We start from the raw sequence: 60,948 nt of genomic DNA on the forward strand, positions 1-60,948 counted from the left end.
TTGTGTTTCTTACATCACCGGGAGGAAAAACAAGACCCCCACGCAGCTCCGTGAACCCCAGGTGGGGACGAGACATGCGAGACGGTGACACAGCAGGGGAAGGTTTGTTTTACTGAGACATGTTCTACTTTTAGAAGTTGTAGGTGTGAGTTATATTTATCACACCTCATTTGATAAGCCAGAACTCATTTTCAGTAAAACCCATCTCCTCACTGTGGCGGCAGGAGAGCAGACCTCTCAGCTTGCCTGACCCCTTTGTGGTGCAAAACCTATGGCTAGACCTGCCTGCGCCCATGGGCTCCATGATGAGCCCTCCAAGGGTGGGACAAGCCCATCCATACTCTGTAGGACCAGTGACGATCTACTGGCTGCCCTCCAGATCCTTAATGGTGGCAGTTGTTCTGTGCCACCACCACGAGCAGGGCTGGGAGAAGGTTTGCCGAGACGCGCCAAGCTCTGAGATACACGTGGGACACACAACATGCCACGCTGGCACAGACACCACGACCTCGAGGACACATGTTACAGCTTGGTCCAGGGGTGCCTCTCCCAAAGGCTGCAGATGGCTCTGGAAGAGCTCCTCCTGCACGGGAGCATGTGGTGGGGCAGCCACGGGGAAGCCAGATTGGCCAGTATCACCTGGAGGAGGGCTGCCCCAGCCTGCAGGCGAGCTCCCTGCCAGAGGTTCCCCCTCATTTGGGCCAGGGCAGAGCCGACAGAAAGCATCTTGGACACAGTAACGCTGCTCCCGTGCTCCATCCTTCCTCTCCTATTTGAGCACCACTTCATCTGCCATCGTTTCTTCGTCCTAAGGATGAGAGGGATGGAAGTTAGCCACGGTATCACTCTCTTGATCAGCCATGTATAGGGGATGGTGATGTCATCACGGCCAGACGAAGGCAGCCTCAGCTCCATCAAGTAGCAATCAGCAGCTAAATCTGGGTTAATACTCTGCAAGGGTAATTCCCCTGTTTTCTTTTTAGAAGTATCTGATTACTCACTTTCTGTTATTATTTTACTTCCTTTTTCATCCTCAGTTCTCATTAGTCACTTGTCAGGACTCACAAACTGCTTCCAGAACACGATCCCACTTTTACAGGGTTTGGATACTTTAAATTTTTTTTCTCATTCACACAGAGTGTCTTGTCTTTTCAACTGAAAAATTACGTGTCCCTTTCTGGCCACCCCCTCTCCGGAGACAAATTTCAGCTGGTCAGTGGGTGGGGCTTGAAAACGCCCATCACAGATTGTTTGGATTGATTATCTGTGTTTCTCTCAGACTCGCTCAGTTTCAGACGGGTGACTGAGAAGGCAATGAATCACCGTTAAATATTGCCAGCCTTCCCTGGACGCTTACCAACAACCGGCAGAGCCACCGCACGCGTGTGGTAGGCGCCAGCTTAAAGATGTGAGAGGTGCGGGGCCACGGCTGCTCCCAGGGAGCACACAGGGTCCTTGGGGAGCTCGAACGGGATTTACACCATAAACTCAAGCCCAGAGATGTCTTGCAATTACCCTCCATGGATGGGAAGATAAAAGAAATTGTAGACAGAATTTATTTCAAAAAATAGGGAAGACTCTCTTATTTTCTCTGCTGTCAGGGCTGGGGGGTGGATATGTGCATGCGACAACGTATGATGGCCCTTGTGCACCAACCTCTGTCGCAGGGGCTGCCTATGAAATCTCTTTTGACAAAACGAGCATCTCATTTCTTAGAATTTAACACCAAAATCCAGAACATCTCTAATTTTGCCTGAAAGTTAAGGAACTCGTGGATCTCCAGGACGATATCTCTCTGAGCAAGCATAGACATTTTCCTTGCTTTCCCCAAGTTGAGTACTTACAAAAAATCTGTAAGTTCTGAATCATGCAGACCCTGCTAACCCCCATCAGAGACCCTGACAGAGCCTTGAAAGACAAAAGGATTGCACTGGAGGGCAGGGGGTCAGGAGGTCGAGCTGTGCAGAGTGAGTCGGCTTTGGACTCATTTCTGATTTCATTAGTCTGTACAATTCTCCCCTGGTCCTGCAAGGGAAGGGCATGCCTCTGTGATTCACAGGCTGATTTTTTCGAGTCGCTACAGTGGAAGTCATACAAACCATGGGGAATACCTTTTGATTCAACAAAAAAGCCTTTCTGTGCCCAGGGCCTATTTCAAAATGCACAGCCTCTGCTCTTCAATTAGGCTGACTTGGACCCATGCTCCAAGGGCCACTTTCCAAAGATGACAGCCCACTGTCCAGACGGCTGGCCACGGACCAGCGACCACAGCCAGAGCACGAAACGCAAAAGGAATGTCCTTGGGCTGGGGAGCGGAGCTGGACATCTGCTGCAGATGCCCCGACCCAGCACAGTCACCAGCGACAACGATTCAGTTTCTGCTGCTTCTGAAGAGCATTCAAAATCACCCTGCAGCGCGCAGAGAAGCCCGGTTTCCTTCCTTCTGCAGAAGCAAACCACAGAGGTACAATCCTGCTTAACTCCTTCCAGTACTGAGACGAGAAAGTATCGATGCTGTTGTGCAAAGAACACGGTAAAGCATTTCGGCCTCCCACGCTTGAGGTGAATTCAAACTGGAAGAGGTGCAGAGAAGGGCCAAGGAGGGGAAGAGGGACCCCATCGTGTCCAAGGAGCCTGGTGGCTGGGCCTGCTCAGAGGTACACGAGTGCAACTGCCAGCTGGGAACGCGGCAGGGGCGAATATTTGGGGAGAAATAAAAACATTTCAAGGTTGCACAAGAACGCATAGATACAAACGTGACACAGGTGTGAAGAGGATATTCAGAGGACTGAAAGGAAGCAATGATCAATCTTTTTGTAGAGGAGCAAGAGCAAGAAGACAACTTTAAGACAGAGTGTCATAAATAAATAAAACTACATCAAAAAATGCCTGCTTTCCCCCTAACAAGACAGGAAGCCTCACAAGTGATGCTCCTGTCACCCTTCAGCTGGCTGAACTTCTATTCCAGCGGTTTATATGTGGTGATGATCATATAATGATCACGCTGTAATGATCACATATGTGGTGATGAACCAGAAGTTCTCCAGCAAATCCTTCCCAGGGAGTGAATTTTGCTCGGAAGGAACAGTCTCTGCACCATCACTGACCTGAGACTTCTCACCAGGATTCTTACTCTAGTTATGCAAAATCCAGCTCATAAAAATGAAGCCCATCATCTCTTCAGGCTTAGAAAAGTGAACATTTCTGTTAGTTTTCAGCTAATTTTCTGTTAAGTTTTCAGTTAATTCCTAATGGGCTAGGCCATTTTCCGCTCATTAATTTAATTCTGCGTCTGAGTAGGATATGGGTATTTCAGATGGCTCTGCCTAGGAGTGAAATCATATCAGCGATTTACATCTCATTAGCGCAAATCCTCCACGGATTTTTTTGGCGGAGGTGGAGTTGGACGGAGGTGCTGCTGCATGAGCCCTCGCTGGAAACTCCCTTCTGCCATCTCAGCATCCCGCAGAAGCTGTCCGCTAGGTACAGAATAGGAAAGAAAGGTCATCGCTGATCCTACCATGAGAGGAGCAGAGTGGTCACAGCGGTTTCATTTCTGAGTGAATATTTACAGATGAGTCAGTGTGTGAGAGACCAACTGATCAGCATACGTACACGAGTATACCGCAAGTTCCATCTTCCTTTCTGATTTTATCAGCTCTTTTTTTCCACTCTGGCTGCAATCTAAGAATGTATTTGCATGTCATTAGCAGCTATAAAAAGAATAAAAAGAACAAGGTAGAGTCCCAACTTCACAGTTCTGTTTTTTCCAGCAGTAAAAGTCCGTGCTGCCCACACCCTTCCCTTCCACCCTCTCTGCAGGGACTCTCATTTCTTCAGCCAGTTTTGAGATAAAAAATCCCTGATGCTCACCAATAAGTTTAGCTGCTGCCCTAATTCCTACTGCCTCTTCCAAGGGAGGAAATTCTTCCCCATGACTCGAACCTGGCTACAATATACGGTATCAAAAGGTGCGCTCATTCACACGATACGTGTGATCCATTCCTTCCCTTCAAACCATACTATATTCTGGCTTCTCTCCAGCAGCTACAGCAGTGCCAGGGATATGCCAAGTCCTGAACCACCCATTCACCATTTAGCAGCAGAGATGGGGGCAAATATCTGAGCCTCAGGTGCAATTCTGCTTCCTGGGGCGTGCAATGCACAGTGTCACTGGAAGGGTCCACACTGTTCCTGAACACCTCAAAATCAGAAGAACAGTGGTTTTCCTAAAAGAGACCAGCTGGGCACCGTGGTGGCTGGTACTTGCCACCGCTCACCTGCCATCTGGCTGGATTGATGCAAACCCCTTGGTGGCACAGGGCGAAGGTGGTATTCCAATGGAGGCTGCCCCACCAAGGTAACAGGCAGTGGTTTAACCTCAACTCCGGAGTAAAACCAATGTGCTGAGTACAGGGAAACATTGGGAATATCAGGGTGACACCAGCAAGGCAGGAAAACTACCCCAGTTCCTGCGCCAGCAGAGTTGGGGCACAGAAGCAAGGGAGCAGGGTCTGCTCAGCACCTCACTTCTGCTTCCAGGGCGGTTCATCCAGCAAAGGCTCCTAAACGCTGAGCTCTGGGGAAGGGCAGGGAAGACACCTTACTCACCAAACAATTAGTGAAATGATTGAAAGCAAAGAACAGAACAAGACAGCTCTTCAGGGGAGTGAAGTGCCCGGCAGCATCTCCAAGACCTGGTTTGTAGCTAACGCGACAGTGGCTTCTGATGTAATTAATATCACGCAGGGAAACCGCTGGAGTTACAACATGTGTTCTGCAAAACATCAACTCAGGGATCCGTAGGAACTGGCCACATGAGTGTAGGAAAAGCAGCATCTGGGCTTTCATCAGCTTGGATGGCATACGAGTGCGTGGCTCCTGCCTTCGCCTTAGGGGACGAGGAGCACCTCAACCCAAACAGCCGCTATAGCTACGTACCACTTGATTTTTTTTAAGGGTAGGAAAACCTAATGCACATTAAAGAATGTTAATTAGATAGTAAAACTCCTGCAGTATTGAAATAGCAAAAATTAAATTACAGCAAAACCACGTAATAAAAAAATTCTGCATTTTTGGAGAGTGAAGAAGCAATGTCCCGCGGGCGCAATCCTGGCACAGTCTTCATTCCTCTTGGTGCGAGCGCAGAGGAGCTGTGCAGCAGGGTTAGAGGCCAAGGGCAGCCCTGCTCATCTCCCCAGCAGGATCTCTGGGGCCGGGGGGGGCAGGAGAGGGCTCTGAGCAGCCAGGACCTACCATGGCCAACACAGAGCCCACCCTGAGCTCAGGGAGCAATTCTGCCAGACCCATCGTCAACGGGATGCACCTCCATCACCCAAACTTCCTGCAGATGGAGTATATGGAGACAGCAGCCAAATGGTTTCAACCTGCTCAGAAGAGCATGAAAACTGGGCAAATGCTCCTTAAACAGGAGTGAAGGAGCAGCTTTTCTGCCCCCGCTGAGACGCTGAGCTGCCCCAGCAGCCCTTGACTGGTCGCTCTCCCCGGCATGCCGCCAGGCTCACACGGGCACCGCAAGGTCTCAGGAGGGCTCTCGAATTTGTCATTTATATGTGAGCATGGTAGCACCGAGTTATTTGTGGAGTTCCTTATGACAACTACACAGAACAAGGCAGGAGCATTAATTAGTAAAGATAACAGTATTATTTAGTGTAATTGTGTTTTAAGTAGGGTAAACATGAATGTAAAGATCTGAGAGACGTTTAGGTAGCCCTGGTTTATCTTGCACCAATCTTAAGACAGTATCAGTTCATAAAAATGCTTCAGCATCTAAAATCAGAATGGACTCAAACATCTGAATTACGTAGCCCCTACGAACTTTTGGGGAACCCTTATTTTAGAAGCATGTAGTTTCCTCGATCTGATAAGAAACTAACAGCTTCCATTCTACAGGTGACTACTCGCCTTCAGTCTAGGCATATTTGTGGTGAGATATTAATCATTTCCTTGCACCAGAGCACATATAAAAGGAAGCCAGGAGCCAGCAGTATCCAGTTCAAGGAGGGGAGCGCAGCATCTTCACCACAATGCTGTGCCTGCTCGGGGTTTTGTTGTCCTGCGGAGCGCTGTGCCTCATGTCCCCTGTGCCACCCGCCACGGCAAGCGGCTGCCTTGTCAGCTCCCTCATCCAGGAAACTCTCACTGATGTTCAGACACTAAAAGCTCAGGTTGTTCCATTTTCTTTGTGTCCAGCATCTGACTTTTTGCACCACTGGAGACCATGCTAACATGATTTTTATCAATCTCTTTCAGGGCAGCAGCAAGATCAAGCGTCTGGTAAGATCACTTTCTGGCTCACATTGCAATGTTGGGTGCTTGTGGTGTGGCTAGTGTGCTGTTTGGGATGGAAGGAGCTATTACAAAGCTCATTCAGGATGTCTCCAAGTTCCTATGCTCTTAAGATGGGTCGTAGATGGCAACGGAGTCATTCATGGGCTTTGAGGGAGCACAGTGCTGGAGGGAGCTGGGCCTGCGTGTGCTGAGAGGTGATGGGATGGGCATGCTGAGAGGTGATGGGATGGGTATGCTGGGAGTAATGGGATGGGTGTGCTGACAGGTGATGGAACAGGTATGCTGAGAGGTGGTGGGATGGGTATGCTGAGAGGTGATGGGATGGGTATGCTGAGAGGTGATGGGCAGAGCTCGGCTCCCCCAAAACTGCAGTGAGGTGAATCCTCCTCAGTGCAGAGTTATCCATGCAAAGTTATCTCCCTGAAAAACCAGCACTCAGGGCTACTGCCTTCAGGACAGTGGTGCATAAAGGCTCGTGTTCCAGCCAGCAATGGTTATCCTTCTTTGTTCAGGGTAGATAGTCAGAACTGACCAACTTTTGAAGTCAGGTGGAGGCAGGCACCTTCCTGCCATTGGAAAGCGGGAGGACAGGCTGTCACCCCTGCCTTTTCTGGAAAGGAATACCTGCATTGTTAGAGAGCAATGCCAGCAATGGCATAGGCATGGTGCTTCACGGGGGAGGCTCGAGAGAAGCAAAGAGCAGGTAGCAGGTTTGGACGTTGGACGTGCTCCTCAGCATTGCTGCCTTCCTGTGCTCGAGTGCAATCAAAAAGCAAAGGGTGCCTGATCCTGCCTGGTTTCACCTCCACAGTCTTGCTCTGCAGCTTTGGAAGGTAACGTCAGCCTTCAGCAGGAGGCAAGCACTGGGCTGCAGAGAGTTGGTTCCCCACTCTAAGGTGTCCAAAGTTACTATGAAATGTTGGTCTCAAATTATCGCACAACGTTATTTCTTGTAGTAGGCATTTTAATTGCCTTAATCTGGTAGAATCTGTGCCAGCAACACGGTACAGAAAAGACAGAGATGACTGAACTTTGTTATTCCAGAGCAACACAATGGAGGCAGGAGGGAACGTAACCACCCATCTGGAAGGATTTATCGAGACCTTAAAAAGCAGTGAAGAGAGGTCGAAAGAGAGACGAATAGCCAGGAAACTGCAGAAAATCCAGTCATGCCTCAGCTGGATGGTACGTTTGAGTTGGATTTTATTCTTGATATTTTATATTGTTTAGGTGACCATAAAGGATGCTGTGGTGTTTGTCCCGACTGCACCAAGAATAAGTGCCTGACTAAAGTACGCAGCCGCCTCCCAGTCGGGTGGCTGATGGGAGCAGTTCCCAGCCAGAAGCTGTCACTTGCCCATGGTCCTGGATCCTCCTCTGCTCTGCTCTGCTCTGCTCTTTCTGATGTCTCCTCGCTAAGAGAAAGTCCATCATTTAGCGGAGGTACCCAGGTGCAGAGGGGGACCAGAGCCCCCACTGCTGCCCCAGCCCCAGGGGCAGAGGCTGCTCTTGCTGCAGGGTGGCTGCACTACATGCAACTTGTAACACGGTCCTTGTGCTTTCCTACCCCCCATTATTTTCCTCAGAGCCTTCGTGGTCTTAAAATTAATTATTAAGAAAAAAAATACAGTCAGGGAACAGAATGTAACTTGTGTGTCCAGATTCTGTTCTTTTAATTCTTCTCCTTTTTGTCTGCCCCCAATAGGAACAAGACATTAACGCAGTGGAAGGGAATTTTTTCGATCGTTTGGAATATTTATTAAGGTTCCTGAATCACTATGCCCTCCCGGGTGAAACAGCATAGTCTCCAAAGAAGTTTGAAGCACGCCTGGTCCAGCCTGCCGGGAGACCTGAGCTTCACCTATCCATGTTTGCATATCCTTCCTCCAACGAGCAAGGCTATTGGGAGCTATTATTTATTCATATATCTATTCTTATTTATTTATCCTATTTATTTATAGAAATGTCAAGTTATTTATTTTTACAATGGAGAAATGCAATAATTATTTACTTTAGGAAACTGCTGTTTAATGGTGTGTGAAGAGGAGCTCTGTGGATCCAGCCTGGGGTTGGCTGCCACACTCTGTCTTTAGCACACCAGACCAAGCCACAGCCCCAGGGCTCGGCTCTGCATCGCCCGAGTGCTCTCAAAGCTGGGGCAAAGCACCCCTGCGGGATGGGAACAGGGACCAGGAGTGCCAGGCTGGAGATGCTGCCCAGCACCTTCACCTCCCCCTCAGCCCCCAGGACCAGCAGCAGAGCAAGGGTGCAGCCTGCAGCACAGCCAGGTGGCTGCTGGCCTCAGCTCCCCTGAGCCGCCACCAAACACGGCCAACGGTGGCTCTCAAGGACGTCAGACCTTAGCAAACCCTTGAAAAGACTGCTTGCACACTTAAGGCATAGCTCACACCCACTTATGGCGTGTGAACATAAAAATGACTTTCACTGAGTCTCACAAGTGCCCCATAGGCACAAACTGCCTAAACAAAACCCGGTGACTAAGAGCCTGGTACCCACCATACTGCTTTTATTTTCAATCAAATGAAGTCTTCCTACAACACGTTTTAACGCTGTCGCACTCTGGCAATTTCAGCATTTTGTTCCTACAGCTGAAGTTTCCAGATGCCTTCAGAGCAGTTTCACATCTCTTTAGGGTCATCAGGGACATTTTCAGAGGAGAGGATGCAACTGTTACTCTTTAAATTGTGCTTAAGTACTTACATCAACTGAAGAACATTGCTATGCTACGAACGCAGTGACAATCATTTTAAAATGTAAAAAACATGAAGTGCAAATTGTGGAAACATGACTGTTCTTCTCACAGCTGTGTGCTGCCAACACATTGCACACACTTATTTAACAGTGAAATCTTTGGGAAACTTGTATGCAGAACTCTATGAAATGTAACACAACTCTAACAAGATCTATGCAAAATAAATCTCTTGCACAAAGATGTAACTATTACAATGTGGTTTTTTAATTTGGTGATGGTTTATGGTGATTTGAGGAATATTCTGCCTAAAAAAAAAAGTCAAATTGATCGAATCAGGGTCTTCTACCAGTGAGGTTTTGACAGTTTCAGGGGGTGTTCTAGTCAGAAATATATCAGTTGATTATATGCTCTATGGCTGGTTGATACCTCTGTGTAGAGGATCACCATGAGCTCCAGAACCACCTAAGGCCACTTGTGTTTTTAAATCTGGGTAAAAGCAGCACTTAGTGAGGCAAGATTTTGTTTCCTTCTGTGCTCGCACTCCATGGTGAACATCTCACTGCAACATCTCCCTTTTCCCACCCAGTTGGATATTCTGATTTCAGGAAGATTCACAGGCATTTAATCATCAGCTATAAAACCCTGTTTGGGGCTGGGACAGGGGAGCAGGGCTAGTCCACAGCTGCGCCTGTGTCCCCATGGACCATCAGGGTTGTTGGGCATGCACCTTCTCCTCCAAGGGGATTCTCCCACAGGAATTTCACTTTCGGGAAGCAATCCTAGCCCAGCCTATCATCTTTATCTACTTTTGCAGGAATCACTGAGCAGCTGGAAAAAATTTCCCTAAACACCATGATTCATCAAGAATTTAGCAGAGAGCAGTGCTTGTGCAAGCCGTGGTGTGCCTCTGGGATCCCCCAAACACCACACTGCCAGCAGGAAAGGGCAGGTTGAAGAGGCAGGGGAATCCATACTGGAATCTGCAGGGATTACTTAAGACAACTAACATGTTTGAAGAATTAGCTTATGTTTTTAATAACACCTGAAGAGGAGTTTCTTGAGGGTGGGGGAAGGCAGACACAGTAGACATCGTATGAAGAGGGAGGAAAAGAAAACCAAAACAACGGTAAATTCAGTCGTCATCACCCTGCCTCCCCAGAACAGTCAAGAATAAAGCATTAACCAATACCTACAAAAATACAGAGTGCCTAGAAGAGGAGGTTCACCATTTTTAGCAGGTCTAGGTCGAAGCAGCTCAGCTGTGAGTGGGCGAGAGGGAAGGAGGAGGGGGACACCGGGTATGTCTGTGCTTTGGGATGGCGACCGTGTTGCCTGTTAGGACAGCCTCGTGGAGGCCCCAGGGGGATGTTCTAGCCCCATCTCCCCAAGACTGGCACACAGCCTGCTGGAAAGCCCATCTTTAAGGGCAGTTATTGACCTCCAGCTCGAGGTCTGAAAGCTCTTTAGAGAGCTGGATCGCAATCCAACACGCTGCAGTGAAAGCCACTCTCTTGTTTAGAAATAAGTGCAAAAGAGAGGAACAGCCACAACCTTCCAAGGAGGGAAGGGACCATGGCCCTGTGGGATGTGAGGAGCAAGCACGGCAAAAGGCTCAGTTTGGTCCCAAAGTGAGTTTTACGTTTGTCACAAACCTTCTGAGAGGGAGATAGAGCAGCGGGCCAGGGCCACCGGGAAATGCAGTGGACCATCGTTCATGGTGGGGAAGGAAGGTTGGAAAATGGTTCCCTTACAGCAGGTTGAGCCCACCATCCTCACTGCTGGGTGCTTGGGGAACGGCAGGTACATGTATCCCCAGGCACCACCTTCCTTACCGCATGTTAAAATGCAAATATCAATCAAATTGCTGTCACGATATATCGGGTCATCTCACCCAGGCCACTCTCCAGGCTCTTGGGCTGGGGTGAATCGCAGAGCGGGCAGCTCACCTTGCTCCAGTTACTGCAGCACTCAGGATGTGCTGAGGTTTGGCAAGGGTTTCTTCTCCGAAAATGGGAAAATACAAGCTCTGTCTGCAACTAGCGGTGGCCGTTCTCTAGGTGGCAGCCCTTGCCTGCTGCACGGCCCGCCAACGCCGCCCGACCGATGGCACCAGCCAAAGGAGGAAAAGAAAGGCTACCCGTTTGTAACTCACTCAGGCTTTTAATCAGCTTTTCTCAGTATTACTCCAAAGAGCTCAAAAGTGTCACAGAAAGGTGAAGGAAGATTTCAGACTAGCTCTTTTCCGAACAAACCTGAAAAAGGGCTAGCGTGCCTCAAGTTCACCTGCAGCGCGCCAGCTAGCCCAACTGATAAAGCCATCCCCTCTTTGTACAGACTCCCAGTCTTTAATGCCCATTATTTTTCACTGCTTTGGGGCATTTTGTGCGCTTGCTTGCTTATCCCAGCTTCTCAAAACCCCCTCTGCCAACACCCTTGGAAACTCTTCAGCTGGTTACAAATGTGAGCAGTCCCATTTATATCTTTGTTATAAACCACCTTTTTGTTACCAAAAGTCGATAGGTCAAAAGGGTTTAATAAAGTACAGCAGATTCTCGCCTGTTCGAAGCAAACCAGCGCAGCTGCAACTGTGTCAGGCCTAAAGCACCCAAGAAGACGCTGGCTGTGAGCAGGAGGAGTCAGAGCACGGGCCGAGGGCTCGGTACTGACATCCGGCCCCTGCAGCATCGCTGAAAGATGCATCCTGTGCATGGCACAGGGAGCTGCTTTCTTTAAGCTTCAGCGTCTTGATAACATCTCACTACTTCTCTCCAGCAGTTTTAAAGTTTATTTGACATTCAGCCAGGGTATGTTTTCCAAGTGGGGGAGTATTAAAAGGAGTAATGTTGTTCCAAATGGTATCTGGTGTGAAAATCATTCAATAAAGGGATTTAGTAGGTGTCAGTATCCGCGTAATGATTTAGATGAACATGTAGCCTACACAGCGGTTTGCGTCTGGTGGATCTAGTTATTGAATCCTTGCACAGAATAAGATGGTGGTTGAACCTACTGTCAGCAGCTTCCCCTGGGGGCAAACGGTCCAGACAGAGGTGGGAGAAGGTAAAGGAGGCAGACTGTCCCACCATCTACTCTCCCACTTCCAGAGGTGAGGAGCAAAAGAGACTCCCTCATCTCGCCAAGAGATACTGAAGTTTACACAGGAGAAAGTACAGAGATTGCTTTGTTGGGTTTCTACATTTTTTAGTGTGCCAGTTTGGCACATTTAAACATTCACTTCAGTGACTCATTTTAATTTACCAACCCTACCTCAGGTTGTCAGTCGAAAAGAGCTTGTAGATGCCAAATGTTTCTTGGTGTCCTAACAGCTTGGTTGGGAAATGAGGGAGCCTGGACACCAGAGAACCAAGAGCAGTTTGATACTAAAATTTTGCCCTTTGAGAGAACGATCCAGGCCTCTCATCAGAGAAGTGAACCAAAGCAGGGCTGGAAAGTGCAGCCGTGGCAATCATTCCCCATGTGGTTGCTCCTACAAGAACCTTTCACATAGCACTGGAAAAGGTAAATACCCGCTCTGCAAACCGGAGAAGTTAAATAAACAGTAAATAACATGGCCGTGATTAACATGCAGACTTGTATTTTCTAGTAGGGACATCCCAAAACAGATCTAGACAAAGAACTTAAAGCATCATCCAATCTCAGATGCTCATATTACATTTAGAAGACTATCCAAAGTGGAACGTACCCCTGACTCAACAGCTAAGATTTCCCTAATCAACTCTGGTAAAACCCATCTGCCATTTCTGCTCTTCGTCAGACATTTTCTATGAAATACCTTCTCTAAAAAGCCAATAGAGATTTAGAACAGAAATGGGACCATAGGGGAAATATTTAGGCCAGACCCTCATCTGGCACAGGTTGACAGGGATATTTGCAAAGCTCTGTGCTGATGTGCTCCAGCTGAGAGCCTGGCTCTTCCCTAACCCTTTCCAAATAGCACTTGCCAAGTGTTTTCCTTCTGGCCCTATAAAAGGGCTTCCTTACAGCGCTCTGCCGGCGTCAGAGCTGTTGCCCAGCAAAAGGCAAGGTGACGCAGCCCTGACGTTCCTGGGGCAGGTTACAAAACCTCCCACGATGCTGCCAGGTGCAGTTGGCACCAATGCTGACAATTAGTGATTTCCCTTTTCTTGGTGGCCAGAAATAATTCCTCACTGAGAGCTCCCACGATGACACTTCTTTTATTAACTGCAACGTTAATTGGTGCCTATCGTGAAACAAATTAGACCTTTTTTCTTTAGAGGTGCATTATCTTAAAGTTATCTAAGCCCTGGCTCTGCAATCGCTCTGACAATTTGGCTCTTCAAATACAGCGTTATCTAGAAGGGAACGCCTTCGTGTGTTTACTCTGCTTTTAGCTGATTGCGCTGGGGAGAGCCGCAGTCCTCCAGAAGCCGGGGAAAACCTGGCTCCCCTCCTGCGGGCACGCCAGGGTCCCACCCTAAAGCACCCCCTGACCGCGCTGCTGCACAATACTCCACTGTCCTTCCAGCCCTTCGCCCCTACGCTCACACATGCGTATAGCACAAAGCACCCAATTCCCTTTGTGAAGCGCTACATAAGGGCCCCAGTATCGTTAACAAAGCAACAAACATTTCCCTCGAGAACGAGGAGCTGCAGTTGCCAGCTGAGATTGAAGATTTGCACAGCACTGTCACAAAAATTAATTACATCAGGGTAAAATCCAGCCCTCACACTTACTAATTACGATGAACAAACCACCTTTTGTTTTCTTTCCAGGTCAAAGGCCATAGAAAAGCTGTCAGTTTTGCAAGGCTGCTGTACAGGTCTGTGCACCCCTCTGCTCCCACACGCCTGCCCAAGTCACCCCACAGACATGCAGACGATGGATGAGGCCCTCTAGGCTCCGTCTTTGGCTGATATTAGCTCCAGAGGTGCTGAAATCTTTAAACTGCAACAATTCACAGCAATGTAGGATGTAGTCCCAAGTGAGGGAAACAATCAGCTTCATGGCTGCGTTACTACAAGTAGGACAATTTCCTCAGATATTACTATGCTCTTCTTTCAGAGTTTCTTATATATCGTTAGTGCCCTAGCACATTGCTCTTGCTTGTATTGAAGTGTTGCTGTGGAGGCTTTAGGAAGTTTACCAGAACATTAATCATAAATGTTTCTCAGGTCAGATATGCTGCTAATTTGGCTGCTCAAGCTGTTGTCTCTTTCCTATTTTAATGATTTATGAATGCGATAAGATTGCAATCACATCCTGTATTTACTCAGCTTCTCTATATAAGCGAGCTTCGTATCTGCCAAGAGAGACGAGCTTGAATTCAAAGCCTATTTCAGCTAAAAAAGTTCGAGCTCCCTTTAAAATGTGCCTTCGCTTGTTCCTGTTACTATTTAGCTCTGGCGTGTCCAGTTACTTTCTTCCTCCGAAGGAAATGTCGCATCTACAGAACAAGACTAAATACGCACTAATCGATGAAATGCTTTGCTTACTTGAAGCTGAAAAAGAGCCCATGAACGTAAATAATTTTCCACTTCTCCCACCCCAGATTTGCCCTTTGGGACAATTTCCAGTTTGTAACTAATGGATTTCTATCGTTTTCAGGAGCAGTTCTGCAAACCGCTTCACATAAAGGTAAGAAGCTCTTGTTTCCTATTCTGTTGTTATCAGCCGGAGTCTCCAAAGGGAACTTAAAGTGTAACCCCTGGAACAGCAGGTCTGAGGGCATCTAAAGGCAAGAGGTAAAATACTGGCTGAGCTGGGATTGCCAGCGGGGGAGCCCGGCCAGGCAGGGGGGAGCTCCAGGGCTCCACCTCATTCCTGACCCCCTAGAAGCAATTGTGCTCCTCTTGCTGTCCCCAAATACCAATGCAATGTCGGGTTTTTACAAGATTCTGTGAATGTGGCTAATAACCCATTCTAACTGCTAACAAAGATAAAGAGTGTGCCCTTCCTCCATTTTTATCTATTCTTTTTAATGCTTTTCTGGAGAAATTTCTGTCGGTGACTGTAAAGCCTCGTTTCCAACTGACTGGCAATATAAAGAAAAATGGTAAAGCAGCTTTCTGTAAGTGTCCTACTTCTGAGGCAAAGATTTAAAAAAAAGAAAAAAATCACTCTCCAGTCTATATGGAATTGAATCAAATTCCCAATGTTGTCACATTCACCACTGACAGAAGCTAGACCATTTTTATTGCAGTTTCCAGTTAGTTATGATGACTGTCCTTATAACAGGACTTCTTAAACGAAGGTCTAAAAAGGGAATCAGATAAGAGAAGTTAAGATTTTCAGACAAAAATAGCACTTGGCATATTCGTTACGATTTACCAACTGTTCTTATAAGAAAGAAAAGCTTTCTGCTTGCAAACTAGAACACGATTTACTCTCCCTTCTCCTCCTAGAAGCAAAGTTGTGCCCATTATAACATCAAAATATTCATTGATGAACTAGAAAAGATGCCCCCACATAAGTGCATGAAGAGAGTTGAAAAAGATTTGAAAAGGCTGGAAGAAAAATGTGCCATTTTGCAGGTAAGCTTTCACGATTTCTTGGATTTGAGTTTCAAATATTTTCTTGTAGTTAGCCATTGATCCAGGCTTTTTACACTGGACTGTTTTGTTCAAATGCCTGGTAGCTCCCTCAGACACATGCTGAGCAAAGCCATGGCCCATTCTCTGTCTGGGCAAAGCTGCCGCAGGTACTGCCCTGCACCAATGCCTTCACCTTCACTTTTGCATAGGTCATAGGATAAGGCACGAATCTCTAAATGAATCTATAGATACGCTGAGAAAACATCACGAGCTGTCCTTATGAATTAAAAGAAATCATCATGCTTCCCTGAAAGTTAATTTCCCCAAAGGTAATAATTAAAGAAACATCAGTGGATGTTGCTCAGTGAGACCTCACCTGTCACTTCACTTCTTGCTCACTTTTTGGTGAATTCTAACTCAAAGTTGTGAGATTCGTTAGCAAGGAAATTGTTCCTCCTTTTACATTTTGGACCAGCTGCAGCCTCAAGGAAGGATATCGAGGTTTGTTTACCCTGCAGAAATTCATTCTTATATGGACTGTATTAATATCATTCATTTAGACCTGCAGTAATGGAGATTATTTATTAGGTGCAATTAAGAATGACCTGTACAGCTTGTCCTTCAGGAAGAACAGGGCAATTAACAGCAGAAAAGATACAGACCAGGAATACTGCAGCAAAAGGAATCCACCGTTTGAATACAAAAGAGAGAAAGACAGAGAAAATGAGGTGATGGAAAACGGGGTTTGCAAGTGCTCTGCCAGTGGCTGTGCTTGCGGCAATGACTGCTTAGACACTTCCCAGCAGAGAGAAGCAGGCTTTAGGAAGAAAACCAGCCTTGCACAGTTGGCTAAGTGCTGCAGGCTGTGGAAGGAACCATGTCTAAGTCAATCACCTAACCAGAGGCATGCTGGGCTCCACGCTGCTGCAGCTGGATCCTCTTCTGCTCAGCGCTAAGAACGAGCGTGGTGTGATGGTGCTGGGATCCTGCCGTGCATCCCGCGCTCCCTCTCTGTCCCCAGAATTTGGATATTTTGAGAGAAATGTTTTGGTCTGATTCCCCTTCTTCCCGTTTGGCAGGTCACTCCCCTGCCCCCAAAACCAGCCCAGCAAAATCTGCAGTACCATGACAAAGACAAATAGCAAGGTCTTGTTTGACTAATGATCTGTAAGAATGGTGTGAAATGCTTCAGGGCCGGTGAAGGGCAGCTAGCTGGCTTCATCCTCCATCCCAGTGAGCTGAGGAAGTCACAGAGAACGTGCAGCATTTCGGTGGAATTCCTCAGTAACTCGTGCATCGGTATCTACTCTTTTCCCTTAGAAATCTTCATCCAACGAGAAAAGATGCTTAGATATGGCAGAAACAAATTTCTCTCAATTTAAAGAGAGTCTGGAAGAATTCTTGAGATGGGTCAACGAGAAGCAGTACTGCAACAACACTGTGGGAAGTGAGTCAGAGTTTTATCTGGACGGCAAATGCAGCTGCCCTGACCCATGGAAATACCACAAAGGCTTGATCTAGGGAAGAGCCGCCCGGGCAGCGAGGAGGGTGGGTGGGAAGGGGGGGAGAAATGGCTGTTACAAATCAGAGTCTTTGCCAAGTGTTAATGCAAGCAGGCAAAATAAAACCGTACACAGCAATTAAAAATTCATATAACCAGCACGGCCAAGCATCATCATTTATATCACGCGTGGTTATCAGATGTGAAAGGTCGTTATGTCACCAGAGGTACGTAGTAAGGCTTGAAGTTTGCGGAATTTTTGCACGAAGGGACAGAAAACCCAACCCCAACCCACAGACCATGAGGACATTCAAACACTTCGGGGACTGGGGCCAGGAAAGGGCTCCCGCAGGTGGGTGCTGCCGGGTGGCTCGAGGGGTGGGATGTTCAGCAGGGATTTAGGGGACCCAATGCAACCCCACAGAGCAATCCCTGGGGAGGAACAGACCTGACACCCCCCGTTCAGACTGTCTGCTTTCACCCCCCAGCAATAAAACCCTGGCTTTTGATTTCTGCTGGTTTTCAACGAGCTTTAACATGAACCTGACCAAATAAACCTTGAGGTTTCATGTGCCTGCCGCTTTGGTCACAGCACCTTCTCCCAGCACACCGAATAGCTTTTGCTTTGAATATTTCAGATCTTTTCAGCACACAACATTTATATGGTTTATGACTAGATCCAAACTGGTGCTGAATCCCGTGCTTTAAAAAAGACACAGAGTACAAACGGTCCTTGCACAAGACCTCGCACAGCTCTGCGCGAATCAGTACAGACCACGAGCCAGATGCTGGTTTTCTGATACATGTTTGTGCCTTTGCAAAACAGTCAAGTCTTACACGGAGACATAAAAGGGAAGAAGTTTTTAAAAAATGCAGACTATCACAAACTAGTGGTAAAAAGCAATTCTGGTCACAGCAATACCAGTACTCCCAGTCTGCAATAATAACACCGAGATACCAGATATAAAGGTCATGGACGAGGGGTCCTCCCAAGGGTTGCTTGCCTGGTGCCTGTTCCCACGCATACAGGCAGCAGCGATGCACTGGGATTCACAGATTTCAAGAGGTTTGTCCTGAAAACTCAGAGAAGATGGGGGAATCCAGACTGCTGACTTCTCTAAATATAGATAGAAATACAGTTTGCCATAAAATTGAGCCAAGGACAACTGACATGTACCATAATGAATCTAGCTAGTATCAGTTAAAGATCTGTAGTTTTTCAAAGACCAGCAAAAGGCTGAGACAGGAATTTGAAATTACTGTGATAAAACATGACAGAGTCATCAAATAGTCTTCTAACTGAGAAATACAGCGGATACCTGTTTGTGAGATGGATCTTATCTTGGTGCTTAGGCCTTTGCTGCCGCTGAACGTGCTTCACCACTCTGGTACTCAGCCTACCTAACGTCCACGGGTTCTGGACAAGGATTTGTATGTGTTGAAGTCACTAACAATCATGGAAATGACTTGTCATGAAAGTAGGCTTTATCACAAAAGTAAAACCAGACCTAATTCATATATACACACAAACCAGAAGGTTTGCACCAATTCCAGTAACGCTTTGATCACTAACCAATATCCAGTCTAGAGCGGGATGTCAGAATGGATTTTTGCAGCTGACTAAAAGGTGGTAAGAGGGAGAAAGAGGGAGAGCATTTACAAGTCACGTGAAGAAAAAACCTGTCCTGTTTTCATGCTTCAGTCCAAACACAAGCAGTTTTCCAGCACGCTCAGAAGGCCCCGAACCATCAGGCATCTCCAGGTTGAAGCAGCGGTGGGGATGGGGTGGTAGGGGTCTCGGTTGAGCTGCCCACATCTCTCTGCGCCCCATGCAAGGTGAGCGCTTTGGAAACACCCACATGGCAGTGATCTTTGAAAATTGAAATGAAATGATAAATTGACAAAGCTCAAAGCCTACAAAAAACATTTGAAGTACGTCTGAATGGCAGCAGGGTACTGAAGGGCAGTATTCCAACTGCCAGGAAAAGGATGAGTTTCTGTGGTTGTGCGGGAAAGGATGGGGCCCACACAATGGAACAAACCTGCTGAATTACTGTACTGGAATTATTCACAGCACATACAGTAAATGCAACCAACTACCAACCTTCCACTCAGAGCAACTGCTGAGTAATACCTGAATTTGCTCGTATATTCAGCTCCAACTCATCATCCAGAAGACTTGAAAAAGCACCAGGCTTAAAACAAACCGCTTTTAAACTGGATATCCTCCAATATTTTTCATTCTTGAAGTCACCGTTTAATGTTACTTATCTGCGACTTGGCCTTAGTCCCAGGGTTTTCCTTGAGGGGCCACAGTTCCCTCGGCCGCCCAGCTCAGCCATTTCAAAGAACAATTCTGTTTAAAAAACAGAAAGCAATTCAGGAGCACTTAGTTTAGCTTCACAAGCCCTCGAGATCAACAAAAGTGCTCCTCTCCAACCCTGTCAGAAAGAACAGATCAAACTACAAAATATTCTGGAGCTGGCCTGTTCAAAAACACACCTTAAGAGCTGACCGGATTTGCAGAATCTCACAAAACCAGAGACAACTACGCCAGCCAGTGTATGAACTGGGATGGTTGACAGAAGAGTAGTGTTATCATCAGAAATACATTTATTCTGCAAGAGTCCACAATTTTAAGGAGTTCTTAGCGGAGAACGTCTTTTTATCACCTCCTATGGTCAGGTGTGCTGAGAGACGTTTGGGTTTTCTGCTGAGCACCCAGCCTGCACGAGCACCTCCTCCAAGGTAGTAACTTTAATGTAATTGAATTTAACTTTTAAAATTATGAACTTGACACTTGGGCTTACCTTGGAAACTGTGGTATCCTATTGACTTGGTCAGAAAGTCCTATAGCACTCCCAGCATGATTCATATTTGGTTTTTTAAGTTCATAAAGAGGGGAAAAAACCACCGACCACCTACTCTCACTCCTACTATACCCACTCTTGACTCTAGGTTGTTACCCCTGTATAGATGTTTGCTTTTCAATACATCTACTTGCAGCCCTTGCAACAAGCAAATGCAGCAAAGGCAACCAACTCAGAATTAAATCTTGACCACTCGAACTTGGTAGGTAGTGGCATTTTCCTCACCAACGCATTTATTTTGAATTTACAGCGTTTCCCACGGGTGTTTCCTGTACACACACATCGCCCTTCCACAGCACCAAGCAGGGCCAGGCCACCTCTGCCAGTGCTGACACGACCTAAGTATCAGATCGTGATAATCAATATTGCAGTCTTCTTCCCCCGCGATCTCAAATTATTTGTGTAATGAAAAATACTATTTCTTCCTGAAAACCAGACCTTGGTTTTGCTCTTAGACCACCATGGCTACAAAGCACAGAAGAGCTCCACAGCTCTAGACAGGGAAAACGGTGACATCCCAGCTCATTACACAAGGCTTCTGGATAAAACACTCAAAGATTTAACCTCGGCTTGCAAATTAACAAGACACTTGTCAGAATTGCAAAGGACACATGTAAGGTCACCTCACCAGTGACTTGCAAACAGTTTCACACTCTGTTTCATCACCGCCTTCTCTCCAGAGGTTTCCACAGCACACACGAGAAGTTTCTGATATTCACGTGGAAGCCCTGCTGATATCCCCATCACCGTCCGTTTGACATGCTGTGGACACGCGGGTTTGGGATCCTGGGGGAGCAGGACCTGACGTCGCACATCCATCTGCTCCAACGTGCTGGTCAAAGCCAGCAGTTCCCTCCCTCTCCACATGCAGCCAGCTCCTGCCTTGCATTACCAGCCCTTACGAGCTTGAGCAACAGCGGCTGAAACAAGAGCAGGACCTCATATTCGGAAAATATCACAGGAGGTTTTAACTGGAAACAAGCACACTGCAAGATTCTGCCGTGAAAGTTAAATCAGAATTTGGGTGCAGGTTATGAATCAGTCTTCACTTTCTGCACTTCCAACACCTGCTGGATGGACATCACAAAGCAGGGCAATTAGCAGGACAATTGGGCTTTCTGTTACTGGCAGCTTTCTCACGTTACCTCTAAAAATCAGGTAAATGCTGACCAAGTGAGACTTTCACTGAGCCTGCCCATAGTTTGCTCCAGTGAAACTGTGCAGCTCACGTGTCAGGTAGCAGAAAGATTTGCAGCAGGTTCGATGCCCCCAATGGTGGGGCTGGGAAGGCCGTGCCCTACAAGCCTCAAGTCACCCACAAACTCCTTGAGATCAAAGCCATACTTGGCTATTCCTCACACTTCTACAGGCTGAAACAACAAAGCAAAACTTAGCAAATGAGCAAAAAATTAATACTGCCCCAGTATTAATCTGTCTTTTAAGAGATCAGAGCATGTATCATAATAAACAACCCGAGCTGGGCAAAGTTTCCAAAAATAGTCTGACGCAGGTCATACTTAATGTCAGCGCTTCTGTGGAGAAAGGAAGAGGTATCATTTAGGGTGATAACTGACACCATTCAGCAATCTGAAACTGCTTGTCGAAGCCCTCCTGCTCCCAGTTACGGTACGGAGAAGACGCACACAAGTGTAGCCCACAGGATTTGACTCAAAGGAAACACAGTCAGATGACTGCAGCATGTAAATTATTTATTCCTGTGACTTTATCAAAGAGTGGGGAAATGCAACAGGCGCTGAGGTTACAGCACCTGTTTGTCGTAGCTGAAATATTTTAAGCTTTTTTTTTTTTTTTAGAGATACACAGAGCAGTTAGCCACATCCTTGAGTCAGAAATGCCATGAGTGGGCAAAGGGGCAAAGAATATATTCTTATTAAAAAAAGCCACACCCTTCTCTAATAACAATGGCGCTAACTACAGGACAGAGTGGAGAAATCATTTATAAATACCCTGTTAAAATAAAAGTCATTGGAAGAAATGGCAAGAATTAAACCATTCGTTTGAGCTAAGGCCCATCAGCAATCCATAGACTGGAAGTACGATTGCCATTGACAGTAACCTTACGGAAAAGGCATAAAAGAATTTATTTCCCAAAGACTTGAGATCTACAAAAACCCCGGTCAGAAACAATCCTGAAACAACCCCAATTCTCTATATCCAATTTCCTAAGTTATTTGAACCTTCATCCAGACTTTGAAGCTTTTAAAGTACAATGCTCTGAGTGTTCTCAAAGGCAATGGGGAAAAAAAATAAAAATCTGGATCCAATATTCTCAGCAGCAGCACAACCTTCATTCTAACAACTTTCATAAGTACTGGGCTCTCATGTCTTGAAGCACATTTTATCTGTGATACACTTCACATGCCAGGATTTTTAATCTTTATTACTTGTAGTTAAATGTTCCTGCTCTGTCCTCAGGACAGGGTCTAATCTTTCAGTGCAGGACAGAACTCAGCAGGCACCTCCTTGGCTAGAGCTGGTTTAACCACCTACCACGAGCAAGCGAATAGAAATAATGGGAAAGTCCCGTCCCTGCCTCCCTCCCCCTCTGCTATCTGGAAAAGCACCACCCGTGTTATCTCTCTGACCTGGGCTGCAGCAAGCCCCCTCTCAGAGAAGCACAAGGCCCATCCTACGAACCTGCCACCAAGTCAGCACTGACCCACACCTTTGGACACGAGTAGCTTGCATCTACTTCCCATAAATCCAGACCCACCACCCTTGAAAAGCCACAGTCCCCCCCAGAACCTGCTTGCAACTTCAGACATATCAAAATAACGCTTGTTCTTCCTCAGCTCAAATATTACCTTCAAAAAATGGCTGATTTCAAATAAATTGTGAAAAAATTCAACAGCTAGAGCCACGGGCGCAAATCGTTTTCCCGGTGACCAGAAGGCTACTGGACATGTCCAGCAATCCCCAGTTATACCATGGAAACAAGCTTACCTTTCTGCTTCGGTTTTGTCGGCAGGACGCTGCACAGACCGGAGTCACTTGTGATCATGAACCGAAAAGCACAGCCTGTGATGAGAGAGGTGTAAAATGTATTTTGAGAGGTTATAAAGGAAGGCTTATTAGCTAGAAAATTAAAAAAAAGAAAAAGAAAGAGGTGCGATACACCGAGAGACCTCTCTCAGATAGAAGTGTGAGATAAGGCTGTGGTTGAAGAGCAGCCGGAGCTGAGAGCGCAGGCAGTGGTCACTGCTGCCTCCGCTTCCTGTGCCGTCCAGCCTTCATTCCCGGAAAAGCCTCATGAAATGACATAAAAATGAACTTACTTCAGTGTCTGAGATGAACGCAGCACTGCTGAAGGGTTCAGGATGGCTAACCCTGGATGAGGAATGCTGCGTCCCAGCGATGGGTCCCAAACCACGCCACCACCGGAGTCTCGCTGCAGCGCCTGCCTGGTCCTCATCCTAACGCAGGGGAGGGGACGGTCCCGTAGTACCAGCTCTGCTCTGCAGACTGGCAATCCAGCAGAATGTATCATGCGACATCCAGAAGCTCAAGTGAGCTTTTAGTTCTGTGATCTTGCCAGGATCCAAATTAATCATCAGAAACATCCTTTATCCAGTTGTTACTCACTGAGCTTCTCGGTTCTGCAGAACACATCCTTACTCGGCAGCTCTTCTGCACCTGCGGCTTTCCACTTACCGTGGCATCTCTTTATTTGAGGTAAAACACACTAAAACGCAATGCTAGGCACTAACTATTAGCACCACACCACTACTATTTGTTTCCAAGGCAGTTTAAGGCACAGTCCATTGATTCAATAACGCAGCGTACCAGGTAGTTCCACGTCCACGAGCAACGCACTGTGTGAAAAGCTTCGCTCGTGGCCGACACTTGCAGAAGCAACGGCTGCTCTGCCATGGAACACTGCTCCTGTAAGACACAGTTTTAACAAGCGTTGTAGCAGGCTCCAAGCAGTTTCTAGAAGCACTTTTTTGCGGCTGGCGCAGACCTCTCATACTAACAAAACAACAGCTCTTGACAGTAAAATCCCATTTTGATTTCCATCCCGTTTTAATGGAATTTTAGTACCAATTACTGCACATCAATAGCAGCCAGGCTTAGAAACTCAGCTGCAGGCCTGCAGCAAACTGCAAGAGAGCAGCTGCTGGGGAAGGACAGGACGAAGCCCTTGGAGAAGAGCAGTTTCCCCTGCCACAGCCTCAGCCGGCCCCATGGAAAGCTCCTGCCCCATCCACCATCACTTTGCCCCACCTGCACCGGGCCATCTCACCTCTTAACGACTGAGTTTTGTCAGAAGAGTGAAACAACGTTTTGTTGGTAATGAGCTAAAGGAACTGCAGGGTCCTCATTACCCTCCTATTCCTGGAACAAGGCAGGGCTTAAGGTGAGCGATGGTCGGGGGGGGGGGAGGCAGGAAATGTTGTTAAAGTCAAACTCGGCTCTGCCTTGCTTTGATGTCGCAGGTTTCAGGTGTGCTTCCACCACAGGATGACTCAGCTTGTACCCCGCAGCCCTTTCAGCTCAGGGCAACCCTTCTGTGAGGATACAAAAGCTGCTAAAAGTGGTCAAAATGTCCTGGATTTACTACAGGTAAGGTGCCAAGGAGACAAGGTCATGTCCATTTTCCCCCCTCTCTCCAAAAGGATATTGCATCAACTTACTGTGCAGACAGAGCACAATTACTGGATGCTTTGGCTTGTCCTATGGAAAAATATTTTTTTCTGCTGTGTAAGTCACAAGTGACACTGTGTCCCTTCACCCCAAGCCATGGCTGGGGGGCACCATGGCACATTGACCAGCTGCTCCCGCTCCCGAGCGCCGCACCAGCTCCTCAAAGGCAGGTGAGGGATGAGCATGACAGGTAAGAAGTTGGGGTTTTATCAACAAGGAATTTGTTTTTAATAACACTTGGCGTATTCTAAAGATTATTTTTTTTTTTTTTTAAAAAAAAAAGTACTTTAAATAAAGACAAGCTGGTTTCCAGGAAACAGTTCAGCCCTGACGTGGTCAGGCAGTTGGACTAGATGATCGCTGCAGGTCCCTTCCAACTGAACTGTTCCATCAATTCCTCCCTCCCGAGCACTGGACGCTCGTTCTCGCACCATTAGAGTCACAATCTGCAGCTGATGCTCTGGCGACAGCTCGCCCAGCTGGATGCGATCAGCCTCACCACTCCCCCCAAGGCTTTTGAGCAGCGCCTGTGCTCACGTGGCACCCCAGGCACGGGTCGGTGGCACTGGGGCTTACAGAGGGCCCCGAGGACATCCCACAGGCGAGGGTCGTTTCAAAGCCAGCTGCGGTCAAGCCTGGGCGAGGGCAAGTGTTTGACCGTGCTGGCTTTGAAGAATTTCCCAAAACAAAATTTCCCAAAGGATTAAACACAAATTGCAAACCTGTTGTGACTTCACCTACAGAAAATAGATGGGTCAAACGTCCACCTAGCAGGGGATGTTACTTACACATTAACAGCCCAGGAAGTTCTTCCTATGACACTGGCATGGTTGGGGAATTCCTTATTTTGAGCAAAGAGATTTCTTGGCCATCTCCATGGTCTAAGACACAGGAGGGACATGATCTGGCAAATATTTAGAAGGAAAGTGGAATTAGCAGAGCACTGCTGGGGTAACTGTGGGTGCGTTCACAGGACCGAACCTCCAACTCCTTCCAAACCGTGCGGCGCAGCTGCTCAGCCCCTCGGGGCTGGGTCACAGGAGTTATCGAACCCCCGGATCTCTCTGTTTGCACACTCAGCTCCACACACCTGGATCCTGATACCGAGAAGCACTGAGTTTTCCCACCTTTAACTGATATGGGTGGAAGATGTGGTTGCCTGTATCTGTATATCAAGCCCGAGAGCCGTGCCAGGGCGTTTCTTAGAGAACATTTAGTGCCTATTGGTGGGTGCTTTGAACAACCTCATCTCACGTTGAGCTGCCTTGAGGCAATATTTCTTAGAGACAAAAAGCTTTCTCACCCGTTTTATCTGTTTTCATCTCTTGCAATAATTTTTGTGCTAGTTCAGTAAAAATGGCTGTTGCTGAAGAGCCATGGAAATGGAGGAAATTATTTATTTACAGTAACAAGATGTATTTGAGCATCCCAGCCTGAGGGTGTCGTTTCTGATCTAAACAGCGGGAAGGGTATTTCACAAGTTATGTGCTGTTCCCTACACCTTCTCTGTTGCAAGGAAGGGTCGGATTTAGCCCATCCTGTGGTGCTGACTCCAGCAAGAGCTGGGACTTACCTGCTCTGCTGGAAGCTGCCATGAGGCCTCTGGGACACACCAGCTGCTGTAGCTGGGTCACGAGCCTGTGACGAGGGAGCGAGCGATGGCAGAGCTGACCTCTCCTGTGATGGGGATGCCCCACCGCTCCCCGAAACACAGCTGGAGTGAGCCCTGCCATGCAGGTCAGGAGCTCTGCCCCCACCTCAGCCCTGAATCCGTGCCTTGACTCCGAAGCCAACGTGCTGGCTCCAGGACTTGTTGCTCAGCCCCCTCTGTAGCCAAGAGAGGGGCAGACATTGCCAGGACGTGGGCACCTCCGATGGGAAGACGCACACACACCCCATGCCCAGCAGTGTGCCCGCTTCCCTCCTCCGGCTGGAATGAGGCACCAGGCAAGATGAATTCCCCGCCCGGCAGCATCCCACCATGGCAGGAGCTGGGCAGCACTGGGAAGAGAAGCCATGCCTTGTCCTGAAATCACCAGGAGAGCTGGGGGAGAGGAGCGCTCCAGGCAGCAGGGTTTGATAGGCTTGGCTTTTGAAAATCCAACCTCCCAGCTGGGTACAAGACGCACTTCTGACTTGCTGAACTTGGAGCTGCTATTTCTCAAAGACATGAAAGTGCAACCACAGACAGAGCAGTGCCTTGATGGGAGCTCAATGCCAAGTGTAAAAAAAAAAAAAAACAGGCACTGATTACAAGATGGTTAGCAAACAGCTTCTGATCTGTGTGAAGCTTCGAGCCTGTGGTTTCCCAGGTATGAGCTAAAAATGGCTTTTAATCATTAAATCATTTCCTCCTAACCGCACTCCAATTCTTTTATTAGCCAACAAAGGCAAAACTTCTTCACCCAAACACTTGTGCAAACACTGGGTCTGCTCATCGGTGTGGCTGGTTCACAAGGGTTTGCAGGGTAAGGACTAAACAGGACAAAAATGACGTGAGATTCCCAACAAGAGAAATCCCACTGTTGAAGGCAGGGGTGTGGGCTTGTGCCCCAGTATTTCAGAGAGCATCTGGTAAGAACCAGGTAGAGTTTAACTCCTGGTGCTGGTGCGCTCCAATGATCAGCATCCTTGAACAGCCTGGCTGTGTAGTTTGGGTAATCTGGGGGTGCAAATACCCCAAACACTGCCTGTGTTTGCCAAGGCTGTGTCTTGCAGGTCTCCCCTTCCAGCCCCGAAGGGAAATGCTGCTATTGGGCCCTGGATTTCTTGGGTTTATTTGGAGAAGCAGTGTGGTAATCTAAATGCTTTCTCTCCCCCTGTTTTTGCAAGAGGCTCACAAATTGCTAGAAACAAAATCAGCCGTAGTTGCTCAGAGCCCAAGAGGAGACAAGCCTGACTGGCACTGGCAGCAGCTGCCGAGGCCAGCAGAGGCAACGGGGAAAGAAAAGTTGGGCAAGGATGTGCCAAGTTATTCTCTTAACTGAATTAACAGAATCAAAGGTCTGGTACTCACACCAGTCATTCTCCCCAATGCTTTCGCTTGCTTTTGGAAGGTACAACAGCTATTTCAGCTACAAACATCCTTAATCCCTTGTTAAAAAAAAGATTTAACAGTAAGTTCTAGTGGCACAAAGCAGAACCAGACCATCCCAGCGTTGTCAGCTAATGCTGCTCTCACTTTCCTCAAGTCTCCCAGCGACCAGCGGCACAACAGGTAATACATTAACCATACTGGTGCACACCCAGTGCTGCTCCTGCTGCTGACCACCACCCCGTCTGACACAGCTGGGGACCAGCACACTGGCCCAGCCTTTGGTTCTGCTGCCTGTGGCCATTAGGGTCGAACCAAAACTCCTAAGTATGGAAATATTACTGCAAAATCATCTAAAAGCATCCACTGGCACCAGCTCCGTCCCTGGGAAGCGCTGGCCGGGGGGTGCCCAGTCAGTGCCCAGCAGCTCAGGGACCACCCAGGCATTACACACTGCCATTAGCTACGAGACACAGCTCGGCTCTGCTCGCCGAGGAGCGAGCGCAGCCTACGGCGTTCGGCTGCTGTCCTCTACCTTTAAATGCACCTGAAGTTGTACCAATGTTGCTTGTGTACCACTTCAAAACCAACTACAGTTTGCCATTTCCTCTTTCCTGTGAGTAAAACCATGCTCGTTATCTAGAAAATCCAAACTATCATTTACTCAGAGCAAAGCACACAAATGAAAAACCACAGCGATACGGCCTGTGCAAAGCTTCTGACTAAAAGCACCGGGGGGCCGGCTGTTTGTCTGTCACGGGCAGTGCGATCACAAGGGAGCTCTTCTGGGAAGGAATATTCGAAGATGGGAGCATGTCACAATTCAGACACTCGAGTCTTACTCGGGTACAATTCTGGGTCATCAAGCAATCTGAATTCTTGTGCAACATGTCAATACATAAATTGTTTCTTTTTAACGATCTATGTGATGTACAAACACTTTCTCACTCGAACGTGACATAGTAGGACGCTTCCACCCCAGGACAGTGCCCAAAAGCATATCAGACCATGCTGCCCTATCCAGATGGCTCTTCTCTGCATACATGGTGTCCCTGAGCTCCCCCATGTCCTTCCAATCCCCAGGGATGGCAAGTAAGACTCACAGAATGGCAGGGGTTGGAAGGGACCTCTGGAGATTGTCTAGTCCGACGCCCCCGCTAAAGCAGGTTCACCTACAGCAGGTAACTCTACTGGATGCAAATTACACTAAAACTATATTAAGTAGGTAGGTAGCAAGATCCGTCCTTTCAAGTATAAATTGCATTCCACAGAAAGACATTTCATTACAAGTCAGCAGACTCAGTTAAACAGAATCTCCTTCTCATCGTTGTTAAAAGATCTGGTCAAATAAAACAAGCGTTTATGCCAATGCTTTCTCAGCCTCTCCTTACCCACAGGAGTGATTGTTATTGATGCTCTTAGTCATTTCTTTTCAGATAAACCCAACAGGTGCCTACACCCCAGTCACGTGCTCTATTGCTTATTTGGTGTCCATAACGTTGCCCAAAATAAGAGCAAAACACAGATTTTCATCTATTCTGTTTGGATGCAAAAGATGCCAATCTCACAGGGTCTCACCTGCAGCAAAGCACCCCTCACAGCTCCCCCCCTTTCTGCCCTCCTCTGCTCACAGCCCCAACAGATGGCAAAAATACTCTGACAGCGCACTTACACGCAGGAGTGCCCCCAGCAGCCTTCCTCCTCGGGGTGCTTGCTTAAAACACGCAGAGGCAGCTCAACTGTGTCCTCGGTGGCTTTGGGAGGCAGCGGGGGAAAGCCGCATGGCACAGGGCAGCCTGCCCATCCAGAGGGATGCCAGGACCCAGCATCCCTCACCCTTGGGAAGGGTGAATCCACCACCTCCACCTTCCACGTGCACAAACCAGGGTGCTCCCCACCACGGGGGCGTTGGCAGGATCCAGCCATGTAGGAGATGTTGCAGATTTCTGCAAGCAAGAGTTCACGGGGGAGGTTGGCGAGCCAGCAGAGCCTCGGCTGGGCCGATGGGCTTGGTAAGAGGTTTCTGTAATTTATTTTGGCAGGGGTAGAATTGCATGAATAAGAGCCCAGTGACCTCAACTGCTTTGTCTGCTAATTTGAAACAGCTCCCTCCATCCTCGTCCAGAGCAGCCCACAAGAGGCTGAGCTGTAGACAAGGTGGGATCCAACTGCGACCGGCTCATCCAGAGGAACAGCACAAGTCCGCAGCTGCTGGAGGAACTGGGGGAAGCCAGGCTGGAAGCAGATGACATCTTTGCACGGTAAAGGAGGACACGTACAAGAGTCAGACTTGGCTCTTTATGGACAGGGTGACATGCCACAGGCACGGGGCTGCAGAGCTGCCAGAGGCTGGGGACATCCGCAGACAGGGGTGTGTTGTACATTTTGCAGTATTTCTGCCATCAAAATGTATGTGTGGAGGTAAAGGGAGACCAGAGAGCGTGAATAAATTAACACTTGTTTGGAAGTGACAGATTCAGGCTGTGTGTGGTATGACGGTTTACAAACCCATATACCAGACTGAGTCACAACCATCTCAGTTGTTCGCCCTCATTCAAGAAGATTAAAGTGGAGGAAATCACTGCAGAACCAAGCAAAAACATTCTATTGAGGTAGGATCCAGGAGAGGTGTCGCTGCCAGGGCGCCCGAGGCACAGCAGCCGTGGCTGCAGGCTCTGCGGAGGGCTCGGGGTGCTGCGTGGGCAGGCGCACACGGGGACCGCAGACGGTGGGTGCTCACCAAGTGCAGCTGCCACCCTCAAACAAAATCCCATACAACTGCTCCACAGCCAAAGGACCAAGGAGGCCCATGGGCTCCAACTCATCTCCAGAAAATGAGGTAAGTGCCAGGATCAGCCACTACTCCAGCTCCTCTTCCAGGCGATGAGTCAGATAGAGGCTCTCTTGCTGGACTACAAAAGGGTAGAGGATTGCTGAACCTCAGGAGACCATGGCTGGGTGAGTCACTCCACCCCAGCAGAGAAGATTCAGCAAGGTCCCGTCAGGTCTGTTCTCTGGTAGTATGGATGTCCAACATGACACATCCAATCTTCCATCACCTTTGCAGATACAGCCTACGGTCACTGACATCAGTATCCTCTGCACATATAAGGAATTATTAAGTGCCCCAAGGCCCTAAAAGATCAGGGGCCACTGGTGTTTACTCACTCCTGTATCATTTTACATCACCAGCAGGCCTGAGATGTTGCAGGGCTCCCACCTCCACACTAGAGTACGAGGCTAAAAGGGCATCTTTGAACCTAGGCCCTGTTTCGGAGGTGGGGGCCTGATGCAGCAAGCGTTGAAGAAAAAACCTCCTCTGAGTCTGTGGTCAAGGAGCTGACCCCTCCCAGACTTGGCTATCCTGTTTTTCCACAGAAGTGCACCAAAACATCCCTGCACCAAAACTCTTCTGGTCCCCTTTACGTCCTGGGCGCAGAAACATTGGGAAGCAGCAGGAGAGCAAGCTCAGCCAAGGCAGCACGTCCCTTACCACAGCACAAGGGAAGCGGAGGTGCTCAGGATCATTTCACAAACACTACTCAGAGGTGCCCCAGAACAAACAAGGGAGTCCAAAACACCCAGGGTGACACTAAGGGCACTTTCAAGTCTGTCATTTCCGACCCACATCTTGATCTGAAACACCTGGCAAAGTAAGTTTCTAGCCCAAAACAACATGTTGCAAAACAGCTTCACCCATGCTCTCCTTTGCCAGCAAACAGCCCTACGGGGCTTTGTTTTCAGCATCTGGGCTGCATGACAGTTCACAGCAGAGCACCCCCCAGGCAAGATTTTAATCAGAGCCGTGAGCTGTGACCATGGGGCTGACCACCTCCATCCCAGCAGCTGGGAACTAAGACTGCAACCACACTCCTTCCTCCCTTCAAAGAGCTGGAGGCTGGTTCATGCTCTGGTTATACCTGGCCATGCACAGCAACACGCTGCAAGGAGAGCTCAGGTCACCAGGACCCTGGTTTCCCAGGTAAGTTGCTGACGCAGTTGTGAGCCCTTGGAATGGGGGAGAAAACTGGATTTCAAGGAAAAAGAATTCTTCAGCTGTGTAGTGAGTTTTGACTCAGCTGATGCTTAACATCAAGTGAGCAGCTTGGTTTTATCCTTGACTTTCTTCCAAGGCCTCACCAGGAATTTCAAGAGAAACATGCTGGAGTGTATGCTTAAGCCAAAGGCAGTCTCTGAAAGCTGGAGAACACCTGGTAGGCCATTTCTCCCAGAGCTTTGCCCAGATTCTCCTCTCACCTGCACAAGCAATGGGCAAGGTGCTGGAGTTTGCCTTGTGTCTTCATGTAGTCCAAGATACCCAGCATCTCTCCCGCACTTGCAATGAAAATTCTTGCTTTCCTTACGCTTCCTTAACATGCTTCACTCACTCTCTTCACACAGCCGGTAAACACTTCCCGGTTATGATTCAAACTCACAGCAAAGCTGGGCTTACCCTACAGTTACTGAAAACCTGCTGTTACGGGATGCAAGAGCCATCAGCCAGCTATCCGCATTTGTCACTGAGGTGCAAGGTACACACGTTGGTTAACCCTATCTGAGCAGTACTAACAACTTGTGTGACCTTCATGCTGTTGCCCAAAGGCACCAGAACACCATCCTTCCTTTCTGGGCAGCGTGTCCCTTGACATTCCCCTGAAAGATCCTGACCTGTGCACTGCTGTATCACTGCAAAGTATGCAGAAGAGGAGGTATCTGCCTTCAACCCCATGCTGCTGGCAGTATAAGGCTGGCAGAGCCACACAGAGGCCTCTCCAGAGTTAAGGTGATGATCTAGACAAGAAGGAGAAGGGAGGCCAAGACAGGAGTTGAGGAAGCTGGAACCAGATCAAATATAAGGGCTCCTGGCACTGCACTGGTCTGGAAGCACTGAACTGGAACCATCCTCCTTTTCTGGTTCACCTCCACCTCAGAGGGACAGGAGACAACCAGCCCCAAAGGGCAGAGGCAGTAACGACATCAGCATTTAGGAAGGGATCATCTGAATAACTACAGGGGTCAAGTGCTGACCTCTGGTTAAATAAACACAGCCTCAGCACACACAGTCTAGGTAGTCTTTTCCCTGCAGGTTCAGGACTAAACATGTGAAACTGCTCTCTTCAAATTCCCATCACCTAGAGCTCAACGCAGGTGTCAAGTTCTGGCCCTTTTCAGAGTCCCCAGCAGGGATGCCTCTTATTTGGGTCAAAGGAGCACCTGTTATGCTGAACCATACCCCAGCACCATCCCTGGTTACAGGAAGAGCAGAAGGAAGAGGCTTGGGGGACAGCTATATCCTAGGCTGCCTTTTACACACACACATGCCATCCTCACCTCAATGAAAACTTGGCACCACTGAAAAAACACCCGCCCTCTTCCCACATTAGGGATTTTATAGCTCAGCTGAGGTACACAACTTGCTTGTGTAATAGAGTTGCCTTCCCAGCAGAACACCCCAACTGCTCTCTGCCACAGCTTGTGTGGCTTCCCTTGTCCGTCACAGCCAAGCCCCTTCTTTGCTCACACTACACATCTTCAAGCTGGATGCCGGTTTTCCCCTCCAAGGTGATCAGATAGATGATTTTCACATCTTTCCACTGTAACAAGAAAGAGAAGTAACTTCTAATGCAGACCAGAAGGTAAGTACTTTGTTGAGTCTATGCAGCTGAACATCAATGCTTTAGGTGATTTCCTAACCCAGTTGGAGGGCTGTGTAATTGCTCAGTGATGTGTATGTCAAAATCACAGAATTGTTTGGTAGGAAGAGACCTTTCAGATCATCAAGTCCAACCGGTAGCGTTCAGGCCAGGGGTTAAGAAACCACATGCTCAAACTGGCTGTGGATTACTGGCATGGGCTGGGGGTGGCTGTTCTTCTTATGACTACATAAGCCACGATAAGAGACCATCTTTCCATGAGAGCTCACGTAGTGCCCGCTTTCACCAGTACCTCTTACGCACAGCAGCGCCTTAAAAGCTGCATCAGCAAGCTAACTCACAGATGTGACCCGCAGGCCTTTCTGAAAGGTCCCAAAGCACTTCCAAGTGTCCAGCAGCCACTTCTCTGCAGTAAACCTTTGTAGTGCATATGAGTATCTGTACTAAGTACTCAAGCCCTGTGAAATACAGAAGAGTCAGCAGCATGTCAGGAGAAAAGCCATTTCAGATTACACAAGACTTAAGTACTTACCATTTTAGTGATACACTGGCAGAAGCTCCCTGTGCCTAGACGAAGGCTCACCTGTTCCAGCATATGAATCATCTCTGGTTTAGACCCAAAAACTACCCCATAGGCTTAATTTTAGGCCAACTGCCATATTCTGTTCATCTTCTAGAACAACAGGAGACAGAATAGGGATTATAACCTGCCAAGCTACACAAACTTGGGAGGTTACTGCATGCCCATGAGTCGCACACGTTCTCCTCTGTGAAGCACCTACTTTTCTTCAGCTCAGATTAGCAAATCCTGCACACAGCACAACGCAGCTCAGCATTCGAGCAGTTCTGTATCCACACTCACTTTAGGGATAGACTGGAACAAGGTGGAAGACAACTCAGAAAACAGGATAGGGTTTTTCCCAGAGAAAACAAGCAGGTAAAATTATCTTCAAAAGTTCAGTATGACATAACAGTTAACAATGGTATTTCCCAGGCAACTACACTATTTGAGAAGTGGGACATGCAGATTTTTGGCCAGAGTCCTGATGTGAACTTTATCTGTCAACATACCACGTTGACAGAAAGTCTAAGTGGATTCCTCCCCCCGAAATCCAAATAGTGTTCCAACCAGAGATTGTGGGTTTGGCTCATCATCAGTTCTTCTTCACGTCCAGGAGGCTGTCATATGTTGAATGCTTTGTTATAAAGCAAAACTCCTTATTTCTTAAGTTTATGTTGCGCTGAGAGATTTTACTAAGAAAACTAGAGGTCAACAACAAAATATTCTGAGCAGCCAGCCAACAACCACAACATTCATGGCAAGTGAAGGAGCACAGAGAGATCAGAGAGCAGCTATTAAGCCATGCTGTGCTAGGTCATTAAAGCTTTCAGGAAAAAATCCTGCAATTCCCAGAGCTACCTGCTATAACTGTTCACACAAAGCTTATGTACAAGACTATATGCTCCTCTCATTTCAGTGTCATTAACCACTGGAGCTCAACAAGTCTCTGCCTGGGCAATCCAACACCTCTCTCTTCAACCAGTTGCGTGCATTGAACAGAAGAATTAAAACTTTAGTGAAAACACGTAGTTACATGCTGCATCTAAATGACTAAAAGCAATAACCATTAAAGCCCACAAGTCCTTCACACGTAAAATTCAGGGGCACACGAATCTACGTTGCCAAGTCACATTGCTTTACCACCAATACACTGATGACATGTTATGCCCAACATGTAAACCCCTTCCGTTCCACAAGTCCCTCCCAGGAGGACAGCAGGTGCAGCGCTTCCAACCCTGCCCGACAGCTGTTTGAAGCATCACCTCATTCTTGCTCAGTCTTTGCACAACATAAGGCAGCAGAGAAGTACAAAGGAAACCAATGTTTGTCATACATCATCAGATGTTTCAGCGCAATTGAAGTTTCTTTCACTTTCTCAAGGCAGTTTCACATGTTGGTGTATTAACAATTGCCCAAGCTAGTCTTTAAGCAGTAACTTATGGCTGTAAAACCATCACCATGTTTGGCTTTCCATCCACCTGCAGTCATCCATATTCCCATGACATCATGCCCATGCCAGAAATGGCCAGTGAGAAACCTGAAGTCAATCCACCCCACATAGTGGCATATGGACATTAACACCAAGTTTCCACATTTCTGAAACGTTTGCCTATTTCTCCACAACTCTGCTCATTTATTTTAGCAATTAACTCTCATTTCTTCTGAATTCTAAATCAGAAATTGGATTTCCTTTCTGTCGTGGACAGCACTGTCCTCTGTGTTGGCTTGTGGCCATCACACATGCTAACAAAGCAGAAAGGCAAAGGAGAATCTGAATCCTCGTGTTCAAAGGCCATGATTATTCCCAGCCTGTCTGAAGGGCAAGACCAAACCTTGCCTCAGTCTACAAAATGCAGGTTATTATTTGCCAGCAAGACATCCTGCTGACTTCAGGAGGAGTTGAGCTCTGCCAGATCAGGTGCTCCTGGGGTAAAAAACACAGTGTTTCATCAGCAGAGATGCCTACTTTGAGCATGAAGAATTGTTAAGACTGTTCAAAGCCTTGAAAGGCTTGCAGATTTTTGTAACTGCTTGCATCAAAAATAGGTAGTACTCCACAAAAGAAGTTAACATCACAGGGAAAGGCTTCTCATAAGTGTAATATTGAGATCAGTTTCCATTGGCCCAAAATATGCAGCCTGCCTCCTCCCAGGATACGTTATAGTTTCAATGCACACATTAAACCTTTCCAGCTTCAGTAGAAGGTGCAACAGTTCTGTGACATGTGCTGGAGCCTTAAATAAAACACTTTCTGTAGAATATACATGGCGATTTTGGACAAAGTGCAAAGCAGCAAGATTCCTTCAATAAAAGGAAAAAGCAAAGGCCCACTGCTCCCTAAAATCCATCACTGATAAACCTATTAAGGACACAGAACAGAGAATCACGTTATGGAAAGAACATTTATTTTTGTTTCAAAACTTACGATCCATAGAAATACAATAAAATCAACATGTACACAAAACTTAAAAAACCCACCCTTTGGTTCAAAGAAATATTTAACATCTAAATCTTCTGAGGTACAAAAGGCACAAGACCAGGCACCCAAACACACTGAATCACCCACAGCACTGTTTGCACCACTAGTACAGAGAAAGTTGGGGGGGCAGAGGGCTGGTCAAAGGAGGATGGCGGGAACATGGAAATAACAGCAACAAAAACATAAGTGTGTGTACAACGCCATTTACTTTCTTTCACAGGTGTTACATATTTTGTTGTCCTTTTTTTGGTAAAGTGCCAGGACTCTCGGAGAAAAAGACGGATCATTTCTTAGAAATGAACTGGAACAAACAGTAGAAAAGGAGACAGAAACACAGGCCTGCAGCAGGTTGGGTTTCAGTCAACCTCTGTTCTCCCACAAGGTCTTAAGAATTCATTTCCTCTTTCATGAAACCATTTGTTTGAAACTGTGGAACAAGGATGTGAAATTAGTTTCCACCACGTACCCAGTGCGTGTGTCACCACAACCCAGATGGTTACTTCAAGTAAAATCTCATCCCTCGGTCTGAAGGTCCCTGCTTACACTTCTTCACCCATCCAATAGGAAAGACAGGAAGATGCAAAGGGCTGGGGAAGAAAGGATCTTTCCAATTGCACAATTCTGGGGCCAACAGTATCAGAGCAGTGTATTCTGGGCCTGGTATCGCTTACAGGTCAGCATGCTCTGGCGCTCCAGGGGAATACCTTGGAGGCTGGAGGGAGGTGGGTATACAAATGAGGAGCTTGAGAAGCTTTCAGCAGTTCGCAGGAATTCCCAACATCCAGACATTCACCTTTACCTTACAAGGAGCCCTCCTTTTGCAGTTAGATCTACGCACAGACCTTTGTAGGAACAGACCTGATCCTAGTCAAGGGATAATTCAAGTCATCCTGATGCTGGTAATGCTACACAAACCCAGTGACATTCTTACATGCTTTATGCTGTTATTGACACAAAACTCACTAGAAAAGCTACAGCTGAACACTGTAGCTGCTGAATACTACATCATATTGATGATGGGAGTTGTCATTACAGCCAAATGACTCCAGTAGTTAAAACTGCAACTCCCAGGTTATTAAATGCTGTTACAAGGGTTCAATATAACACCACCTTCGCGTACATGAGTGCCTTCCTTCAGGTTTTGTTCCTAAAAGAGTATTACTTACCCCATTTACACCCTACTAGTACCGGACAAGCTGCATGCCTTGTTCTATAATCACCCTCGCCACTTCTGAAAAGATTGTACCAAAATACTGCTGTTCCCTGCAAAGTGAAATCAGATCTGGGTTAGTCAGGACCTAGTCAATTTGATTACTCAAGGTACCCTAAGGTGGGGGAATGCCTATGACCTCAGCTGCAGGCTTTTAGGAAGCACTTCAACACAGGCCACCATCGACAGCACATGAAAAAACCCTTTAGTCCCACTCTATTAATTCGGCCGTGTTCAGAGTAGAGAGGACTTCTACCCAAACACAAGGGGTTTTGTTAATAACAGCTCTATACAACATAAAACAGAGGAAGCAGCCCCGCATTCTACAACATCAGCTTCAGCTGCCCCAGTACAGAGCAGCCAGTCGATGGAGCTGCCATGAACAGCACTTTGTCACATCAGCTGACCTTTACATGGATGGAGGTCTGTACTGAAGAGACAGCAACAGGAGAGAGGAGAAGTCAAGCAAAACACAACAACAGACTTTACCTTCTTGGGCCATATTGCTGCCCCAAAATCTGGGAAAACTGTAGCTCCTCCAGCTTCTACATCACTCATCTGGTAAAACAAAGCCCACAAACTGTCTGTTGACAACGCTTTTTGCACATACAGTCCCACAAGCTAAAGTGCCCCACGCCCTAACAGGGATTTCTACTTGCACCTCTACAAGAGGCACTGATGAGGAAAGGGCGCACTTCAACCAGCATGAACTGCAAAAGTCACAGTACCTGCTATTGAAGGCTTTTATTTCAGCTGAAGGCTTTTGTTCAGCTCTTCCTCTAGGTTTTTTTTAAATATATATATAATGTTGCACAACCAACGAGCCATAAGAAGTTGGGTACATGCAGCGTTAATAGCTAGTACTCTAGAACAAGGGAGAGGACTTCAGAGCAAGAAAGTTTCAAGAATTTCATTCCAGCTTATGATCCAATTAGGAAAACAAGTAAGTGTCTGTTAAACCACATGTTTCCTCATAAATTGAAACCATGCCTTTGGAACCGATTTACATAATTTAGTTTATGCATCTTGGTCAACCACTTCAAAAACTATACAAAATATTAGCAAACCTCACTTTCTGCTCTGTTTCTATGCTGTTCACCAGTGATGTTATGCCACTTAGAGCTTGAGATACATAAAGCACTTGAGCATATACAGCTACGTGACTCTGAAGAAAAGTATATATCTTTATGTTTTGCCCTTCTACACTGGAATGAATTTAACCCTCCTAAATTCATCAGCAATGATGGATCCACTATAAATTCTAGGCTTGATCTAAACCCCTCTGAAGTTCATGGAAACATTCCTATTTAAAATAGAAAGTCTTTCTGCTGATTTCAGTAAGTTTTTGATCAGATTCTAACTAAAAGAAATGAGTCAGATCCAGCTCCCACCAAATTTAAACTGCAGAACTGCTATTAATACACTCCCCAAGTCCCCACATTCTCTATTGTAACTTGGATTTCTGTTTAAAGCGGATGTTATTACCACTCTGGTGTCCTCCTGCTTGGTACCTACAATAAAAGGGCATAAGATGCCACAGGTGCACAGGTTTTTGCTCCTTCCAACTAGAAAGCGTGTGCATGCAACTTTGCAAGTTAATAACCTACATCTTAGCAACACAACCACTTTTTAGTAAGGGTGTTGGTACATGTACGATGTGCTCTACACAGGACATACAAGGGTAAATTGCCTTTGACCATGTACAACTGGCAAAGAATAAGGTGCATGCTATTCACTCTAAATCAAGGCTTGTCCAAAAGTCTGAGAAGCAAAGAAAATATAGATTGAGACAATTTGAAATTAAAGCCTCTTAGCAACAGACTATTTCACAGCTACCTATCTTGTTCCGATTCTTGTCTGGGAGATTATTCCCTCCCCCTGCTGTATCAAGTCAAAAGTATTTCTCGTTCTCTTTTGAGCTGCATTTCACACTCAAAATACCAGCTCAGCCATAAATGTTTCATCACAGAATTTTAAATTTGAAGTTGTATCACCCAAAAGTTAGATGCAGAAGATTAAGTGATCCTAATTACTGCTGTAGTAAGTATAAGCTGATCGATAGAACACTGTCAGAAGACTACTGTGAAAATATTAGGCCGCTAGCATCAGTGGCAGTTACGTTTAGGATTCCAGTGTACATAGTCTGCAGGCTGCAGAACGCATGCAACTAATGAATCTTTTCAATTCTGCATTTGTAACCCAGTTGCACCAAGTTTATCAGCTCTGTTGCCTTCGTTTGCTGAAGTGACAGCTCTGCCAGAGTAACTCCAGCTTTGACAAACAGTTAAAACAGAGGCTGACGGACCCCAACATCAAGTGCTGTCAAACAGTGGCAGATGAAGATGACTGTCTCCCAGTAAGTGGCTGACAGTCAAGTACCCCAAGCACTCGCCTTTGAGAAATAAGTCAAATTCTCCTCTCCCACCAACAGGAATCCAATGAAGTCAAAGATTTCCCACTAGAGTGGTCAAAAGGGGAAGCTGGGCCCTATATTCAAATTTTCTGCTCTGAAGTTAAATACCACCAGGATTCTACCAACTCCAATGCGGGAGACAGCACCTGATGCTGCAAGAGTAATGAAATCCCTACTTCCAGATGCCAGGGAATCTCTACAAAACCAACTGCACAAGCTGTAAACAAGATGCTGCTAAAGTTACACTCAATGCATAAAGGATCATCATACTTACATAGTTTAAAAAAGTGGCCACACGATTTCCAGTCCCTAACCGCTTGAAAGCATCTGGCTCATCTTTCTATAAAATTAAATGAGAATAACTGCAAACTTCAAGCTCACAGACAGCAGACAAACAGAGATACTTACATAGTTAAGAAACGTCGCTAGCCTATTTCCTTCCGATTTGAGTGTGCTGTCAAAGGGTCGCTGTAACAGACAACAACTTTAACCCAAATTCCAAACAGGCTCACGCTAGAGTTACATATGTGTAGCTCTGCAGAGAGATCCTTAAGCCCAGTTCCAAGAGTTGGAATAGAAAGGGGACAATTGATACAGGGCAGCATTGAAGCCATTACAAATTGCAGCCAGGGTGCATAACTGCATGCACATCGCACTCAGATGCTCTAAGTAGCAGCACTGAAGCAATTTTTAGTGCAGAGTAGAAGCAATTTGGGGCCTGTAGCACAGATGTTATCCAAGTTAACAGGCCACCCCTGTACTGGATGCTGATCCAAAATAAACAGCTGAGGTGGATACGAAAAAATCATCTTCAGTGGACTTTAGATAACACACTACATTCTTGTACGTGTAGTACTGTCACAAGAGAAGAAAATGCATTTTTTGCCAGAAAACAAAACTGCAGAATTGTAATGATGAACTTGTTCAGGTGGTTGCCTGTCTAGGACTAAGGACCACATCAAAAAGATCAAACTGTCTTTACCCTGTAGGAAACATTGAGTTTTGTCTGTTGAAGTACGAGATCACACTGGTGCCAGTTTAGAAACAGAAGGAACATCTAGAATACCAATGTGTGTGTCTCCCCTTCAAAAGCAGCAATTAAAAGTTTATTTACATTGCTAATAGTCAGGACAATTTCAGCAAGGTGACATTAAGGTACACTCTTCTACAGAAAACAAATAATCTAACATTTAAAGAAAAGAAACCAGTATTAGAAAAGACAAACAGCCACAGCCACCATCTCTAAGATGTTACAGTTCAATCTACTTGAAGGCTATTTCAAGAAGTAAAAGGTCCTTCCTGAAATGGCTTCATAAAAAAACCCTCTTGCATCTGCATATGCAAATTCAACCCATAAGAGCGAACACAGAGCACTGAAATCTAGGGGATCCCCTGGTTTCTGCCACTGCTGCCAAATTCAGCTCCAGCCATGCATTTCTGAACTTCCATAGCAAAAGATTTCTCTGATTTTTGAGTAACCAATAAAATCTCAAAGTTGTAATATGTGACTATTAAAGGGTCTCTGTTTGAGAACTGCAAGGGAACAAAAAACTGCAAGGCTGATCGGGAGATGGGGAGACACAGCAGCATCTCTGTTGCAATACTGAAAATCTGTGATGCACAGAGAGCCTGGAGGACCAGTCCTAAACTATGGCAAATTCTGCGATTGCCTGAACTGATGGCTGCAGCCAAGGTTATGTTCCACATGGAGCTCTGCCCCAGCTGCCTAATCCAAGAGTAAAGTCCACACTGGCCAATTTGATGGCTGAGGTCCTCGAGTTCAAAGGCTTTGACGAGAATTCAAGAGCATTTGCTCAACTCAGGAAACGAAGCAGTCTTAAAGTTAACAGGAAAATTCTCTCAATAGGCCAAAGCTAACAAATACGAGCTTCCAGTGTTGAAGTTCAGGATTTTTTTTATTTTTAACTTTTAAACACTGCTAAGTTGGGTTGTGCTCTAGCTGCAGCAGTCCCTTCTACCAGGTAAAACCACTAGGACAGCCTGAATCGAGCCAGATTCCATTGAAATGCCATGGTGCTACTGGAAAACAAGGCATGAGATGGATTTTACATTTGAAATGAGTCCCCATAGCTCCTCAGTATGATTAGCATGTCTATAAACAGGTTTAGGGGAACAATTAAGAATCTCTTACTCTCTTCTCCCCACTTGCAGCACACCAGAGCTGTTACCTGCCAGGTAGAGCCCTCTAGTGCCTAGTGTGGATCCAGCACCCACCAGCTGCAAGTTCTGCTCACTGTACCACCGTCCTCCTGAACACCGACCCAACAAACCCTCTTCAAGTGTGGGTGCAGCGATAGGGTCCGAAGGGCTGTGACACCCACAAAGATTTCCACAATGGCTACATTTCTGGAAGGAGGTGGAAGGATGTCTTCTGCTCAGCCAGCTCCTGCAAAGTGCTTTAAAATATCCACCAAAGGAGGACACTGACAACCTCGCTGAACTCAGAAGCCTAATGGAACAAAGCAGACTCACAACCCAGGGCTTGCAGACCTCAGTTCCCTACTAAAGTAATGGAAGAGCATATTCGAGTGCTGCATGACTATCTTTTATTGTCTTTACACTGTGCAAAGATAACAAAAGATAAGCAGGCAGGTTTGTTCATTGTTCTCCTGAACTTCCAGCAGAGAAAGCAGTGCAAAGGCTTTTCAAAAGCCATCATCCATCCATGCAACAGGGCTATACAATAAGTGTTTTAACAGTTCTCTCTCAAAACAAACTGTTCCCCGCTCCCCACCCCACTAAGAAATAACTGGAAGTGTGATCTTACCCTAGAAAAATCGAAGTGTGGCTCATACTGCCCTCCCATTCCATAGTTGGCAACCTACAGCATGAAAGGAAGAAGCATAAGCATCCATTGAACTGCAAGTGACTGCTGCAGAAGACAGCATTTGCTCTCAGAAACCCAACCCAGGCTTTGAGAAACAGCACTGTGTGGCAAGATTGTTATCTACAGCACACTTAATTTCTCTTTAGATCACCAGAAATGAGGTACACAGATGAGAAAAAGCATGAAAAGGAAAGAGCACTGAGGGTTTCGCTGAGAATATTTCTCAGTACCAAATGTTTCTCAGTGGCAGCACACTACTTATCACTACAACAGCCTGTTTAACATGAATTAGCAGCAATAGTTTTATCACACTTACTCCCCCCACTCCAAAGAGGAGGAAGTTGAGTGTGTGTAGTTCTCCAGTCTGTGTGTCCAAACCAGGAGACAGAATTAGGTTGTGTCACAGATGTATGATCTGTTACATACACATGCCCATCCAGGAACACAGAAGGCTCAAAGCAGCTGAAAAGCACTGCTTATTTTATCTGACAATCACATAACATATGATTTAGTTACTCTGAGGCTGCACTTAATATGTCTCCCAGATCACTACACAATTACCTGTTTCTGTGGATAGCCAGCAATCAACAGTACTTCAGTCAGGCTCTAAAACAAGAATTCAAGGACCACAGAGGAAGGGAAGCAGTGAACAGGCTAAGTTACAGCTATTCTGGCAGTGCTGTACCACTTCTACTCTCCTTCCTCTTCCCAACAGACAGCCAAAGATCAGGATTCCTATGAGAATATAGCAGGACTACAAAAAATATTGGGTCTTTGAAAGGTTCAAACTAGGAAGGAGGTTCAACTTTTGCAGACTTGAAAATAAGTGGCAGGCATTTCCCTCAAAACTAACTGATAAATCAGATTCCTGCACAAAGTTATCTTCCATTTCTTTGACATCTCCACCCTTCTCTACCTGGCACACAGAAGGAAAACATCTACCTGCCAGGTCCTTCATCCAGCAGCATCTGGGAACCCCCCACATGCTCCATAAACACCTTACCTACTCCGTGTGCATAGTCAGCAGATCACAGAACCCCTAAGAGGGACAGGGTAAGAGCCAGCCTACGCTTAGATCTGCATAAGCACCAAGTTTTCCCAGGGTGACATCTGACAAGACAAGTGTACCAACCTGCAGCAGTTCAGCTGTTTTTACTGTTAACCCCGTGATCTGCTGCATTCGCTGATTCACCTTGGCTACAACAGGATCATCATCTTCTTCCAACCACGAGCTAGGATAAGAGAAGGATTGAAACATGTTATTTCTGGAATACCAACTGCAACAACCCATTTCCCGAGGCAGGAGTATTCTGCCCTCAGTCAGGTGGCTAAAAGAGCCATTTACCATGCATTTGTTGTGCAAGCGTTTGCTACATGCAAAGCAAATCCAAGTTTTCAGCTATAGGTAGCAGACGACAGCTGCTAAGCATAAAACCCTTAAAGCTAAACTCTTCTCTATGCTTACCTTTTTGATACCCTGTAGCTAGCCACTGTAAGGACACCGGTTTTGGGATCACGTACTGTGGCTCGTGCCAGCTGTGCCAAAAAAATCCCAAGGGGGAAGAAACACATCAACTACAGGTTAGAAAGAAAATTCCCTTTTTAACCCAAATCAACATCTGATTTGTCCAACTTCAATATATCACTGGATGGAAGTTACAGCTCCAACCTAGAGTTTGGTCCGATCTCATACTAGAACAGTACATGCAGAAACACAAGTGTAATCCATCACCTGCATTTGATCCCAGAAAAAAAAATTGGACTGCCCGCACAAGCCATGATATTCATTAAATCCATGAGTAGTGCTCACTGAACAGGTTTGGAAGATACTTTTTTTAAAAACAGCTGGAGCCAGTATTAGCAAGCAGGAACAACAGAGCAACATATGAAGCCCAAGTTCTTGGCGAAGAGAAAAATCACTGGATACTCCATAAATTTAATCAGCCTGCTCCTCAAGTGGACTGAGAAACCCAACCTCCTTCTCAGATGAAAAACAAGTGAAAACTGTTACAGAATGAGTTACAAATTACAAGGCAGACAAATCTACAGTGGTAGAAAACTCCTGAGGGCAACTCTCAACATTACCACTCTCACATTTTCCAGTTGGAAGATGCCTGGAACATCTAATTCACAGAGACAGTTTGAGATGTTATTACATTGTGAAGGTAACTCTGCAAAAGCACAGTCCACATATACATTTTAAATACCAGGTAATGCATCATCACTGCTAGGCCACGTCACCATGTTTGTAGGAAAAATTTGGAACTGGGCAAAACCAACCAGGCCTGCTGTGGTGTCAAAGCGATAGACCACCGCTAGCATAAAGCAACGTAAAGCAACGGGTCATTTGGGTTTTACACTTGCAGCTGAGAACAAAAACTGGGACACTCCTTTCTTTGACTGTAAACACAGACCACATTTAAATTTAACTCCTGCAAACCACAAGCACTTTAAATCATGCCTCCTTCCTTCCACTTAATTATAGGTCACAGAAAGCCTTTTTATTTGCATTTTCTTCAGAGCATGCAGTAATTATTTCCCTCATTTTTCCTTAAATAAGTCTCCAGCCAGCTTTGCAATCCATGTCAGCTGTCTCGTCCCTATACAAGGGTTCTTGGCACAGCTGCTGCTGTAATTCTGACTCACTGTTATTTTGTTCCAGATTTCTCCTGCATAAATCATAACAGAAGAACCAGGCTGACTGAATGTTGTTGCTCACTTGTACAACGAAGCATAGCTTTTGGGATATAATTTCGCTTCCCAAACTTTTCGTTCTGCTGCCATTTTCAAGCTTGTATATGCTTGCTTGATTTCTGCAACCAGCATTTGATCTAAATAAAGCAGAACTGGAATAAGCCTGACTACGTTCACATTATTCCATCTCTCCTCTGACAGGCAGGCTTCTTCATTTAAGACACACAATCTTTACCTCACTTGGTATATCCAACTGATAAATGCTTGGCCTCCTCCCCCAGGGTGGAGAAAGCAGCCTCATAGTAGGCATTTGCTGGGCTTTGAAGATTTATAACGCATTGGACTGGTCAGAAGCTTCATCCAGTCTTCATCTCGAGAGTCTGTGTTTAGTTTAGCGTGCACTCTGTTGGCTTTTCCTTTTGAAATTCTGTATTGCTGAAATCCCACAGCACCGAGTTCAAAGATACTCACGTGTCCCTCTCCATGCCCTATTTTTGCCTGTTCCAGCACGTGCATATCGCAGGTAACAAACGGGATTTGGGGAAGAAGGTTCTCATGCTTTCGTGGCAGACCTGTCCCAATGCTACCCACACCAATAAAGTTATTTCTTTGACCCTTTCCAGTCAGCTCTGATGTATTGCCTGAGAAGCTGGAACTGCCTTTTGGAATTGGAGTAAAAACGATTGCATTTTGCAAAACAAGCATGAAAACCAACTTGAATACAGCTACTCCCAATCACGCACAGATGTTGTTTCTCTACAAAACAAAAAGTATTGGCAAGTGTAAACTGCAGATAATCTTAAAGTGCTTGGACCCAAAAGCAGAAATTTCTTGCAAATGCACTTTAGAACAAAGGAAGTGCTCATCTTTGATCCCAAAACTAACATACTACTTCAGAGTTCTGTCTGAAAGCTTCCATGGTTACTAGCTAAAATTTCCTGGCCGAAATTCCGCTGTATTTATTAAGGGCCATCTCATCATAGGACTTGCATTTTCCATTCTTCCAGTACTACTGCAGAATTTAAACCTATTCCTGCAGCTGAGCTACAGACAGATTTAGAGAAAACAAGCTATAAGAAAATGGTTGCTTTTTACTTTTTAATTGAAAATTTTCATCTGAATCTTAAGACTACAATATTTATCTACGCTTATCAGGACTGATCCCAGTTCTCCACTACATAGACTGTATGAAGAATTCCTCTGACATTAGTAAAACAAGCAAAACTCAGTAAGCAAGACTTAAGACTTACCATAAAAGTTTGAACAAAAAGTGAAAATCAAACAAAAATTAATAGCTGCCTTATTTACAGTGTGCTTAATTTGATAAAATAGATTAAGTGATATGCTCTATTTGAACATTTCCATTTTATCTGAAGCTCTTGAAGTTTTATAGTATGATGTAATAGGGAAAAAGTCTCCATTTATGGAGGTCAGAGTCCTCCCAGAGACAGGAGTGTTCTGCCAACACTCCCGCAGCTGGCTGGTAGGCATAGAAGTCCAGCTTCACAAATATCCCAAATTATTAATGTTCTTAGAAAGCACCAGTTTTTCAATCTGTTTTTAACTGTTTACATTTACAGTTAGAAATACATACAGAAGGGTAATTCTTGACTGGAATTTTAGTACCACATTTCAGAGCAGGAGATAGAAGAGTGCTAAAATGAACCATTCATCTATAAAACCACAAGTGTTTAGTTTTACATGCCTGTCAGACCTGACAGAAAAGGTGAGGCATCTACTACTGACCTCACCCTGCCATACTTTTTTTTTTACCAGAAAGGAAACAGAGAGGAAATCCCACCTCCAGAAAAATCAGGCGAGATCATTACCAGCTTTGCAGAGTCACTAGGTACTGCATCAGAACGAGGGATCCCACTCAAAGCTGCTGCCTTTCACTTGGATCGACACAGCATACCAAAGCTGTCCCATCTGTTTCTCTGCTGCCCAGACAGCTACCTAGGTGGAAAAGTCAGCTCTAAAGTGCTCTGGGAGAATGACTGCATTGTGCATTCATCCTTGCAAGTTCCCCATCCTTCCCAAGTCCCAGACTGGGAATCACTTAACAGCACAAGCGATTTCTCCACTCTGGGAATAATGCAATACACTGAACACCATGAGCTGTGTGTGGCTTCAGGAGAACACCACAGTTCCATGCCTGGATGCATCTACCTTTTCAGGTCTAGTCCCTAGTTTCCTAAAAGGTTTCTAAGCCAAATATGCAAAGATCTCGGTAAATAAGTGCAACAATGCATAAATACCTTCAGGAGCCTGGGCTTTACGGTCCTACCATCACCAGGCAGTTTCGAAATCTTTCCCCTTAGGCTCACAGCTGCAGTGTATCATCTGTAGTATGAAACCAGATCTTTCAAATCCTTTGCCTAGCCTTTGCTAACAGAGATTAAAGCACGGAATGAGCAGTCATTAGTAAGATGGAAGAGGGGAAACTTACCCTTGGCTTTGCTAGCTGTTTAATTTTCTCAATTTCTTCATCAGACATGACATCATAGTATCGTACAATATGCGGGCTATCCCATTCATCTTCTTCCTTAAAGGGAGCTATGAGCAGGTGAGGGTTTCTGTTTCCATCATGGTACCTACAAAACAGCCTTTTCTGTCTTCGAGGCGTCTGAAACAAAACACCAAACAAAACATTGTTTGCTCAACCACTTTTCATGAACTTAAAATAGGCGAGAAAAAAAAACAAAGTGGGCTTCATTCCACAGACACTGGAAAAGCCATCAGCTGAGTAGTAAATTTAAGAGGTAAGCATGAGTGAGTGTGCAATTCAGTGCAAATTAAAAAAAACCCAACATATGCCACTCAAGATACCACTGAGCAATATCTGAAATGCTAACCTTTAGGAGAGTTAAACCATAACAGGTTACAGGTTAAGCAAATAACTACATTAACAGGCAGCTGTAAAAGTCTGCTTCTTAGAATTAAGACTATGCAGATGGAATAAATGGATTCCTTTCCCTGCACTGAGCATTAAAGCCACATTTGTTGAGAAGTACTAGAGACCGGCTGGTCAAAATAGTCACCCCAGAAGGACATGTCTAAGATGCAAAAGGGAAGAATAATGTGATTCTGTAAGTGTGGCAAAGCATAAAAAGCTCTCAGTGGGAAGAACCTCCCAGTATACCTGTACAACCAGCATTTGAAATGGCTGAGCAGACTGACTGAGGAGAACCAATTTCCAACAAACTTTCAGAGGTATAGTTGAGCTGGTTTTCTCTCTAGGATTAACAGCTAAAGATAGAAAAGCCAAGACATAAGGTACAAATCTCAGCCTGGACAGAACCACATTTAATTTTTTCCTCAAAAAAACAGCTTCACAGAAGGCAAAACTTAACACACCCCAGCAAGCTTAATTACCCTTATGCAGAGACAGCAGAGTCGGGAAAGTCTCGCCTTTCTCTTACCATTTTTACACCTTCACCTCTGCAAAGGGCCTCATAGATATCACGCTCCGGCAAGTAGTCAAGAGGCCTCTCATAGGCACCACTTTGCACCACTGGTTCTGTGGTTGTCATGGTCTTGTTTACTGACTTCTCTTTCTCCTCCTCCTCCTCTCTCTCCTTCTCCAGCAACTTCTCGAAGTACCGCAGATTACTGCCTGCTCTCTCATGAGTACTGTCTTCATCAGGAAAAAAACAGACAGAACCAGTGATTTATGTAATCTCAGGAACCGTTAATGCAAACAAGTTGTTGTATCAAGACACAGCAATAATTGGCCCCTCCCTAAAGCATCATCAGGCAACAAGATACCTTGGCTGCACTGAAAATCAGCGCTGGGAAGTTTGTGTCTTTGCAGAAGGAAGGTAGGCAGAGCCTGTGAAAGAATCCTTTCCGAAAGGACCTATCCTAAAACTTGTACCCCAACAAAAAAGAAAGTAGTATTTTTGGTCATCTCTCCTTTTCTCTCAACTTTTCTGCCCAAGATAAGCAGATCATAGAGGTGCTGAACAGAGATCAAGCTCATCTATTTGTTGCACCCCTCCTCTCCCCCATGCTTCTCATCCACACCGCACAAGCACGCTTTAACCAAGGACTGCAGTGGAGTCCCAAAGACTTCCTCCAAAGTCAGGAAACTCAGAGGCAAGCATTACCACTTAACAGCCCACCTATAGCACCCATCTCTGGATGTATATGGAAGGTATCCTGGATCAATAGCATCATTGCACCTATCACTAGTGATTTATTGATTATGTTGGCATGAATCAATAAACACCATCAATGTATCTTTACCCACATAATCAAGAAGGAACAACTCCCTGTTCACCAGTGTTCTTGGACACTAGCACCTAGAACAGTTTCTTTCCCTTCTGACCCTCCCAAGCCTATTGTGTTTCTCCTGTTTAACCAACCCAGAAGGCCACTGAAGTAACCACTCTGTTAGAGCACAAGCTAACAGTGGCCAGATAAGGAAGCTGAGCCCAGAGCAGAGGAAGCTGCTGCTCCCAGAGGGACTGACGTCTGCTCCACTGTTTGGTGCCGATAAGGGTTTGCATTCTGCTATCAGTGCTAAACCCTCTCGCAGAGGGAGCTAGAGTCAATACATATTCATATTCTTTTAAGTTTTAATCTATGAATTCCAATGTCTGATATGTTAGACTGATACATGTTTTTAAATAGAAAGGCTTCACCCCCACTCAGGATGCAGCTAACATCTAAACTAAGAACCACAGCTGATTAAAAAAAAAAAAAAACACAAATACATAACACAGTGGATGTTAACTCTAACTGGGGAGGACAAACCTTTCCAATGCAGGAAGCAGGTGAAGCTGGATAGGAAGCAATGCTTATTTGCTTACTCAAGAGAAAGCTACAAACAGACCAGAGGTAAAAGGAGGTTTTAAAAAACTCAATCTGTTCTGAATATTCAGAAATAAATACTTTAACATCTCAGGCAAAAGTATTCTTCTGGCATCATAGAGTACCTGCTCTGAGGAATGAAGAGGAATATGTGAAGTCAACAAGATTTAACTGAAGATACAGCACATTGCCTAAGTCATGGTAGCCTCGATCTCCACTTGAGACAACCCAGGCTTTAATCGTTATCAAACACAACATCTCGGGACGCTGAAGCAAAGCACACAGGTACTGCAGTCAGACACGCATTTGGTCTTTGGATAATAAAAGCATAGACTGTAAGACAGCTTGTTAAAAGATACTTCATGTATAAGTAGACTGGGTTTTTTTTCCAGGACTTGTCTGGCAGGATATACTTCCAGTCAGCTCACCCATACGTATGGGCCATGACTGCTCTTGGCTCTGGAACTGGCAACACTCCCCAGCACTAAATAGCTGGGTTTTTGTTCTTACCGAGGGATATCAGACGTCTGGTAAGCTCCATGGCTCTGTGTAAATCCCCAAACTGGAAAACAGCATAGCTGAGATAATCTAGGATCTCCACTTTGCTGACTGTTGTATCCTCCCCCTCATTGTGTTGCTTTAAGGCTTGTTCCATCCAGAGTACTGTGTGATAGTAGTCTCCATCATTGTAAGCAGTCTTCCCCATACCAAAGCAGTCACTGACTGTCAAAGAAGATCTATATTTTGTTCCTAAAAACAAAGAGATAGCTTTAAGCAATCCACACAGAAGCATCTGTCCTTTCAAATACATGGGGCACATAGAGGAATATTTGTAAATACACACTTTTATCATCCAAAAAGACTTCTAAAAATACAATGCTTTGACAATACTTTAGGTTCTGTACCAAATTCATTGAGCACCTTTAGAATTAAAGATTACATTCAATCATAATTCTGTGCCACTAATTCCTTTGGAAACCAAGAGAAGTTTAACATAAAAATTGCAGTGTTAAGCTATTGCGTCTGCTGTTGTAGACAAAGGCAGAGCAGACTAACGGCTTAACAGATTTACTGAGCCTACAAATTAACACTGTTAGATGATCAGAGAAACCTGACTGCATGCGGAGCTAGCTTGTTTGCTCTTTACTGGGGATGCGTGCGTAAGCCAGCTGAGGGTTCCTCACACAAACTGGGTATCCATTTGACTGTAATTGCACACTGACTTCCAGTCGCTCCAGCTCAGCAGATGCACAGGTAAGACTCAATTTTAAGTTCATTGTTAATAACCTACCTATAAGAACTAAAACTCTTTTGTCAGCTCATCTATCCATACTGCAATCAAGTCTTTTCTGTTCGTAAATTGTGTGTTGCTAGCAGCCATAACCTGTTTCAGGAAGTCTCTTCTCAGCAGCAGCAACAACAAACATTTACCAGGACTCAGCTGCCAAAACACTGAAGCATCCCGATATATCTATGTATTTTCCACAACATGTCTCTGTGGCAAAAAACGTTAGTCCCCATTTCACAGAAAGAACAGAGGCAAAGTGATTCAACCAAAGCCTCACTGGAAGACCACAGCAAACGAGAGCGACAAGCTTTGCAAGAGCCATCAGAGCAGTAAGTTACAGAGCAGCTCCTTCCTTTGGTTCCTAAGTTACTGGGGAAGTACCCACAGTACTTGCTAACACAGTAACGAGCACAAGGAAGTATGTTGTCCTTTGTTTTGGTACAGTGATTATAAAAATCAGCATTTTCTTTTAAATTAATACTAATTTTAAAAGTGCTACTTGAGCTGGTCACTGCAGACCACAGCACCTTGGCTTGGGTGGGAACAACCTCGAGGTTGTTCTCAAAGTGCCAAAGGAGATACGTCCTCAAGCATCTAAGCTGCATGGACTCTCAGCACCACGGTCCTTCCTCACTACTGAAAAAGGACCTTTGGAAAGAGCTGGGGGATGTTACTTCCTTCCTTTCAAAGCAGAAGACACCTTTGTGCATGTACCTGGTAAGCTTCCTCGAGAGAGAGTTTCAGGATCCAGTTTGTACGTGTCCTGCAGGCGCATCAGAGCCTTGGCAGCCCCGGTCTCATCTTCTTCAGTTGGAAAAAACTGACGCTGAATTGTAAGATTTGCAATAAAGCCTTTGCAGTAAAAGGGAAAGATGTTACTTCCAGAGTCTGAATAAATATCAGTACCAGATTATCACAGAGGAGGAAACATCTGCTTTGTTTTGGGAATTGAGATTCAGATAACCCAGATTTAAAGCCCATTAGGCTCTCAAGTTATAAAAACATTGTCTTCTGTCCCATTTTAAGAAATACAGCTCACAAGCAAAAGATAAAGGATAAATAACTGAAACCCTCCGTTTTCTTGTGCCACACGAACCACGTGGATCTAACAATCTTCATTTTCCTGCAATGTCTTTCTAGCACATGAAAACTTAATAGCTTTCATCAGTTCTCTTGCAATATCCACAGAGACAACTACAGATCATAGGACTGGACAAAGACTTCAGACTCTACTCCAACCTGTAAAGCCCTAAGAGCTTTTCAAATCTCAGCCTGAGGGACAGAGACCCTGACCCTGGATCCCCCAAGTAGAGCGTAGGACCTTACTCCGTAAGAGGCTTGCAAACCTGGCAAGTAAAACCAGGTGACATTTAGAAATAAAATCAAATGGGCTTCCTAAACACATCAAGGTTACACTGCAGGTTGCCTGGGCAGAAGCGGGAGCAACCTGCACCAAGCTGAACTGGAAAACGAAGCCTGTAGAGAAAGAATTCATGACAGAAGTGCTCAATAGAATCGAGTATTTTATTTCCATCTAGGATGACTATTCCAAAAGGCAATAAAAATCTTGGCTGGAAAAAGCTTCCAAGTACCTAAACTTTTAACACATGCAGAATAGAAAGGGAAAACATGCAGCGTTCTGCCTGAAAAACATTGTCTCATCTCCCTTGCTTTCAAGAGTCCAGTAAAAATAAAAATTAAAAAAGCTACAGAAGCAAATTCAGGCAGACACTTTGACAAAATGATGCAAAAGCAAAGATTAGTACTGGAAACACTTAATTTAGAAGGACAGCTTTACAGGTACCACTTGTGTATTACCCAGTTATCAACAGACTGACTCAACATCAGCCAACTGTTAATGTTGGAGCCTATACGAATCCTTCACCAATTCAGTATGGGTCTCATTTTGATTCTTAAATCTTACCTACTGGTCAACACGGTCAAAAACCAAACGATCGCCAAGAGAAGCAGCAGACTGGGAAAGCAGATGAGTAAGTTTTTATATAAAGGAACAGAAAGCTCAAGTCTAGGCATAAAACAATAGCTGCCAACACAGGTGACAACTTTAGTATACCCTATTCTCTTCTTTTGCCCAAACAGCACAAGCCAAACAAAACGTGACAGGCCTAGGACTAATAACAGTTTCGTTGAGCCCTGACTGAGATGTGTTTACTGGTTACCCAAGTGAGTGGCACTTGCCACTGAAACAAGAGGCCAGTTATTAGTTTAAGCTCCAACCAAACTTGGCAATAATATTTAAGCCACAGCTGAGTTTGCAGCTTCCCAGAATACAAGGAGGACACGCAGCTGTGGTGTAAGGCTACCTCCCGATGTCTTCCCCCTTCACACCTTACCATTTGTTGTATCCTGAAGAACGAGGTTTTCCAATTCCAGCCAGTCAGTATTTAAACGCTTCACCAGCTTATACGCGTTTACAGGATGTGCCAGATACCCTTCGGGATCAGAGGCCGATTTGCTCGTCAGCGCATCCATTTTTTCAGCCCAGCTGGAACAAGAAGCATACATCTCAGTCTGAGAACAATTTATGAACGCATGTCTTCCTTCTTAAGCCATCCCAATTACACAGCTAGAATCAATTTATTGCTGCTTTCATCATCATAACAAGCTTCCAATTCACAAGAAGTGAAGTACAACTGATTTTTTTCATTACAATAGCTTTTTTAAAAGGAGTTTGTTTCCCTGCTTACTATTTTAAACCTTGCTACAGCGGGTGGGTATCCCACTTGCCATGAATCTTAGCCATCAGTTTTCAGTGTACTGCACTTCAGAAAATAACAGTACTAGCACACACTCACTGCGAGTGTCATTTATCTATCTTAGTAAAAATACGAGCATAAATTCAACTCCAAGAGCTTTTTAGCTTTATGGAAACTAAATCATAAGCTTGGATTTTCAGACTGAAAACCCTCAGACAGCACAGTGGCAGCTCTGTCAGTCACCCAGGTTGCACTGTTGGACAGTGTCAAAGCAGTAGTGGGAAACTTCACCCTCTGTGTTAGAGTACATCTGAGCTGCCAACTACGCTGCTGATGCCAGTGAGAAATTTTTCTGTTGCCCTCCATATTATCCCTCAACACAAACATCTGGCCCAGCTGGGTGTTCCCCTCAGTACTCAACAGGAAGAAAACACTCTGCTGAGATAAGCTAACAACTGAACATAAGCAATCCCCTTTAAACTTGTAATCCCAAACTCAGTAAGACACGAATAAACTATGGTTACAATCATTTTTATATAAACACAGGTAAATACTGTCAGACTACCTGGCTTCTTCTCCATACTATGGTGTGGCAACAGAACAAAAGATGTGTTTTCCAGAGATCCTTTGCAGGGCTATCAGATTAACGACATATATTAAGACCAATCTCACCTGCACTCTCTTCAATTTTGACTTTCACTACTTCCAATATTTACTTTGCAAAGTAGAAAATACTGTCAAGTTCTAGCCTCTTTGTTCATATCACAAAGTTCTTCTGAATCCTAAACATTTCTCTGGAACCAATATACAAATACTGCAAAGGGTTATACTCAAGTGGTAACATTTAGCACCTCCGTTACAAAGCACATGCCTTGTACACGAGCAGGGTGCAAGGGCTTAAATACTGACACGGTGGCAGAATACTCTTGCTCACACATACATCAAAATACAAGTCAACTGAAAATTTAACACATTAAGAAAAAGCACTTGCATATGTCAGTCCATGAAAAAGACTTCTTTTTAAAACAGTCCAGTTTATACATAGATTGAACTGACATGCTCTTTAAGAATACTTGAAGAGATTGCTCTTCCTCAAAAGGGCAGCTTTTCAGGACTGAACATTTGTGCTCAAGTGACAAGGAATTCATATCATTTCACTTACTCCGTAGCCCCAGCCCCACCCTACACCCCCAAAGGGAGACCGAACTGACACATACAGCCTGGAGTTTAGAAATTCTTTGGAAAGCGTGGGTGCATTTACAAGCACTCAGCTCTTCTGAACCTGGACCTAATTTAGACTATTCTAGTGTCACGCCCTATCAGATATTACTTTTAGCCTTCCTAAAGGACGCAGAAAACACCACTTGTCAGCAAGAGCCTTCAAAGTGATCTAAGCAAACCAGATAATGTCCGAGATGTGCTGCAGCCAGGTCAGTGTACGAAAAAAACGAGGCAGGAGAGCTGTCCCTGAGAGCAAAGCCAACAGGGCAAGGAAGCTGGGGATACAGTGTGTGCTCCACTCCACAATGCAAGTGGCACACTTTGCTGTTGTAAGCAGTGCTGGTGCCGTGAAACAACAGGTAGCAGAGAGCACTGGCACCCAGAGGTATTTAACTCACACGGACAAGGACCCTCTGTGACATGACTAGTGTCTTCTCCACAGGAGCACAGTGACGGTTCAAGGGCAAGGAAAGAAGTGGGAAGTGCCCAGCAGACAACGGTTTCTGAACAAGCAAAGCCTAAGTGATACTTGAAGCAGGACACCCTCTCTGCAGGTTTATGGGAATAAATTACAGTCACGTTATCACCTCCAGTCTCACTGTGGTTATCTACTGAGGAAAGATCTAACAGCAAAGAGCGATGACAGAAAGGTGTCATGTAATTTAACACAACAGATTAGCTGTTTTGTCACCCATCATCGTGCAAACCTCATCCCCTACCTTTTAATCTGAGAGAGCTTGTTCTCTTCTGCTCGGATATAGTCCTTTAAAGACTGTACCAAGTCTTTCTCTGCGTAGATCAGGTCTGTCATTTGACCTAAAAACAGAGTCAGAGCAAGTGTTAATTAGACTTAAAAAAGTAACAGTTTCCAACAGTGCAGCAGAGAGGACTCAGATGCTCTCGGGCTATCAAAACCACCCCAAAGAATAGACAAACGAAGGGTTTGCACTTCAATGCCTGTAAACCATAAAAGCTATTGTACATACAGGTCTGGCATTCAAATGCTTCAAGGGGCTGTTAAAATCCCAGCTTCAGCGGCTCACGTAGCTTTGCTGTGACCCTTCCACTGCCTCTGAATTATTTTTAGTATTACAACTGTATGCAAGACAATTAAAAGAAAGGTTTGACATTAATACAGCTATTGAGTCAAAGCAACGAAAGATCCAAATAGTTGCCAAAGCATCTGTTCTACATATGGATACAGATTAGGTCACACTAATAAATCATTAGTCTAACCATTGGCATGGCTTAAAATTACAGCTTTTCACTACGGGTAACTGTGGAAACACAACCTAGCATTAACAACAGAGGAATTTCAGACTAATGTTTATAGACTGACACACATACTCTCTCCTGATTAGCATTAGTGGAAACTGCTGGCATGTCAATCCTAATTGCTATGACAAAGTTTGCTTTTCAAAGACTGAACACTGAAAGACCGGATGAGATTTGCAAATTCAGCCACAGCTTTAATTCAGCATTCCAAAGTAATTATTAATGAGGCATGATTAAGCAGACACAAGTCAGCAGGCAGTGCTGTTTTTCAGAGTTAGGAAAGGTTCAGAAATAGGTAAGTGTAAAGAAAAGGTGATCCTTCACAGTAACTTTGCACAAAAAGCTACTGAACTTCAGGAAAGAGAACCAAACAATACATATATCATTAAATACTGTTTAGCTAACTCCAGAGCACAGGAGCATGTGCTGGAGGGTGGTAACAAAACACCTCTCTGCCTTGCTCTGGCTGAACAGTTCCACACAGTGGTGCAAAAAACACCACCAGGAGTTCTGAGTTGTGCCATCCAGAAACACAGCACCCCTCAGCTCAAAGCATATTCCGGAGAGCAGTCAGTTGTAGTTAATCAATCTCTAATACCCTCATGAGGGGAACTCCCCACACTATTCCACAGGAAAACATTAGATCAAGGCACAGCCAAAAACTCTATTTGTGCTTATTTTTAGGCTCTACCACAACTGTACATGGTTGTGCCACAGCTATTAGAACACACAAACTAAATTGTCATAAATATCATTTTATTAATGAAGTTCCTCACTGTGAGGGTGGCGAGGCACTGGCTCAGGTTGCCCAGAGCAGCTGTGGCTGCCCCCTCCCTGGCAGGGTTCAGGGCCAGGTTGGACGGGGCTGGGAGCAACCTGGTCTGGGGGAAGGTGTCCCTGCCCACGGCAGGGGGTTGGAACTAGACGATCTTCAAGGTCCCTTCCAACCCAAACCACTCACAATTCTATGATTTTTAGGATTTATTACAGTGTGAATTCCTCAGGATTTACTCAGGTCTTACAACACACACATAAGGTAAGCAGGATATCCATTTTTCCTTCTGACACCTAACTCCGGCTTTTTGAGAAGACAGGGGTTTTCAGGTTCTGTGAAAGAAAACATTTCATGTATTTATCACTTAAATTCTTTTCATAAATCAAATCCAGGATTAAGCCTTTTAGCATAAGGTTTGTGCTGCATTCGAGACAACAACAGATGCACAATTCTTAATAAAACACAGGCACTGTCTTATTTTACTGACAGAGACCCCAGAGAAACTTGTATCATGTTGGTCACAATGTGCCAATTTACCCAACTGCAGACAAATTGCACTGATGCAAGACTTGCAATGCAGAATACCATGAAGGATGTAGAAGCGGAGCTTTTCCTGACGCAGACACTGTTTGACAGGCCGTATGAAGCAAGCCACACGCTTCAACTGCAGGCTTGAACAGTTTCGGTGATCACGTCAACTGAATGACAACATTGTGCACTGGTTCATCCCATACCTATGGAGGTGAAGAACTCCGCTTCTGTGTGCCAGATCAAGAAAATACAGGTAAAGAACACCAACTGCAGCCAAGGCTTCATCTTCCAGATAGCTCAAACCTGTAACAAACTGAAAGGAAAAGGAGGAGTAAAAATTATTAACTTATTTGTGAGAAAGAAAAAAACAAACACAGCCCAAAGGATTAATGTTCATCTTCAGTCATTTCGCCCTCATGAAAATTATTTAGGTCCTTGAAAGACTGAATTCTCATCAGTAAAGCTTGAAAAAAAGAGTCATCTCCAACCACAGGAGTTGTTACTTGTTTCAAATGCTACCTGAGATATTCTTTGGGATTTACACAGGTGGCACTGCAGCCCATGGAATGCCCACATGACAGAAGTAATGGATGCAATATATCCTCCACTGAGTTAGTGAGAACAAGATCTTCTGCAAGGGCAGCTCAATGCCTTCCATGCCATGCATAATTATAGCTGGAAAATGGGAGAGTATACAAAGTTTATTATATTCCAATAATAACAAAAGTCGGTATTAAATGGTCAGACTTGCAGCATGCTGCAAAACTCAGTTGTATAACAACTAGAAATACAAATAGTGAGAAAGCCAAATAGAGAAATGCAGCTTTCTGAGGTGTGGAAGTAGCAGCGACAGTTGGAAAAGTTGAAAGTAAAATTTCCAGCTCTGCTTATTCAAGACGCATCATGCCAGCAGATTGGCCTCTGGGCACAGCCCTTGTGATTTCTGTACTTCTGGCACTTTCTGTGCCAGCCTAGAAACCCAGCCCCTTGAGGTGGAGGCTGAAAGCAGCCTGCTACATTGCTGAGAGCACAGCCCACCAAGGGCACGGAAGGGAAAGCCAGTGTGAGCAGACAGGCAGACAAGGTAGTCAACAAGGGAGGTAACAGATGCAAGGTCTGTACAGAAGAGCCTCCTGGGAGCTGTAATTCTCCTGGTAGATCTGATGGTGGGGTCTGCCTCTTGCAGGGAATTTATGAGTAGTCTGCACCTCACTTGGATCAGCCCACAGCTCGCTCCAGAGCTGCCTGTTCGCTGAGCAGGAACAGCCACCACAGCCAGCCCTCACATACGAGCGCTGCTGCTCAGCAGACACCAGGCTCTCACAACACCCATGCACACAGCGTCAAAGAGAAAGATGACAACTGTTCACCTTAATCCAAGAAGATACCATTCTTCTTTCCTCCCTATAGTAACTGGGTAAACTGGTGGCTGGAAATGCAACATGCTTTTACTCCAAATACAGGAAACATGGAGCTATTTGGGGCAAAATGGAATCACTTAAATCTGATGAGAAAGGGGGATGGAGGGGAAAAAGGAAGGGAAAAATGCATGGAGCATCCTAAAATTTCAAGCAATGCAGCAAGTGGGAAAGTATTAAAATAAGATCATTCTGGGACAACTCTTAGCTCATCGTTCCCTTGGGCTCCACAGGTCTGCCTGCCCAACAGGAGACAGAAAGTGAAAGGTGGGTATCGCCCTTTCCTTCTGGGTTTTTCACGCCTCAGCATGACAGAAGCCCTCACCCTCAGTGCAGCTCATCAGTGTCATGGACATAAACACCAAACACACTGACAACAATACTACCATCACTAAGAACACCAGAAATAGCTCAGCTCTCTGCTATGTATCATCACACAGCAAGATGATTGTTTTATAATTATTCTTCTGATTGCTTTAAAAGACTACATGAGGAACCAGAAACATTTACCACAACAGTTCACAAGCATGAGTAAGCAGGAAAATGTCTCACAGCATCATAATAAGTCTTCCCCTTCCCCTCTGCTGTTTCTCACCCCCCTGCAAACCACATATTCCCAAACTGCTTGTTTAAGTTAGTTCAGAACTAGTACATGGGTAATCTGAGAATTGACTAAAGCTGAATGAATAGTACCATGCAGAGGTCTGCCAACACTAAAAGCCACAATAAGTGATGTAGCAGAAAGCACAGAAAGTCAAGAGCACTTGGGAAGTACATTAATTTGGATATATTAAGCCACAACTGTCCATCTGCATAGTCTGTCATCGTTTTGTGGAGCAGTTTTTTGGATGCACTACACAAAGGCTGGCAAAACAATTACAAGGGAATTTTCCAGTTAAAACAGCACAACTCTACATTCTCCTCCCTGCACCTCCCCACCATGTTCTCCCATGGCTGAGGATATCTGCCAAGAAGAACACTTACTACAGCTAGCAGCTTGTCTTTAGAGCAGATCTTTAACAGCTTTGCCATCCTACTCAGATTTACTTGAGTCAATAAACAGAAACCTCAGTAAACAGAGAAATCGGCTCTTACTTGAACAAGCAGGACACCTGGCTGCAGGGTTTTCAAATTGTTTGTACACATTCTTTTCACAGCTGTTACTCGGAAAAACAGCGCAAAGAATGAATTAGAGGAGGCTGAACATAATGTTATAACCACATTCTTGGACAGCACAAGCACGTGTGCATGTACACACGTATGCATGCCCACCCTGCCACAGCTAAACCATCTGCTAACAAAGAGGGTAGCAGAGGCAGAAGGGACATTAGCACCTCCTACCTCAATAATGGAGACAAACGTTTACTAAGCCAGTGTGCTTTGCTCAAACAGAGAATGGAAGAACTTAGTTGCATAGAAAGGCCAGATAAGTCTGTGTAGGAC

The 60,948-nt window shown here is 45.5% G+C and overlaps 1 protein-coding gene across 2 annotated transcripts; it reads right to left on the minus strand.

Moving 5' to 3' along the window:
- Positions 1-36,656: 36,656 nt before the first annotated feature.
- P4HA2 (prolyl 4-hydroxylase subunit alpha 2) lies at positions 36,657-58,372 on the minus strand. 2 transcript variants are annotated; one of them, XM_009960106.2, is made up of 14 exons: positions 58,291-58,372; positions 56,226-56,322; positions 53,923-54,074; positions 52,283-52,420; positions 50,791-51,030; positions 48,888-49,102; positions 47,915-48,091; positions 44,237-44,307; positions 43,904-44,003; positions 42,712-42,765; positions 40,198-40,263; positions 38,000-38,068; positions 37,467-37,563; positions 36,657-36,727 (listed from the first exon to the last, which is right to left on the minus strand). In XM_009960106.2, exons 1-14 carry the CDS (start codon positions 58,370-58,372, stop codon positions 36,657-36,659), a joined length of 1,629 nt encoding a protein of 542 aa, XP_009958408.1. The 2 variants fall into 2 exon arrangements, with proteins under 2 accessions (XP_009958408.1, XP_009958409.1); XM_009960107.2 differs by lacking the exon at positions 40,198-40,263 and adding an exon at positions 40,332-40,391.
- Between the last annotated feature and the right edge of the window lie 2,576 nt (positions 58,373-60,948).

The sequence above is a fragment of the Leptosomus discolor genome, chromosome 10 (genome assembly GCF_034619465.1).
Source record: "Leptosomus discolor isolate bLepDis1 chromosome 10, bLepDis1.hap2, whole genome shotgun sequence".
NCBI lineage: Eukaryota > Metazoa > Chordata > Aves > Leptosomiformes > Leptosomidae > Leptosomus > Leptosomus discolor.

What these genes read in the sequence shown, in the direction of transcription:
- P4HA2 (XM_009960106.2), bottom strand. Translation starts at nt 58,372, where the DNA reads ATGAAGCCTTGGCTGCAGTTGGTGTTCTTTACCTGTATTTTCTTGATC. An exon ending in AGCTACAGGGTATCAAAAAG is followed by an intron (nt 44,004 to 44,236) that starts GTAAGCATAGAG and finishes CTCTTATCCTAG; the next exon opens with CTCGTGGTTGGAAGAAGATG. An exon ending in CACACTTCGATTTTTCTAGG is followed by an intron (nt 40,264 to 42,711) that starts GTAAGATCACAC and finishes TTAATTTTATAG; the next exon opens with AAAGATGAGCCAGATGCTTT.